Source organism: Ursus maritimus, unplaced genomic scaffold, assembly GCF_017311325.1.
Source record: "Ursus maritimus isolate PB19 unplaced genomic scaffold, ASM1731132v1 scaffold_16, whole genome shotgun sequence".
Lineage (NCBI taxonomy): Eukaryota > Metazoa > Chordata > Mammalia > Carnivora > Ursidae > Ursus > Ursus maritimus.
The window spans coordinates 12,469,093-12,541,181 of record NW_024424008.1 but is presented as its reverse complement, the minus strand read 5'-3'; the positions used below and the strand labels follow the sequence as shown (position 1 = coordinate 12,541,181).

The 72,089-nt window shown below is 43.2% G+C and overlaps 2 protein-coding genes across 3 annotated transcripts in view; both read left to right on the top strand.

Moving 5' to 3' along the window:
- The window catches only part of KCTD21 (potassium channel tetramerization domain containing 21), a 15,898-nt gene extending 10,421 nt beyond the window's left edge, over positions 1 to 5,477 (top strand). The window contains exons 1-2 of one of the 2 annotated variants that reach the window (XM_008707385.2): positions 298 to 610; positions 2,440 to 5,477. In XM_008707385.2, coding sequence (XP_008705607.1) covers positions 590 to 610; positions 2,440 to 3,252 — 834 coding nt within the window. In that variant the 5' untranslated portion in view covers positions 298 to 589 and the 3' untranslated portion in view covers positions 3,253 to 5,477. Of the gene's footprint in view, positions 1 to 297; positions 611 to 2,439 lie in introns of those variants that run through there. The other variant, XM_008707386.2, reaches the window with a different exon arrangement.
- Positions 5,478 to 42,311: 36,834 nt separating this feature from the next.
- Positions 42,312 to 68,512, top strand: ALG8 (ALG8 alpha-1,3-glucosyltransferase). Its single transcript, XM_040631322.1, has 13 exons — positions 42,312 to 44,089; positions 47,520 to 47,598; positions 52,329 to 52,522; positions 54,730 to 54,839; positions 55,896 to 55,963; positions 58,864 to 58,990; positions 59,455 to 59,558; positions 61,982 to 62,096; positions 63,144 to 63,283; positions 64,507 to 64,646; positions 65,948 to 66,045; positions 66,391 to 66,463; positions 68,263 to 68,512. The coding sequence occupies exons 1-13, from the start codon at positions 43,893 to 43,895 to the stop codon at positions 68,492 to 68,494; spliced, it is 1,677 nt and encodes a 558-aa protein (XP_040487256.1). The 5' UTR covers positions 42,312 to 43,892; the 3' UTR covers positions 68,495 to 68,512.
- Positions 68,513 to 72,089: the final 3,577 nt, after the last annotated feature.

The window sequence follows — 72,089 nt, the reverse complement described above, 5'->3', positions numbered from 1 at the left end:
TGATGACAGGATGGCAGGTGCTCTGCTGCTTTTGCAAGCAGAGAAAGAGGAGTTTGGGTGTCCACCCAAGAGCCTCCAGATATGCCCTCTGGCTCCTGACTGTCTCCCCCACCCCCAGTGCTCTGAGCTCTTCAGCACTGACGTACAGAGGAGATACGGGGTCTGTGGCCCACAGAACCATCAGCAAAGACAGCCCAGCCTCTCTGACGCCTGAGTCTGCTCTTCCCATAGAGCTGAGCCACTTCGCAGAGGCTGGGCCTTAAGGAGAAAGAGAGACTGAAAACTAAAATATGCAAATTACCTTCTAGAAAGAAAGGAAGATTCTGGAATGAGGAAGGGGTGGCCCTGGGTCCTGGGTCCGTCTCCTGCCTGGGCCTTCTGGAGAGCGAACTGACCAGACTCAGCCCTGAGCCAAACATCTCCCCCGCAGCTGCACGTCTCCACACAGCAGCCACCCCTCCCTCAGCCCCTCGCCACACCTCTTCTGTTGGACTTCCCCACCGTCTCTCAGCCCATCTGCTCCAGGCTTCTGCTGCCGATTTTGCAACTTCATCATGGCTTGTTCCTCTTCAGGCACTCCAGATGGTTGATGCCTTTCTGCAATATCAAGGTGCCCCGTGAGATGGGGAAGGAATCATGAGGCGACCCCCCAGACAGTTGGGTGGGGCAGGTCTGTCTGCCAGCATGGCCTCGTCTTCTGGCAAGAGTCTCCATCCTCTGCAGTAAGGGGGTCTTAGTGCGGCCAGCCTCAGAAGGCAGGCATGGTGAGGGTGAGAAGTCCTCTGACCTCTTCGCCACCCTTGCTGGGTGACTTTGGGGGTGGTCCTGCCTCAGACCTCTGTTTTCCCATCTGGACAGTAAGGATGCCAGGATTCATTTCTGACCTACTTCCACAGCTGTTGGTCCGTCCCCCTTGTCACTGCACCCTCACTACTTCTTGTCTTGGTGTCCTCGCCAGCTGGGCTCTTCTCGAGGGCAGCCAGGGGCCATGTCTTCTCTGTGCCCCTCGGGCCCAGCATCAGGGAAGGATTGCTTAATCTGTTCCACAGGTGGGATCTTGGGAAAGTATCATGTAGGAAGCTGAGAGGGGACATCCCCTGCTTTCGAGAACCTTAAAGAGAAGTTAGACTCCAAGACTTCAGGTCGAAGGAGACTCACCAGCCTTAGACGCTGGAGGCTTTGTTAAAGATCTGGCAAAGGGTGCTCAGTGCCGAGCCCCACATTTGCACTGAAACGTAAAGGTTTCAGAGGAGGCAGGCTGCCCTCATGATGGGAAAGGGCGGGCCACCAGGAGCCGAGTGCATCTTACAGCGAGGTTACAGGAGGATGAGAGTCCAAGAAAGGGTGTCAGAGCCCAGAGGGCCGAGTGGCCCGTTGTAAGCCTGGGAGATAGATGGAAATGGCACTAATCATAGCTAGTCATCATAAATGCCTTGAGATAGAAAAATAATAAGAAGGCATCATTGGTACAGCAGGAAGAGTGCTGGGCTTGAAGACAGCAATCTCAGAGCATTTGCTAGGTACTTAGAATGTACCAGTATTTGGCTAGCAAGCATTTACATATTTTTCTCTCTCATATAAAGGGACCTGGGTTTGAATCCTGGCATGGCCCTTCACGTCTCTCGGCGTGGGGAATGAATCCTGACAGTGTTCCTCGTCTGCATGATAGGGACAGATGGTGGTATCATCTATGTCAAAAGTTGTATGACCATTACATAAACAAATATGTGTAAGAGCAGGTGACAGAGCATCCAATCCCAGCACATTTTTTTTTCATTCCTTAGAACAGTGGTTCTCTGTCTTAACATTTAGAATCACCAAGGGTGCTTTTAAAAAAAATACCAATGCTGGAATATTAAAGACCAATTACAACCATCTCTGGAGGGTAGGACCCACGCTTTGTTTTTTCTTTTCCTTTTTTTTTTTTAAACTCCCTAGTGAACCTGATATGCTTTAGACAGTGTGGCAATTATCAACCATCCATTTGTTCAATATTAATTCATTCCAACCTCTAGGACTGTAGGCTTGATCTACAATGAGGAGTTGAGAGCTATGCATACACAGATGTTAGGGACTGAATGCTTGTGTCCCCCCAAGCTCCTGTGTTGAAATCCTCATCCCCACTGTGATGGTATGAGGAGGTAGGACATTTGGGAGGTGATTAGGCTATGAGGGTTGAGCCCTCATGAACAGGATTAATGCCTTTATTAAAGAGACTCCAGAGAGCTCGCTTGCCCCTTCTGTTACATTAGGACACAGTGAGAAGATGGCCCTTACCAGACACCAAATCTGCCTACACCTTAATCTTGGGCTTTCCAGTGTCCAGAACTGAGAGATAAATGCTTAAGCCATCCGGTCTATGGTATTCTTTTATACCAGCCCCAACAGACTAAGACCCCAGATAGGGTTGGGTAATTTCTCACTTTTCTCCCTGCCCAGGACTACTTTCCAGCACCCCAGCGTCCTGCCATGTCTGACCCCATCACCCTGAACGTTGGGGGGAAGCTCTATACGACCTCACTGGCAACCTTGACCAGCTTCCCCGACTCCATGCTGGGCGCCATGTTCAGTGGGAAGATGCCCACCAAGAGGGACAGCCAGGGCAACTGCTTCATTGACCGCGACGGCAAAGTGTTCCGCTACATCCTCAACTTCCTGCGGACCTCCCACTTGGACTTGCCTGAGGACTTCCAGGAGATGGGCCTGCTCCGAAGGGAGGCTGACTTCTACCAGGTGCAGCCCCTGATTGAGGCACTGCAGGAGAAGGAGGTGGAGCTTTCCAAGGCCGAGAAGAATGCCATGCTCAACATCACCCTGAACCAGCGTGTGCAAACAGTCCACTTCACCGTGCGGGAGGCACCTCAGATCTACAGCCTCTCCTCCTCCAGCATGGAGGTCTTCAACGCCAACATCTTCAGTACTTCTTGCCTCTTCCTCAAGCTCCTGGGCTCCAAGCTCTTCTACTGCTCCAATGGCAATCTCTCCTCCATCACCAGCCACTTGCAGGACCCCAACCACCTGACTCTGGACTGGGTGGCGAATGTGGAGGGCCTGCCAGAGGAGGAGTACACGAAGCAGAACCTCAAGAGGCTCTGGGTGGTGCCGGCCAACAAGCAGATCAACAGCTTCCAGGTCTTCGTGGAAGAGGTGCTGAAAATCGCTCTGAGTGACGGCTTCTGCATCGATTCTTCTCACCCACACGCTGTGGATTTTATGAACAATAAGATTATTCGATTAATACGGTACAGGTAAAAGGACCCCAGCAGCACTGGAGGGGGGGCTCCCAAGAAGCTCCATGTCAGCCACGATCTTGGAGAGTGTCTCGCCAGTGGTGGGAGGCAGGGCGCTACACTAATCTATTAACCGCGTAGCAGGACTTGATTCCCCCCACAATGCAGTCTCCCTATAGGAATCCATGTGTCCTCTCAACAGAGCCACCTTTTTCCTTGCCACTTTGAGCTAGAGATGGGCAGTTTGTCACGACAGGTGAAGTGTCTGCCGGTGTGTCTGAAAGGCCACAGGAGGGCTTCCTGGCTACAGAGGAATGGCGGGTTCTTCACAGGCACTGGCTCTCTCTGTACCACCAGGCAGTAGCCCTCTGTGAAGGGAGCCCCCAGTGGAGGGGAAGGGTGCAAACAGGAGGCTCCGCTCAGTTCTCCAGGAGTAGAGTCACCAGAGAGTCCCACCCTGCCTGCTCCTCTGTCCCGAGGAAGCAGCCGGGACTTGGACTTGTTCGCCCAGAGGCAGCCATGTTTGGCCGGCTTGGAAGTGCAGTAGGACTTCAGAGCAGCGTTTTTGGCTCCCACTGTGGCGGGGAGAGATCTAAGCTGTGGCACGGCCAAGAGGAGCGAGTGTCCAAGCAAGGTTCAGAAGATGGGGATATCCCTCTTGACTGGGCCAAATGTAGACAGTTGGGGATTTCTCACTTCAGAAATGAGCTGCTGTCCCTATGAAGATTTTAGAGTATCTGGAGCCGGTGCGGTGAAAGGCATTTCACAATGGGGACCGTTTTGTGACTTTTGTAATCCTTTTCCCCAAGAATTTGAAGTATCATTGAAACAGGTCATTTTAAACAAATAATATTATGGACTCTCAGGGTTTGGAAAATAATCCAGTGGTCGCTTTGTCCTCCCCGGCCCCCAGCACACCCCAGCCCATTCGGGGCAGAGTGCCTCTCCCACGCATCTTCAAGTAATCCCATATCCCTGCTTGCATACTTCCAGCAACGGGAAGCTCGTCATGCCCAGGGCAGTCCCTGCCAGGGTTGGCCAGTGCTGGCTGTTAAAAAGCCCTTCCTTACATCAAACCAAAATCTGTCCTTCCACTCCCATTTTCTAGTCTTGGTTCTAAACCTTCCTTCTCACCCAAATATTTACTTTCTCTTTCAAAATAGTCACCCTTATTAAGAAGCCAGACACTTACCCTAACAATATTATTACTTGGCATTAGGATTCCCCCTGGGATTTGTCTTCAGAACCGGGGTCACCGCCCTGCCATCCCTTGTAAATCAGCCCCATTTTTTGATGGCTTTGCTTTGTTTGTGACCCTCATTCCACCTACCTTCTCACCAGCCATGGCTCTGCATAGCTTTTGATCACCTCCTGTTGAAGGATGAAAATTTGCCACCCCAAGAAAGTGTTGCCAGAGGAAGGAGACCAGGGGCTCACAGGGCAGTGTGCAGCAAGGAGTCTGGGACTGGGCTGAACCATAGCACTGCTCTTGGAGGAAGTGTCCAGTCCCTACAACACTGCTCTGAAAGAAGTGACCTTCCCCTGTGGTACTGTTTCTGGTCATAACCAGCCTGTGGACCTCCTTGGGGGAAGGTCCAGGGCAAGACACACCAAGCCACCACTTCCCAGGAGGTGAGGAACAGTGCAGGCCTCAAAACTGCACATTATGATCCATCCCTGGAGTATGGCCTTGGAAGTCCCACAGTCTTCCCCATTGGGCAGAGGCCTTCAGACAAAACCAGGGAAGCCTAGTGACACAGTCCCCCACAGGAGATGGGCTGAGGAAGGTACTTCCCGTAGTTACACCCTGGGAGTAGGGAGCCAGTATGCTGGGCTGTGGGCAAGGCTGCCTCTGTTAGGGAATAAAAGCCTTTTCCCCCAGGAGTCCCCAGTGGGACCCAGGCCAAGGCCAAGAAGGTCACTCAGGAGAACCCAGGTCAGAACAGACAGCAGAAACTGTGACAACAAAACAGTTGAAGGAAGAAATCTTGTAAATCACCGCTGCCCTTTCTTCCTCCATAAAAAGTCTCTCTCTCCATCTTTTCGGTGCTTCTTAATTCACGCAGCTTGACGTTAGAGAAAGTAAAGAATCTGTGAAGCCACTAATGTGCTGTGTGACTTTGTGCAAGTCACTCACCTCACTGAGCCACCTCCATTTCTGCGTCTGTGAAATGGGCATAACAGTAATACGTAACCCTACCTACCTCACAGGGCTGTTGTGAGGATCAAACAAAATAACGTATGTGAGACTACAGTGTACATGATAAATGGTGTTGCTATTTCGTGTCTGCTTCTAAGGGGGAAAAACCCCTGGCCTTGGAATCAAGCTGACCTGAATGAGTTCTGGCTTCCATCGCCTGCTGTGTGACCTGGGACCAGTCACCGGGCCACTCTGATTTGTTTCCTCCTGGGGTAACAACCCCACCTCCCAGTGTTATGAGACTTCCATGAGCTGGTGGCTGTGGCAATTCCTAGCGAGGCCTGGCACCTAGGAACTCCGTAAATGCTTGCTCCTTCGGGACGTAATCGTGATGCGCCGCCGTGCCAGGAGCACCCCGAGAGCACAACTCAGCAGGCCTGCCTAGAGCATTTGGTGTGTGGGCCCTGAGGATGCGAACGGCCACAAATAAGTTCAGTCTGGAAAAGGCTTAGAGAACCACAGATGTGCTGTGGGAACTTGGGGAAAGCGAGCTCAGTTCTCACAAAGGGCCTGATGGAAGGCCAAGTTGGGCCTTTAAGTGTAGGTTGGGTTGGGACAGAGCTAAGCGGGTACCATGGGCCCAGGAAACAGCAGAGAGCCAGGAGGCAGGCAGGAAGGGGGAGCCCTCACATGGGGCTCCAGCACGGGGGGAGCGACAGGTGGTGCATCCAGCACCCTCGCCGTGCACGCCTCTCTGGCGAGTGCAGCGTCTGCCCAGCCAAGCCGAGACGGAACACAGAGTGGTACAGGTAGACCGTCCCGGGGGGCCAGGGAGCTGGGGCGAGCGTGCCCTGGGAGGCAGGGGCATGCACCTTGTGAGCCCTTCCCTGCCCTAAACAAGATCTCATGGTCATCAGCCATCTCAAGCAGACTGTTCAGCCTTGTGCACAGCAAGAGCTCTGCCCCAACTGAAGGGCAACTGCAGGCACACGGGAACTTGTCAGCTCTCTTTTCCTGCCCCAGGCATGGTGCCAAGCATGCAGAGGGACGGTCAGAAAGGGTGCTGGAGGGAACCCTAAGGCCCCTTGGTGTTACCAGTTCCTGAGGCCAGCCACCACATAGGGCCTCTGCATACTTGAAGGCCACCTCAGGCACTGTTTCCTGTGAACTTCCTGTGACCTCACACACTCAGAACCACCCAAAGCCCTTTGCCCTTCTATGAAGGGCAAGCCTTGTGTCTCTCTGTTCTGCCTTCAGGCCAGAGCTCCCTGTGCAGAGGTGGCCATGGTGCCCGCTTTCCCCCACATACACCCCAGTGCCCAGCACAGCCTCAGAGACCAGGGTGCAATCACTCTGCTTTGTAAACAGATGTATGATCTCAAACCTAGCACTTTTGTAACTGCCCCTTGGTTCACCCCAAACGTCCAGCTTTCTTTCACAAAGCATTGCTAAAACCGGCTACTATGATTAGGGGCTGGGCCAAGGTCAGCCTGAGACCAGTTTCTCAGCTCACATATCTCAATAACTAGCCCACCCCTTTCCTGACAGCCTGAGTCTGCCTGGGTGTGTGTGTTGGACAGGGGGCAGGGGGGGTGACACAGGGATGATGGGGGCAGTTGGCAGAGAAAGGACACCCTGTGATTATCTTGCAGAACTAAACCACCTCAGTGACCAGCCCATCAAAAGGAAGGACTGGGCTTTTTTTCCAGGTCCTGTGGGGTCCCGGCTCTACCTAGACAGCCCCGTGACCTCAGTCTCCTTCAGAACCTTCAGGACAGTGTGGCACCAAGCAGAGAACCGTGGAGACACTCTGATGCCATGTTCACCCCCGTCTGGGGCACAGGGACCGAGGGAGCCCTGAGGAGAAAAGGCGGCCTATGGAAGCCAGAGGTTCACTGAGCAACCCATAGCACCCAGAACCCCATCCGACACGAAAGACAACAAGCCTTGTGGTGCCGCTTTCTGGCTCTGATTTCTGGGCAGGAAGTGCATGCCCAGCCAGATGTGTCTGACCCTCACTTAGCCTGGTCCTATTTCCTGCCAACTTCCCTGGCCCTCCACCCCAATATACAAAGCATTTCAAAGCTTTTGTCAACATTTCCCATCTAGCTGGCAGCCCTAGAGTGTTCTAGTCCATTCTCACGCCAGGTCCCTCCCCAAAGCCTAGGTTCCCTTTTACTGAGGTTTTGGGTAAAGGCCCAGTTGAGTCACATTGGAAATCCTCTAAGATGCTGCCAGCTAAAGACAAAGGTTAATGTGTTGTGACATGGGTATTCCCTCCCCAGCCCCAATTAGTTCACTTTATAAATCCCATATTGGGTTTGCTTAATAAACACCCTTTTGTTTGGTGCCTCATAGGTTCCCAAGCTCCTTCACATCCATAGTGTCCTTTCACAGGATTCTGGAATGAATACGCCGTGCCCTTGCACACCTCTGCCCGAGCTGCCCTTTCCTGCCCTGACTTCGCAGCAAGCACCTGCTCATCCTTCGGCGCTCTGCGGAAGCCTTGCCTCCTTGGCTCACCGCGCAGAGTCAGCCCCCACCCCCCTTCGTACCGCCCTATATCGGGTGAGGACTTTCGCCATCACACTGCAGCTGGTCACAGTCAGCATTGGGCTGCTGAGTATGTATCCGCCAGCCCCCAGAGAAAAGCCCTGATTGGTAGCGCTGGCCAATTTCCATGGTGCAAATACTCTCGCTGTAGTCGATTTCAAGTTACCAAAGTGATGTCACTGATCATGAGGAAAAAGAAGCACACAGTGGGCTCTGGAGAGCTACAGGGAGCCTGCCCCAGCAAGAACCCCGTGCTTGGGAGGGCAGGGGCTCTGTCTCGCTCTTCGTATCGCCAGTGCCCAGCACACAGAAGGTGCTCGATAGATGTTTGAAAGACCTCTGCCACCTGCAAATTAAGACATTCTTACCCTGTGATGTCCTCTCTTGCTCAAACTCCCTCTTGCTCCAAAGTCTTGCTCAAACTTTTCCTATAGCATGAGAAAAAATCCAAAGTTCCTAGCCCTTTACAGACAGGCTTCAACCTATGTAAAGAGCATAGATTCTGCAGTCAGACTGCCTGGACTCAAATCCTGACTTTGCCGCTTAATGGCTATGTAACCTTGGGCAAGTTCCTCAACCTCTCTGTTTCCTTGTCTGTAAAGTGGAGGTCATAATGCTCACCTCATAGTGTTGTTACAAGGGATCAATGAGAAATACATCTATAGCTTTTTGAGCAGTGCCTGGAGTAAAGTGTATACTTAACTATAATACTTATTACCCTTATCATCATCATTATCATCATCTTCATCGTCACTTTCTGTCCTCATCTTTTCTTTCTGTCTTACCTGCCCAATCTCTCAGTGTCCCCTGCATAATACACATGGATTTCCATCTCCTGATCTTTGCCTAACCCACTCCCACTGCTTGGACTGTCCCACCCTCTCCTCTCCAGTGACCCAAACCCTGCCCAGCCACAGTGGACACCATTCTCACCCTCCACCACCCTCCCACTGAGCTCTCCCTCCTCTAGTCTTCAGGTGCCCTTCTGGTTGGCATCTCCATGGACGTGAGAATTGGATCATCACGTGTTCTGTTTATTCATATACTCGGTTAAGCACCCGCCACATTCCAAACCCAGGGCGGGGCTCAGGGAAATCAAAGATGAACCCAAACATTCCCCCCCCCATGGGGAGTACAGTGGGAGAAAGACAAGTAAACATATCCCAGTACCGTGGGCAGTGCTAAGGCAGACCGGACCACAATGGGATGGCAACACAACTACCCAGTGTACACACCACTTGCCGGGGCACAGAGCACTCTGCTTCCTTTTTCTCACTTCACCCTCACAGCACACTCTCAGAGAAGCAGCATAGGAGGAGCTATTTTCAAAGACAAGGAAACCGAAGTACAGAGAGGAAATGACTGTCCTGTGACCACACTGAGTGTAAGTATGTGCCCGGCGCATAGTAGGCCCTTGGCTATTGAATTAAATGTCGTTTAATTCAAGTTAAGTGGCCAAGTTGAGGAGAGAACCCAGTCCGAATCCTCATTCAGGATTATTTCTACTCAACTGTGAGGCCAAGAACAGAATCGGGTTTCCGAGTGCCAGGACTCTGATCCAGGCTTTTCCAGCAATGTTCTAGGTGACCGTGGGCAAATCCCTTCACTGTCCTGGCCTGGAAGCTTTCTTGGCAAAATGCAGCAAGGTGAAGTTCAGCTCTACCAGCTAGCCATCTCTTCTAGGCGAAGCTGGATAGAAAAATGATCCTCTTAGCTCTGGAACTATGTGAGCAGAGACCACAAGTCCCCTGATGGGGCTCTCAAAGGGGCTTCAGGCATGGAACTGGCCCCGCATGTCTTCTCCTAGCCTTTCATCCTGTGAATGTGCTACTCAGTGATGGAGCAATCCTGGGATTTTTGTACTTTACAGTGCAAAATAACAGACTCTACTAAGTGCTGCTGGGACTAAACCCACCAGGGAAAGTGAAGTCACTTGGATGGCATGTCACACCTACTGGCACTCCCCTGCGTGGAGTCTGAAAGCTTTTGAGGGTGAGCCTCATTCCCCTGAAATGTGGTACCCCCACCTCCTTCGAAGAAGAAGTGGGTTAGACAGGCTGAGGGCCCATCATCACTCCCGAGCAGAGACACGGGCTCCCTTACAGAGAAGCCCATCCGATCGTGACATCCGTTGTCTATTTTTTGGCATAGAACCTGAGAGTGGAGTGCTAGAAGCAGACGTGACCGACCATGAAAGGCAAAGAGGAAAGAACTGGCCTGTAGTCAGGCAGACCAGTCCAGATCCTGGCTGTGCCACGTGACCCTGGCAAGCACCATCATCTCTCTGTCTCAATGACTTCATCTACCAAGCGGGGATAAAAATACCTGTATTACCTACCTGATGGGGTGCTTATAAGGACTAAGCGAGAAAATGCATGGACTGTGCCTGGTTCCCTCTTCTTTCCTTCCTCTCCATACTGCTTGCTCTCCACACTGGACAGCGCTCTCCTAAAGCAGGGACCACCTCGCACACCCCATGTACACACCCTCAGCCTTCAGCACACTGCCTCCAAGGGGAGCTCCTCAGTTCATGTTTGCTGAATGAGTGAGTGAACTCCACTGCTTTCCCCATGACGAGACAGGTCCAGCGTTGTGGAGGCCCTTGTCCCAGTTACATTGCCAGGGAGGACCCCAGAACACCTGATTCCCAGCCCTCTCTCTATACGCTGCCTTGTGCACGCATGTTTAGCAAAACCCTCTTTGCACCCCAGACTCTTTCTTCTTTCAACCTCTTGGTTGGTGAGTAACAGCGTCGGAACCAGACCCCAGGATCTGTTGGGCTCCAAAGCCATGAGCTCATTTCACAAGGTCCACCAAAATCTCGAGTGGGGTGTAAGCAGCCTTTTAGATCTGTTTCTCAGCCATGGGTTTGGTTAGTGTGGCAAGTGGTGAGCCTCGTTGGGATGATGCCTCACCACCCTACTTCCCTGCATAAATCTGACATTGAACAACGGCCAAAATCTGAGGCTGAAGGCCAAATGACCTTGCCTGCTCTCCTTCGGCAGATCCTTGCTGCCAAAAGCAAAGAAAAAGGACATACTCTCTTTCATCATTTCGAAGACATATTTTTTCAAATTCCAGAATCCCTGAAACCAGGAAGGGACTTGACAATAGATAATATCTTACAATTATAATTGGCAGCATTTATTCTTATGTGGTGGAACATAAAATAAATTCGTGTCTTGAAACTGTCTTAGATAAAGTGAGATCCAACCTGAGCTGCCCAGGCCAGTGTCACTGCAGGTCTGTGCAATGTTTCTTTCCCTGGGCTATTTGGAGCTTGGAGTCTCACTTTCCTCTGAGCTCTGCCCCTGGCACCCTCCAATAGGGAAAGTGGCCAGGGCCACAAAGCTGGTCAGTGGCAGGGCTGGGTCAGCTTCCTGTGCGCTGGACCTGCTCCTGCCCACCTCCCTCCCCAGTGCCCAGCACAGGGCCCCCTCTCTCGATGACCAAGAAATACGACTGACAACAATAAGGGCTAACGTTATTGAGCTAGCAACAGTCCAAGTATTTTACTGTTATGAGTATTTCTAATCCTCACCAGAGCCCTGTGAGGTAAGAACAATTTTTGATCTCCGTTTTACAGGTGAGTGTTATGGGATGAACTGTATCTCCCCCAAAATGCACGTGTTGAAGTTTTAACCCCCAGTCCCTAAGAATGTAGCTGTATTTGGAGAGTCTTCAAAGAGGTAATTAAGTTAAATGAGGTAGGGTGAACTCTAAGCCAACACGACTTGTATCTTTATAAGGAGAGGAAATCTGGACACAGACAGACACAGGAGGGAAGACCCAGTGAAGACACAAAGGAGAAGTCTGTCACTTGCAAGCCAAGAAGGAAGGCCTCAGAAGAAGACCACCCTCGCCAACACCTTAACTTTGGACTTCTAGCCTCCAGAGCTGTGAGAAAATACACCTGTGTTGTTAAGCTACCCAGCCTGTGGTACTTTGGGAGGGCACCCTGGCTGACTAGTCCAGTGAGGAAGTGGAGGCACGGAGACGTCAAACAACCAGGAAGAGCCTGAAGGGGGGTTTGTAGGCGATTGGCTCCACAACCCATGCTCTGAACCCAGCCTGGCCAGCCTGGATGTGCTCCTGGCGACCCCTCTGTCTCCGATTCCTCCAACTGAGTATGGTGAGTACCACCAGCATGGGCCTGGGGCAGAGATGAGAAGATGGACCACAATGGTGGGGTCGAAAATAGAAAATACACACACACAGCCCTTGTTTCCAGGGTTCTTGTCTCCTAGAGTACTGTTCTTCCGTCTCTTCACATTGCCTTGAAATTACACAGTCAGATGCTCAACTCTGGAATGCATCCTGTCATTAAAAATCCAGTGCCAAGTAACAACTACCACAGGCCAGGCACCATCAGGAGTGTTACCTGCATGATCTTACTTAATCTTAACAACAGTCTGAGAGCTCATTAGCATAACACCCATTTACAAGTGAAGACACTGAGGCCCACAGAGATTAAATGGCCCAAAGGAATACAGGCAGAAAGTGGCAGAGCTAAGATTTGAGACCAAGTCTACCCGACACAGAGGCTCGGAGCCACCGAGTCACACACTTCCACGGGGTTCTACTCACAGGGAAGATGAGAATACAATGTGACTACTGCTCCCTGGGGTTGTGCAGCCCCCAGCCCTATAAGCCTCCCCTGTTCCCAACCTCGTTTCTAAGGGTGTAGATACCATTTCCTAAGGCCTGGGGGCACAGATCTGAGCCTGTTTTCCTGGCTGACAGTACCCACTGGGGAAAGAGAGTCAGGGAAACAAATGATTTCTACCCAGTGAGATTCCTGCTCTGTTAGAAAGAGAGAGAGGAGCGGAGTAAGGGAGAGCTAAGAGAGCCAGGGACCACACTGGGAGAGGAAGTAGAGGCTGAAATGCCTCCCCAAGGAGGACATCCTTGTGATGGGTATTGAAGGATGAGTAGAAGTTTCATAGGCAGACAAGGCAAGGAAGGGCATTTTAGCCATGATGGACATCATGGGCAAATAATAATAATAATAAAATAATAAAATAATAATAATAATATCGATCAAGCACGCATTAGGTATCAGGCACGATGCTGGACACCGTACTTGCATTATCTCATTCAGTCCTCTCAACAACCTATGCAGTGGGTACTACAACCAGTTTTACAGATAACAAAACTGGGGTTCAGGGAGGGTGATTAACCTGCTCAAAGCCATACAGCTGGGAAGTGGTAGGACCAGGATTCCTACCCTGATGTGCTGTCTCAAAAGCCTGTGTTCTCATCACTGCCATGCTGCTCTATTTGTACAGAAGCCTGGAGCTGAAAATTAATAAAAGAACTTTAATGTTTCCCTATTATTTCTCTGATTTTTCCAACTGTGATTAATGGTAATCAGCTCTTTCTCTGGCCTTTTCTGACCAGATGGTGGGGGCACTTTCACATCCAGGGACACAGTGGACTCAAATTTGGCAGGGAGATGGGGCAGGATGGGGGAGTGAGATAGCGTAGAGCTTGTTTGTTCAGAAGCTTCTAGGGCCTTGTGAAATGTTCAGTATTTTTTGCTTTGCCTTAAAGAAAACCCAGACAAACTAGAAAACATTTCCTCTCTAAAGGCCCCACCATTTTAAGAAAAGGGAGGAAGATCCATTTAGTGAATTCCATCCAAGTTGATTTGGTGCCCTGCTGGCCAGAGGCCCCAGCTCAAGTTTTGAGTGTTTTGTTCTGCTGTTTTTGAGGACTGGGTCAGCAAAATACAACCCAGGATTGTTTGTCTGTTTTTCCCTGTTGTCTCATGACTCCCAGACAAGACTTGCCAAAACTCACTCTCCCACCAGCACTCTCAAAGAGGTCGTTTTGGGGATGAAATGTAAGACAGAATTAAGAAAGGCTCAAAGATGCAGGAAGGCGCTTCCAAACTTTTCACGCACAGACAGGGTAGTTGTGTATTAGAGAGAGCAGAGCTGGGAGTCAGGAGTCCTGGGGGCTAGCCTTGGCTCTTTCTCTCACTTGTTTTGTGATGTGGACAAGTCCCTTGGCCTCTCTGGACTTGTTTCCTTGTGTGTGAAATAGTGGGGTCAGTTACTCATTCAACAAACACAAAGGACCTTCCACATACAGGCACTATGCCGAGGGTTGGAGATACCAAGGCATGAGATGGGGTGCCTAATTCAGGAGAGCTCCCAGTGCAGGGCTGGGAGTAACTAGTAAAGGGAACAAAGAGGAAAGAGGGGCAGCCTCCCTCCCTGGCTGGTGGGGTCAGGGACACAATATCTGGGCTGGACATTAAAGGGCAGGTAGAGCTTGCCAGAGCCAGAAATTGGGGAAAGGTATTCTGGCAGAGCCCAGGCTCAGTGACTGGAAAGAGCAAGCCCACCTCTGAAACAGAGGCACTAGATGCGGAGGACGGCAGGGGCTGGGAATGGTTGAGGGTCTGGGCAGACTACCTGACTTCAAGTCCTGGCTCTACCACTTGCTGGCTATGTGACCTGCAGCAAAGTAGTCCACCTCTCTGAGCCTAATTTCCTCATCAGACAACTGGGGATAATAATTACACTCACCCTATAGAATTCTGTAAGGATCAGAGGAGTCAATGCACATAAACACTTAGAACAACACCTAGCACCTGTTACACACTCAATGCAGGATCATTCTCAATATTGCTATTATTTTATGCAGACCATTGAGGCTAGAGACTAGGCAGAGCTAGGCTCAGGGAATAAACTAGAATGTGCCCTGGAACCAGACTATGAAGCATTTTGTGTGGAGTAGGTTCGTTCAATTCAATCACTGTGTGTTTCACACGTATGTGGCACTGGGGACATGGTGCTAAGCCAGAGACATTCCCTGACTCCAAGTCACTGCCACAGAGAAAGGCTGCTAGGTGGTGTCAAGAGAGGGAAGCAGCAGAGGTTAAATGCAGTAGAAGCAATCCATGAAGTCATGTGCCTTTCACCATCGTGCAACCTTTACATAACAGAAAAGGGCCTGCCCTGATGGAGTCTGCCTTCAAACTTGGCTAGGAACCCCCTCTTATAGTTCCACATGGCACAGCTGTGACCACACACAGGCAGTTAAGACTCACCCTAGGAATCAGGGGACGGCAACGTGGAAATAAACATTAAGGACAACAAGAGCTAGATCCCCTTCGGGGCAGGTCTACTGCTCTTCAGCTTGGAACACCCGATGGGGAGGCTTCATTCTGTGCGTGCATCAGAGGCCACCAAAGGTCCTGTTCAGCCTATGCAGACAGCTGCGAGTCCTGACCCCCAGAAAGACCCCCAGAGAGACTGCTGGTCTCTCACCTGCCTATCTCAGGCATACCTTTCACAGAGTTTTTTTCTCTGATACTCAGTTGTTCTCTCACGATTGTCACAAAGAATCATCATACCCTCAAAAAAGAGACTTGTCCTCCCACAAGGATATCCTTACCCAATGACTTCAGGATATCCAGTCCCTTAGGACAATAGATGATAAACTGACTACAGTAGAGGCTGCGAGTTGCCCCTTGGTATCCATTTCTCCCTACTTCTTTCTGTAATAAGAAATGAATTTTAGCCAGGCACTTGTCCACCCAAAAGAAAGACCATATTTCCCTTGGGGCACCTGGGTGGCACAGTGGTTAAGCGTCTGCCTTCAGCTCAGGGCGTGATCCTGGCGTTATGGGATCGAGCCCCACATCAGGCTCCTCCGCTGTGAGCCTGCTTCTTCATCTCCCACTCCCCCTGCTTGTGTTCCCTCTCTCACTAGCTGTCTCTATCTCTGTCAAATAAATAAATAAAAAATCTTAAAAAAAAAAAAAAAAGACCATATTTCCCAGCATCCCTTGCAGGTAGGTATGACCATATGACTAAAATCAGACCAATAGGATGTGAGAAGTGGTGTGGGCTACTTCTGAGGCATGTCCCTAAGTTAAGGGAGTGTGCCCCTCTTTGTCCCTCCCTTCCATATGCTGGCTGGAATAGCAGACATGTGGCAGGAGTAGCCGTCACAGACCATGAGGTGAAGGCCATATGCTGTGGATGGTGGAGCCATGATAGAGAAGGAACCTGGGCCACTGACATCACGGAGTGCTCTATCAGCCCGGGACTGATGACCTTCATGATTTTATGAAAGAATGTCAGCCTTATCAGCCCATTTTTTTTTATATGTAACCAAACCTAATCAAAACCAATACTCCCACTATATTCATACAAGAGAAACTCACATATAAGTTTCGGTAGATGGATTGTTTCAGTACACCAAGCCAGGCTGAAGTTGATCTCACTGCCCCAAGCCTGGTCCAGTGAGCCTACTAGGAACTCTGATGTCCAACACTCCCCTTACCCCTGGGTTGGTTCAGTTCTTCTGCCAGAAACCAAAGCTTTGTCTGAACCCCAGTTTCCTTGCCTGGGTTCAGAAGACTGTCTAGCTCTGTCAGTCCTCCTGTCTACACTCTGGCCCCTGGACCCATCTCTCCAAACATAGGTTGAGACTCTGCCTCCTCAGGACTACTTCCCTGCAACAAATATGCTTCTTGCCACCTGCTACGATACGGGCATAGCAAGTGAAGTATTTTCAGTACAAATTGGGGAAGCTCTTCGACATGGCTTGCTGAAGTGTTGCCTAAGGAATCTAAGCTCTCCTGGCAAACCTGGCATTAGGTAGTTATAGCCTCTGTCGCCTGCATTTTCCCACGTATTAGAGAAGCAGATAACTGGGAACCTCAGATTGATTCTCATCTGTCCCCTAGCTTACATCCAGGATTTATGGAATCATGGTGTTCATCTGATAAAGGAAGACCCCACTCTTCCCATGATGTGTGATGCAGCCTGGTTCCATCTGGGAATTTTCAGTGTTCATGAACTTCACAGGAAGGGGCATAAGATGCCAAAGGTTCATGGGATAAGATGTAATAACAATCATCTCCAAAGTGGCTGGGGCAGGGGAAACATTAGCAAGCTTCGGTCTCCATTTTCCTTACAACATGTCTATAATGAGATGTGGGTTGTCATGGCAATGAAGGGCTGGCAGTTGGGCACTGGAAGAAGACTGTATCATGTTGCAATGGAAGATGAAATATTGGAGACATAGACAGTTTGATGGAAATATACCTCACTGAGCTCAGCAGAAAATCCAGAGCTCACTCCTATGATGCCATTAAGTAGCATGAGCCCACTCTAATACATGGTGCTTCCTCATATTATCCTCAAGACCTCAGAGGTCAAGCCCTCTCAAAAGGGGCTCTTAATGAGGGAAAACATTTCCATTGCAGACTCCTACAACTGTGCCCAGCCCCATGCTCTAATTTGGACCCCAGATGCCAGTGCCACTGGCTGTCCCATTCAAGTGAGGACTAGTATGTTCCACAGCAGAATTTTCCCATCTGTACTCTGCCCTCCTCTCCACACTGGCTTACTAATGAGGCCTCAGCATGTCTCCCGGTCAGGTCCAAGAAGCTGTAAGAGAGCCTTACATATGAAATTTATCCCTTCTCTTTATTCATTCCAGTGTGCCAAATCTTCCCAATTCTTTAAGATCTAGATCAAATGGTCCCTCCTCCAGGAAGCTTTCTTTAGCTCACCACTTAAGCTCCTATTGCTATCATTAACAATAATAATAAAAATAATTCATTACTACAAAGAGCCAGGCACCATGCCATTATTTACAAATATAATCATTCAATCAAATCCTCATAATGACCTCATACAATAAGTGTTATCACGTCTATTCTACAGATGTGAAACTGAGGCTGACAGAGAGGAAGTGCTGTGCACAAGGTCAGAGAGCCGGTCAGTGACTGACTCAAGATTTGAGCCCAGGCGTATCTTCTAATAACCACGGCATGTGGTGCACTCTCTCGCACGCTTCTTGGAACTGCCCTGGCTCTTTACCTACGTGTGTACCCTCTCTTAGGATATGATAATTTCCTGATCCACTCTCACTTGGGCAGCCTCTGATTCTGGGATCAATAGAGGGAGCAGTGAAGGGGACACGGGGTCTTTTTTGTGGCTCTCTAGGAAGCACCTCCAGTGCGTCTGTGGCTGGTTTCATTTCTAAAAGAGTGTCCCCGTCCCTCCCCCTGCCCCCAACCTCAGCCCTTTACGCAGGGTGCAGCTTTAGAATTCCTGGACTCAGCTTCTGAATATCGATTGTTTGCAGGAGCAAGTCAGCAATTTGTGGTTTCCCGACAATGGCTCTGTGTTCTATAATAGAACCGGGCTTGTTTGCGTTTCTCTCATCAGGCAGAGCACAGGCCTGGGGTCTGGCCTGCCCTTTCGCCTGGTGACCTGGAGTTATTCTGTCATCTGCCCCAACCCTTCAGAGTGGTGAACACAGCACAGGGCAGAAGGCTGAGCTCTGCTCTCAGAAAGCTAAAACCTAAACAAAACTGCAGCTATTGCCCCTGGGACTGTTATGATCCCTGTTCTTTTAAATAGGTATTTTGGTACTTTAAAAGAAAAAAGGGTGGGTTTAAATCCAGGATGGCCACGTTGATAAGGGGGTAGGGAAGCAAGCACTCTCATATACTGTTGGTGGGATATAAAGTAATGTGATTTTTTTGAAGGACTAGTTAGTACCATTTGTTGACATTCCAAATGTGCAAACCCTTTAATGCAGCACTTTCAGTTCCAAAAATTTACCTTACAGATGTTCTTGTACATTATGCAAAGATATATATGTACAAAGATGTTTATTCTTGTATTACATATAACAGCAGAAAATGATAGGAATCTAAACGACCATCAGTTGGGGACTTATTAAATAAATAATTGTTCAACCACACGATGGAACATCTTGAAGCCATTTTTTAAAAGAAGTACATTTGGGGGCTCGTGGGTGACTCAGTCAGTTAAGTGTCCGACTCTTGATCTCAGCTCAGGTCTTGATCTCAAGGTCGTGAGTTCAAGCCCCACACTGGGCTCCATGCTGGGCATGAAGGCTACTTAAAAATAAATAAATAAATAAATAAATAAATAAATAAATAAATAAAACAGAATAAGTACATTTGTATGTGAAAAATGGAACATTCTCCAAGATACACTGTTAAATTAAAACAGCAAGATTCTTGGCAGGGGCAGGGAGGTAGAGGGAAAACTGGATGTGAGAAAAGGTGTGTGTGTGTGTGTGTGTGTGCACGTGCGTGCACGCGCATGTGCTTACACATACAGAGCAAAATCCAGGAAAGTCATTAGGAAACTATCAACACTGATACTTCTGGGTAGAATGTATGACCTTCTGGAGTAGAAGGAAAACTAACTTTTCAGTGACTACCAATTTGAATTGGTTTAACTTTTTTCCCATATACTTATATTACTTTGACTTAAAAAGCATCCAGGTTGGAAAAATATATTCTTATCCCAACCAAATCCTGCTCTTCTCAACCGTTGCCAAGCCCTTCGCACTCCCTCCCATAAAATGAGCTGCTCCAAGCGCTCAACTCCCTGTGGCCACAGAAGATCCCCTTCCAGTACCCACCCTTAACCCATGAACTCCAGCTTCTCTGCTCTGCCCACAAGGCCCTGCGCCCAGCCCCCGCCCTCCCACTGCTGGGTGGCCTGGAGGCGTACCTCCAGAAGACTGGGGGCTCCAGGAAGCGGCCTACTTGGCTGCCATGCTTCTAGACATAGCTGCCCACTCCAGCCACCAGACTGGGCCTAGCCAGGGCTGTGGGTTCATTGTGGCCCTCCAGATTCAGGAGGAAGGAGACAGCGGGAATGCCCTCCAGCTGTCGCTGCTCCAGCAGTATTTCCCCAACCAGCGTGGGCTGCAGGTGGATGCACCAGGACCAGGACAGCGCTGCCTCTGAGCCTGCCTGGCTGCAGGTGGGCTGGGCCCTAGAGCAGAGTGGTGGGCGGCTTTCCGACCAGAGGGAGAGATGACAATCACCCCAGCTCAGTCAGGTTCTGGAGGCCAGCCTTGAGCTTTGGTGTGTGACAACCTCTCTATGCCTGTGTTTCCCATGGCTGGAATCCTTACTTCAGGGACATGTGCAGATTCAAAGACCTAAAGAATATAAAGTGCTTTTTCTCTTTTGAAAAATAGCATTATCATGTACCTATCACCCCAATCAACATATTGTTTTGCTGTTTTGAACTTCATAAAAAGTTTCATGATAAATGTAATCTTCTGAGACTTCCTTCTTCTCCCACTCAATATTGTTATTAAGCTTAGTCTGGGTGGCTCAGTTGGTTAAGCATCTGACTTCAGCTTAGGTCATGATCCCAGGGTCCTGGGATTGAGCCCCACATTGGGCTCCCTGCTCAGCGGACAGCCTGCCTCCCCCTTTCCCTCTGTTGCTCCCCCTGCTCATGTGCTCGCTCGCTCTCTCTCTGTCAAATAAATAAATAAAATCTTTAAAAATAAAAAATAAATTAAGGGGCGCCTGGGTGGCTCAGTCGTTGGGCGTCTGCCTTCGGCTCAGGGTGTGATCCTGGAGCTCTGGGATCGAGCCCCATGTCGGGCTTTTCCGCTGGGAGCCTGCTTCTTTCTCTCCCACTCCTCCTGCTTGTGTTCCCTCTCTCACTGGATGTCTCTCTCTCTGTCAAATGAATAAATAAAATCTTTAAAAATAAAAAATAAATTTAAAAAAAAAGATTAGGCCACATTTTTTTAGTTCATTCCTTTTTCCCTACTGCATATAATTCCATGAGTGACTATACCCCAATTTATTCATCAAACTGACTTATTTACTGCTATGAACACTCTTTTTTTAAAAGATTTTATTTATTTATTTGAGAGAGAGAGAGCATGAGTTGGGGGGAGGGGCAGACGGAGAGGCAGAAGCAGACTCCCTGCTGAGCAGGGAACCCAACTCGGGGACACAGAGGCAGACACTTAATCTACTGAGCCATCCAGGCACCCCCTGCTATGAACATCCTTGCACACATGTCCTGATTCATGTATGTGAGGGTTTTTAGGGAATATACCTAGAAGCGGGATGGGTAGAGCAGAAGGTCTGCATATGTTCATCTTTTCTTGGTTATGTCAAACTTTCAAAAAGTTATTAAACTAGAATTCTCAATGAGCCACCTGATGACATTGGTCACACCAGAGTACTTTCTTGGAACAGGGCCTGATTCAGAATAAAGCCTTACAAATTAAAAAACAAAAACAAAACCGAGCTGCTCCTGAGTCAAGCACTATGTTCTGCTTTATGCAAAGTTCTGCTTTATGTATATTTTCATGTATAAGGTAAGTAAGGATCAATATCTCAATCTATAACTGAGAAAACACAGAAATTAAGTACAACTCCTGTAATGGTCAGTTCTATATGCCGATTTGGCTATTCTACAGTACCCACTTATTTAATAAAACCTGAAATCAAAGCTAAGTGTTGCTGTCAAGCTATTTTGTAGATGTGGTTAATACCTACAATCAGTTGACTTTTAGATAATGGAGACTATCTTCAAAATCTGGATAGGCCTCATCCAATTAGTAAAAAGGCCTTAAGAGCAAAACTGAGGTTTCCTGGAGGAGGGAGAAACCCACCTCTGGCCTGCTGCTTCGGTTCCTACTTGAGAATTTCCAGCCTTCTGGCCTGCCCTATGGATTCCAGACTTGCCAGCACCCATAATAATAAAAGGCAATTCTTTGCAATAAATCAATCTCTCCTTCCCTTCCCTTCTCCTGTTCTCCCTGACTTCCCCCACCATATATGCACATATCTTCTCCTACAGGTACTGTTTCCTTGGTAGAACCCTGACTGATACCCTTCCTGAGATCACAGGGCTAATAAATGACACGACACAGATTGAATCTATGTCCCCCGGTCTTCAGAGTATTTGTCTCCCCACCAGATGCCAGAGTAAGCTTGACAAAATACAGATGGGGGGCGCCTGGGTGGCGTAGTCGTTAAGCGTCTGCCTTCGGCTCAGGGCGTGATCCCAGCGTTCCGGGATCGAGCCCCACATCAGGCTCCTCCGCTAAGAGCCTGCTTCTTCCTCTCCCACTCCCCCTGCTTGTGTTCCCTCTCTCACTGGCTGTCTCTATCTCTGTTGAATAAATAAATAAATAAATAAAATCTTTAAAAAAAAAAAAAAACACAGATGGGTTCATGTGACCAGCCCATGGGAAGGAATCCTTTCATTGACTCCATCAATGGATTTTATCCAACTACGGGATAAAATAAAAATGCCTAGCATGACTGTGTCAAAGCTCTGTTAGTGGCAAGTGACAGAAGATGCAACTTGAACTGGCTTGAGAAAGCTTAAGGCAGAGGAGGGGGAGCGTGCACTTACTGCTTCTTTATATGCTGGAGAAGTTAAGAAGACATGCTGGTTTTGCCAGAACTGGTTTCTCTCCATCGCTCAGCTTTGCTTTCCTTTCCTTTTTTTTTTTTTTTTTTTTCAATATATAATCTCTTTCTTGGTCATGCTATCCATGCATAGTGGCAAGACGGTTGCTGTTGCTCCAGCCTGTACACTCCCAGGTCCAGTCCTAGGGGAAAAGGGAGCTCATTTCTCCCATATCAAAAGTAGAAGGTGTAGGAAAAATTGAGCTTTGGGGGCTCTGATTGGTCTGCTGTGGACACGTGTCATTGTCAGCAGTCACGTGCTACTCATCAGTTGGTCCGGGTCTGCGCTGTGTGTATGGATGGGGCCTGCCCTACCCAACCAACATGGACTGAAAATAAGGTAGAGTAGATCCCCAAATGAAAATCAGGAGTTGTTACTGGAAGTAGATGCATGAATGCTGCACAATTCACAATGCTTACTGCAGCGCCATCCAAGGCTGGACAGAACCTCGTCCTTCCTCAACTCCTTCTCCTACCCCATACCACCTACATTCAGGCTTTCCTCGGTCATTCCTTGAACATACCTGAAACCCCCCTTCCTGGATGCCTTTCTCCTGCTATTCTTTCTGCCTAGAATGTCCTTCCTTCCCACCCTCCTCCTAGAAAAGATTACCTTTCTTTCAAGACCATCTCAAACAACAACTTCTCCAGGAAACCTAGTGGATACCCCAAAATGAATTACCCTCTCCCTCTCCTTTGTTTTTACAGATAGTTTTTTCTTTTGTTTTGTTATTGTGGTTTTGTTTGAGAGAGAGACAGCGTGCACATACATGGAGGGGGGCATAGAGGGAGAGTGAGGGGGGGATAGAAAGAATTTCAAGCAGGCTCCATGCCCAGCATGGAGCCCAACACAGTGTTCAATTTCATGGCCGTGAGATCATGACCTGGGCTGAAACCAAGAGTCAGACGCTTAACTGACTGAGCCACCAAGCACCCCCAGATAGCTTTGTTTTTACATGCAAACAGTAGCATATTCTTCCTGGTATTATGATGATTTAAGCACTTGACTAGTTTCTCCTAGTCTGTAAGTTCCTTGAGGGCAAAAACAATACATTGATCCAGTCGTAACCCACACAGTGTCTATAATAGTGTAGTGAATGTTTTGTTTGAGCAAAAGTCTGTAAGGCATCTGTTCTCTGGCAGGTTCTATGCTGGGTTTTGGAGAAAACACTATGTAAAAATACAGGTGGACCACATTTGCTTCTATCTCAAATGGAATAGCAATTCCTTTCAGGAGCCACTTAGGTAGTAGGCATGACAGTAACGAATCCAAAATTTGAACACAGACAGTCTAACACCAGAGTGTACAATTGTAACCATCTTCCTGCGGTTACCATCTTCCAATGGTTAGAGCACAGCATATGGAATCCCACAAACCTGGGTTCAACTCCTGACTCCACGAGTTCCTAGGGTATGACCTTAGGTAAGCTGTTACATTTTTCCAAAACCGCAGTGTCCTCCATCTATAAAGTGGGCATAACATTTATATCTACTTCATGAGACTGTGGTGAGAATTAAATGAGCTAATCCACATAAAGCATTTAGCTCAGTGCCTGGTACAGATTCAGAGCTGGGTAAACGTTTCTATTATTACATTCCCCCAGAAACTTGGAGCCCCTCAGGTATGGTTTGGATGGAAAAAACTAAACAGAGATAACATAAAATAAGAATTAGATTTGGGGCTGGGAAAGAGAGAAGAAGTAGGAAGTTAAGAAAGTGAGCAACAGAGTGGGAACTCTGAAGGAAAAGTCAGCCCGTGAGAAATTCTGAGTGACAACGTTGGCCAGTTAATGAGAATCATGGTAACGATCACAGTTACAAAGTGCTTACCACGTACCAGGCAATTCTAAGTATTTTCCACTCAGTTCTCAAAATAATACTATGAGACACGTGCCATCATTTTATAGACAAAGAAACTGAGGCCCAGAAAAGTTAAATCACTTGCCTGAAGTTCAACAGCTAGTGACTGGTAAAGCCAAGATTCAAAACCCCACAGCCCGATTCCCAGGTCGGGCTTCTAGTCCAAGCACATGTCACAATGGTGAAATACATTCATAGACCTACTCTGTAATTAATCCCCCAATATTTGAGAGTACAGATTGATAGAGATATATTTAGCAGATATCAGAATCTTTGCCTTAATTTCCTGATCTTTATAGTAGAAAGGGCCAACTGGAAGCCTGTGATATTACCCAGCCAGCCCACTGCTACAGCCAGCCAGGAGGGTACGCGAGAAGCAACACTGCATCCAGAAGGGAACTGCAGAGATTAGTACTTATCATAAAAGACTTAAAGGATGGAAGAGTGTTCATCCCATTATATCCCTATTCAAGTCACCTCTCTGGCCTCTGCAAAAAGCAAATAGGCCCTGACAGATGATGGTGGACTATCATAAACCTAACCGACTTGTAACCTTAACTGTAGCTGCCAAGCTGAATGTGGTGCTCTAACTGTAATGCACTTGAAAGGTGACTATTGATCTGACAAACATATTCTTGTCCATTGCTAAAGAGGATCAGAAACAGCTTACCTGGGGCGCCTGGCTGGCTCGGTTGGAAGAGCATGTGACTCTGGATCTCAGGGTCATTGAGTTTGAGCCTCACATTGGGTGTAGAGCTTACTTACATACATACATACATACATACATACATATATAAACAAACAAACTTAAAAAAAATTAACATTTATCTGAAAAGGATATAAGTCCACACTCACTGTCTTACCCCAAGTCTATGTCAACTCTCTTGCTCTGTCACAGAGTGGTCTATAAACCCCTTGATCATCTTCTCATTCCAGAAAACATTGACAGTGGGCCACTAGAATGATGACGTCATGCTAGCAGTCCTGATAGGCAGGAAAGTACCTTAGATGCCCCCAAAAGACATGAGTGTTCCAGAGGTTGGGAGAGAAACCCCATTAAGATTCAGGGGCTTGCCAGGTTAGAGAAGTTTTTTGTGGTTCAATAGCCTAGGGTATGTAGTACATCCCATTTAAGGTAAAGGACAAGTTTTTGCACTAGCATTCCTATCACTGAAAAAGAGCCACAGTGCACTGTTGGTGGGAATGCAAACTGGTGCAGCCACCGTGAAAAACAGTATAGAGGTTCCTCAAAAAGTTAAAAATAGAATTACCCCACCACCCAGTAATTGCCCTATTGGGCATTTACCCCCAAAATATAAAAACACTAATTCAAAGGGATACATGCAACCCTATGTTTATTGCAGCATTTACAACAGCCAAATTATGGAGGCAGCCCAAGTGTCCACCAATAGATGAATGGATAAGGAAGATGTGGTATAAGTATATAATGGAATATTATTCAACCATAAAAAAGAATGAAATCTTGCCATTTGCAATGACATGGATGGAGCTAGAGAGCATAATGCCAAGCAAAATAAATCAGAGAGAGACAAACACCATATGATCTCACCCATATGTGGAATTTAAGAAACAAAACAAACAAGCAAAGGAGAAAAAGAGAGAGAGAAAGACAAACCAAGAAACAGACTCTTAACAATACAGAAGAAACTGATGGTTACCAGAAAGGAGGTGGGCGGAGGGATGGGGGTTATAGGGGATGCAGATTAAAGAGTATACTTATCATGAATGGAGCTAGAGAGTGTTATGTGAAGTGAAAGAAGTCACAGAAAGACAAATACCATATTTCACTCATTTATGAAATTTAAGAATCAAAATGATGAACATAGTGGGGAAAAAATAGAGAGACAAGCAGAAAACAGACTCTTAACTATAGAGAACTGATGGTTATCAGAGGGAGGTGGGTGGGTGGATGGGTCAAATAGGTGATGGGGATTAAGGAGACAAGCGGAAAACAGACTCTTAACTATAGAGAACTGATGGTTATCAGAGGGAGGTGGGTGGGTGGATGGGTCCAATAGGTGATGGGGATTAAGGAGCACATTGTTTGTTTGTTTGTTTGTTTTTGACAGAGAGAGAGAGAGCACAAGCAGGGAGAGCAACAGGCAGAGGGAGAGGGAGAAGCAGGCTTCCCACTGAGCAGGGAGCCCGATGTAGGGCTGGATTCCAGGACCCTGTGATCATGACCTGAGCTGAAGGCAGATGCTTAACCAATGGAGCCACCCAGGCACCCCAAGGAGTGCACTTGTGATGAGCACTGGGTGTTGTATGTAAGTGATGAATCACTAAATCCTTCACTGGAAACTAATATTACACTGTATATTACCTAAATAGAATTTAATAAAAACTTGGAAGAAAAAAGAAGATGAAAAAATTTAAAAAAAAAAGAACTTCAGTCAATAAAATGTGTTGGAGATTATTCTGCTAATTAATTAATTAATTAATTAATTAATTAAAATTTGGTGGGAAAAAAAGCTAAGTTGATCCACATTATCACTCTAGTTCTGTAGATGATGCCCCAAGGGAAACTGGATAAAGAGCATGTGGGATCTATATTAACTCTAAAATCTGCAAGTGCATCTGGTTATTTCAAAATAAAATATTTCATAAAAAAAAAATAGCCAGTAGCAAAGACCAGTGCTGAGTTCTCAGCATAACACCAATACTTAAAGAAACCAGTCAGCCTCTTGGTGGCAAGTTGATTAATCAAACCTCTTCAGTCCTGGGAAGATAATTGAAATTATGTCCACCCTGGATATAATTTCGTCTTCACTGCCTATACTAGAGCTACCATCTGAAAGCTTCCAAGGTCCCTACGCCCACAAAACATTGACTCAGAACAAGGGACCCACTTTTAGCATAGGAGGTGCTGCTTATAGGGATCCACTGATCATATTGTATATTTCGTTACCTAGAAGGATTATTACCAGAATGGTGGGATTTTCTATTAGAGCTCAGTTAAGAGCCAGCTCAGGAACAAACCCAGTGGTAATGACGAACAGGCAATTACAATAAGTATGACCTGTCAAAGGGAAGGCAACGATAAGGACTTCTAGGATGAAGGTCATAGTCTCCCAACTACCACCACCAGGCAAGAAACCAAGACCAGACAGAGTGTGGACTGAGAGTAAGGAAAATCTAGACTGGATGGCAGAGGAAAACAATGAGGAATATCAGTTACAGCTTTGGGACCAAGTGCAGCCACAGGAATTGAGACTTGTTTCACTAATTCTCTTGGATTATTAAGTGACTGCACAGGGTGCAGCCAGCAGACACCCTGAAGAGGACTCTATGACCAACTGGACCTAGAGGAGGGCATAAGCAGGGCTGAATGGTGCAAGAGGGGAGGGGGGACGGTGTCTCATCTTTTAATCCAGCCATTGAGTACAATGTCTAGCTTCATGCAGACGCAACCTCACAGTGCCCGGCTTCAGGCCTGCCACATTTCCAGCCTCTCATTTCCAGCCTCCCAGACTCTTCGGGCTGCCACAAGGGATAAATGTGGGAGTTCACTTAACACTCATTTACAGGACACCTCACAGTGCCCGGCTTCAGGCCTGCCACATTTCCTGCCTCTCATTTCCAGCCTCCCAGACTCTTCGAGCTGCCACAAGGGATAAATGTGGGAGTTCACTTAACACTCATTTACAGGACACCTAAATGTTCCCTAGGGCCACTCTTGACCAATGGGAGATAGACACTGACCGATAAATATTTCTTTCTTCCCTGAGCAAGATGGTCCTTAAATGCATTTCACAGAGCTTCTCAGAAGGTCTCCCATATTTGATAACCCGTTGTCCTTAATGGTAGTCACGTCAACATCTCATTCTTCTATTTGCTCTGCTTCATTCTTTTTCCTTTGCTCCTGCTTCCCAGCATAACCATATCAAATTAAACTCCTCACATATAAACCTTTGTCTCAAACTCTGCTTTCAGGAGAACGTAGGCTAAGACAAATGGTTAAGGCTTTAATCAGAATTGGGAGGCTATTCTGGACTTCTGTCCTCAGTGGCTGGGGGTTGGAGTCAGATGTCCTCCATTGTGTGCCAACACAAAACAATGCTATTGTTCATGAAACGTCATATACATTTTCTTCCAATGAAATTGGGTCACCTGGTGATAATCAGCAGTCCTTCTGCTCTTAGAATAGTTTGCTTTCATCTTTGTCCAGTTGATATCCAGGGTCTATATAATGTTAATATTTGTATCATCTTCTGATGTGGATAAGGGGAAGGATCCAAACATCAAGATGCTCAATGAAGTCTGGATTCTTCTGGACTTATGGTCAGAGTGCCACAAGCATGGAACACTCATGAAGACAACATTGGAAGAGACCCCATGGCAAACACTTCCAAGTTAAGGACAAAGGGGCTAATACAGGAAGAGATTTTTTTTTCCTCTTCCTTATATAATTCTTCTTCTTTGGAATATCAAATTGGGAGCTGGGAGAAAAAAGTAGTATAGTGCTTAGGAATGCAGACTGGTGTGAATTCCAGCTCCGTCAAGAGTTGCATGCTCTACTGACTGAGCCAGCCAGGCGCCCCACCTGAGCAAGTTTCTCAACCTGTCCAATGTTGTCTGTTCATAATGTTTACATAAATGAGATGTCTTTTGTATTGCACTTAGCTCAATGTTTGGCATAGGTAAATGTATGCTAATGATCAAATAATTGTTATTAATCACATCCTAGTTCACGTACAGCTGGTCACTAATCAAATATTCTAAGATTCTGTGGGTTATACCTGTTCTTGCCTTTATTTTTAAGTTACCCCAGAACCCCTAAAAGCAAAGATGCCCGAAATAGGGGTCCTGGCAGCAGCAAAAAAATCCATTATAGAAAATAACCCAATACCGGGGATGTACTGTATGGTGACTAACATAATATAATAAAAAATCATTTAAAAAAAAAAAAAAAAGAAAATAACCCATTGGATACCCTTCAGCTCTCAAAAATACAGGTTGCTGGCAGAGTGGCTTAGTGATATCAATGAACTAAGAATAAATGGAAACCGATAACTTAGTTCTCACAAACCCTTGCCTCTGAGGACTCATGATAAGAAGCTTAAGTTGTAAGGCCCCAAACGGAGAAGCAGCTATGAGTGAAGCTTTACCAAGAATATGATATGGGGTCCTCAATTCCTTCAGAAATACTAAAGATGGGGCACTAGGGTGGCTCAGTCGCTTAAGCAGCTGATTCTTGATTTTGGCTCAGGTCAGATCTCAGGGTTGTGAGATCAAGCCTCGTGTTGGGCTGTGCTCTGGGCATAGAGCCTGCTTAAGGAGAGGTGAGAGGAGGGGAGGGGAAGGGAGGGGAGGGGGGAGGGGATGAAAAAAGGAAAGGAAGAAATAATGAAATGCTATAGAAAGTTTCAGGAAATTTCAGAGACAATAAAGCTGGCCAAGGAAGTGGGTGTGTGCACATGCACTCATACACACACCTGCTTGAGGGCTGGTACAGGAAAAGACTGATGGGATTTAATACATAAAGGAGTAGAGAAGGGTGAAGCATGTGCAGGTGGAGAAATCTAGCATCGCTGAATCAGAACCACAGGCTAGAACAATTCCAGGTTGGCCCTCTGCTTTGAAATCACTTCTTACGCAGTGGCAGTACATAGCCAATGAGCTTTATCTGAGGCGCAGTTATGGTTAACTGAAAACTTCCCAATACTCCCTTCCCCCCTACCTCCCCATGATGATTAGAAAGCACCTCTTGGCCAGGCAGGTGGATTTTAATAATAAGCTACCCAGCAGGCCAGCCAGGGACCCAGTGTGTAGCTTCAGATATCAAGTGGCGATTAGAACCAAATGTGGTTGGCGGAACAAAAAGGAATAACTAGAAGCCACCATCTCATCTTACAGCCAAGTCCAGAGCGGAAAAGACACCTGCCCATGGATACACAGCAAGTTAAAGGCAACACCGGGACTAAAATTAGGGCTTAGACCCTCGGTCAGTGTCTTTCTTTTGCATTGCAAAGATCCCTGGGAACCATCAAATCAAATTAACATCAACCTCTTCGTTCTTTTATTCTGTTTTTTCAGTCAATCATTCCCATCAATCATCAATTCATTTTTTCAATAAATGTTACTAAGGCCCCTGTGCAGGAAGCTGGGGTAATCAAAATGAACCAAATAAGGCCTAATTCAGACCCAGGGGTAAAACACTCATAAACACAGTTAGGTAAAGAGATGGGGAAATTATTTTCCTAACTGTTGGCTCCAGAAAATCCTCTTTGGAAAGGACTTGCCTTTGTTTGGGAAAACACTTCGATAAGCTCTTAGGTAGAAGGAGAGGCCAGGAGCAGAAAGTGCCCTGGATCTGCTCTGCATGAGAAAGGCTCTGGAAGAGCTTTGTTCCCTCAGAAAGGAAGGAAACATCAGAGAAATGGGGGGGGGGGGGGGGGGGGGGACAGGAGGAGGGGGGGGNAGGAAAGGGCGAAGGGGGAACATCCATGACAAAGTAGCCAAAGAGGACTGAAGAGGGCCAGGGTCACTCCCCAGGACTTTAAAAGATTTGCTGTGTGACCCCCAGCTCTTCAGTAAAGCCTTCTGCATTCCTAAGTACTGCGTGTGAGCAGATTTTGCTTGGAGACCAGTGAAGGAGCAGAATTTCCCGTCTGGATTACAAGTTGAAAACACAGACCACACATGAGGAAGTAGGAAGCCCAAGAGAAAAGACCTGATGTAACAATGTAAGTCTGAGAATCTGCAGAAAAATGAGGGAGAGCTTTGACTTCCACAAAGCTGTAAACTTGGGAGGAAATGGTTAGGCGAAGTCAATTTTACCTAGATTTTAAGACTCTTGGAGGCCCTGGCTGCCACTGGGGTTGCAATTACAACAGCTACCAGTAAATTCTCTAAAAGGAAGGTTGCACAAAGTAGTTTGGGAAAATTTCATGAACTATTTGAGATAGGTCATGAAGGCGTTGTGGCAACTTGTCAGACTGGAAGAAGAGGGCATTTCAGAAAAACAGAACGACCTATGCAGAGGCACAGGTGTATGAAGAACGCGGTGTGTCCAGAGAAGAGTAAGAAGTTCCATGTGACTAGGACAGGTTTGGTGGAAGATGCAGGATGAAGTGAAGCTGAAGAAGCCCCAGGAGCTGTGTCATGAAGGTTCACCTTTTACCTGCAGACAGAAAGACCCGCACTGCGGAAGATGACCCTGGAGGTGGTGCGGCACTAGGCGATTTGGTTATCTCCTCCTTTATGCACCTTTATGCCTTGCACATAACTCTAACTGCTGCGACTATCACACTCTACCAGCAATTGGTCGTGTGCTGTGTGCTTTGGAAGACCTTGAGCTCCAGGAAGGCCAGAAATATTTAGACAGTCCTGAATTCAAATCCTACCTCCTCAACATACTGAGTGTCCTTGGGCCAGTTATTTAACCGCCCTGAGCCTGTTTCCTCATCTGCAAAGTGGGGATAATCGTAGTACTTATCTCAAAGGATGGCAGTGAAGATAAAAAGAACGGAGATGCTCAGCATGGTACCTGCATACATCAGTTCTTAGGCAAAGCAACTCTTGTTCTGACTCACCCTTGAAATGTACAGCCTAACATAGGGCCTGCACATCTTGGGAGGAAACATGAGGGGGACAACTGTTGATAAGGAGGACAAACCAGATATGATAAAGGAAGGGCCCTCCCACAAGAGTCTGGGTTTTTTGTTTTTTCATCTAGATATAATCATACTCCTGATATCATAAGAATATGGCTGAGACATCTATGATGGTTTTATTTTTTAAGATTTTATTTATTTTTTTGAGAGAGAGAGCACGAGCAGTGAGGAGGGGCAGAGGGAAAGAGAGAAGCAGACTCCCCACTGAGCAGGGAGCCTGAAGTGGGGCTCAATCCCAGGACCCCGAGCTCATGACCTGGGCCTAAGGCAGACACCTAATAACAGACTGAGCCACCTAGGTACCCCATGATAGTTTTAAAATAGGTCAACAAATGCTTTGCTATTCCTCCCTTCAAAGGGTGGAGCCTACTCTGCTTGAGTATGGGCTGGATTTAGTAGATAGCTTCTAAAAAAATAGAAGAAAGCAAAAGTGACAATGTGCACCTTCAGAGCCTGGGTCATAAGAGGCATTGTGACTTGCCCCTTGCTGGTTCTTGGATCACTCATTCTAAAAGTAGCCAGTTGCCATGTCCTGAGGACACTCACACAGCCCAAGAAAAGGTCCACATGGCAAGGTACTAAGTAGGCCTGCTGACCTTGGAAGTGTATCCTTCAGCTCCATTCAGGCCTTCAGTTGACCACAGCCCCTAATGGAATCCTGACTGCAACCTCACTAGAGACCCTGAACCACAACCACCCAGCTGAGCCACTCTTGAACTCCCGACCACAGAAGCAATGAGATAATAAATACTTCTTGGGTTAAGTCACCAAGTTTTGAGGTAATTTGTTAAGCAGCAATAGAGAACTAATACAATATCTAAATGCAGAACTGTTCATTTTTATTTTTAAACATGGAATTTGATTCTTTCTGACTTTAATTACTCTTCAAGTGACATTATATACAATCATCTTGAGGTCTAAAAATATATAATTTATTGGATTAATCATAATCTTTGATTTGGGTTCCAAAAAAATGTAAGAATTAAAAACAAAAGGTCGGCTGGGAAGATGGTGTCGTAAGAAGACCCTAAGCTTGCCTCCTCCCACAGATACAACTAGATAACACCCATATCAGCGTAAATAACCCAGAAAGCAACCCAAAGACTGGAAGAACAAACTCCACAACTAAAGGCAGGGAAGAGGCCACAATGAAAAAGGTAGGAAGGGCAAAGACCAGTCTGGGAGTGAATGGACCATGGGCATCCATGGCGCAGAGGGAGCCAGTGATGCAGAAAAGGGCAGAAATTAGACTTTCACACCTCAGAGCCCATGAACGGGGAGAAAGAGTCTCAGTAATACTTGCCTATGAAAGTGAGAAGGGCTGAATTTTTTGAGTTCTTAAAACCAGCCAGACTTAAAGCCTGAAATTTTAAAAAATCAGCTCTGGGAGAGCCCAGAAGGCATTAGGAACCAGAGTCTCCTCCCTTAAATAAAGAGGCAGCATAACAAATAGCAGATATGACATAGAACCAGCAGTTTGAAAAACGCCAGGTGCAGATGGGAGGGAGGGTGATTTACTCATCTCAAAGCACAGCCTGGAGAGACAGGGATCACCAGGAAACTGCACTAGGAACAAAGGAGCTGGCAGGTGTCATTTCCCTCCCCTACACCCCAGCATAAACAACTGCCACCTGCGGGAACCAGCAGTGCTCACACTCCTTACCTAACTTGCCTGCACCAAACCCTACCCCACAGCCCTTTGCTGGATCTGCCTTTCCCGGGTATGCTAGCTTGAGCCTTCGTGCTGTGGGCCCCTCCTCCAGAAGACCAGTGCAAACCCTGCCAGCACCACATCTCCTGACCCACACAGTTTGCAGGACCTCAGTTCTGGCAGTGGCAGGAACACATCTCCTTTCACAAGCAGACCACTGCACACTTTGCTGCCCACAACAGCAAAAAGAGCCTCTGCAGACAAGTGGACTGAAGGAAAAAGAGGCCAAGACTCAACAGCAGATCACATGTAAAACACACAGGACACACTCCCTGAAGTGTCAGGGCAACAATGGACCTCTTCTTTTTAAGACTATTATCTTTAAGAGCGAGACAAGTAGCTGACATTTCTAACACAGAGAAACAGATACAGAAAGTCAGAAAAAATGAGGAGACAGAGAAGCATATCCCAAATGAAAGAACAGGACCACACTACAGCAAAAGACCAACACAAGACAGACATAAGTAATATGTCTGATAGAGAATTTAAAGTAATGATCATTGAGGCGACTGGACAGTTAAGTGGTTAAGCGTCTGCCTTCAGCTCAGGTCATGATCCTGGAGTCCAAGGATCGAGCCCTGTGTCTGGCTCCCCGCTCGGTGGAGAGCCTGCTTCTCCCTCTACTCCTCACTGCTCATCCTGCTCATTGCTCTCTCTCTCTTGTTCTCTCTCTCAAATAAATAAATAAAATCTTTTAAAAAAAATTAAGTAATGATCATAAAGATACTCACTAGACTTGAGAAAAGAAGGGAGGATACCAGTGAGACCCTTAACAGAGAGATAAAAAAAGAATCAGAGATCAAGAACACAATAAATGAAATTAAAAATACACTTGATGAAATAAATAGCAGGTTGGACAAAGCAGAGGAACAAATTAATGAACTGGAAGACAGAGTAATAGAAAGTAAAAGAAAGCAAAGGAAAGAAAATTATGCAAATTGAGAATAGTCTTAGGGAATTCAGTGATGCCATCAAGTGTAAAAACATCCATTTTATAGGGATCTTAGAAGAAGAGAGATATAAGGGGGCAGAAAATGTCTTTGAAGAAATAATATCTGAAAACTTCCCATCTGGGGAAGAAAAAATATCCAGATCCCAGAGGCACAGAAATCCCCCCCAAAAAAGTTCAACCCAAGGAGGTCGACATCAAGATATATAGTAATTAAAATGGCAAAAAGTAGCAATAAAGAAAAAATTTAAAGCAGCAAGAGAAAGGAAGATAGTTACATACAAAAGAAACCCCATAAGGCTATCGGCAGCTTTTTCAGCAGAAACTTTGCAGGCCAAGGGAATGGCATGATATGGTCAAAGTGCTGAAAGGGACAAATCTGCAGCCAAGAAAACTCTACCCAGCAAGGCTATAGTAGGAGAAAAAAAAGAGTTTCTCAGACAAACAAAAACTAAAGGAGTTCATGACCACTAAATGAGCCCTACAGGAAATATTAAAGAGGCTTCTTTGAGTGGCAAGGAAAGAACATAAGTGAGAGTATGAAAAGAAAAATATACAAAAGTGGTAAAAATATATATATTTCTATAAAAATCAGTCAAGTGATTCATACAATAAAAAGATGTAAAATATGACACCATATACCTAAAACATGGGAGAGGGAGAGGAGTAGAGAATGGGTTTAAACTTAAGCAACCGGGGCGCCTGGGTGGCTCAGTCGTTAAGCGTCTGCCTTCGGCTCAGGGCGTGATCCCAGAGTCCTGGGATCAAGCCCCGCATCGGGGTCTCTGCTCCGCTGGGAGCCTGCTTCTTCCTCTCCCACTCCCCCTGCTTGTGTTCCCTCTCTCGCTGTCTCTCTCTCTGTCAAATAAATGAATAAAATCTTAAAAATAAATAAATGAAATAAACTTAAGCAACCATCAACTTAATATAGACTGCTATATGCAGAAGATATTATACCTCATGGTAACCACAAATCAAAACCCACTAGTAGATATGCAAATAATAAAGAGAAAGAAATCCAACTATATCACTAAAGAAAGCCAACAAACCATGAAGGAGAGCAAGAGAAGAAAGGATCAGAAAAAAATCTATAGAAACAACCACAAAACAGGTAAAAAAAAAAAAAAGCAATATATACATATCCACTGATAATTATTTTGAATGTAAATGGACTAAACGCTTTAATCAAAGGACACAGGGTGACAGAGTGGGTAAAAAAACAAGACCCACTTATATACTGCCTATAAGAAACTCATTTCAGACCAAAAGACACCTGCAGATTGAAAGTAAGGGATGGAGAAACACTTACCATGCAAATGGAGGCCCAAAGAAAGCTGGGGTAGCAATACTTATATCAGACAAAATAAATTTTATCTTTTTTAAAGATTTATTTATTTATTTGAGAGTAAGAGAGAGAAAGAGAGAGAGAGTGGGGGAAAGGGCAGAGGGAGAGAATATCTAAACACACTTCCGCTGAGCGCAGAGTCTGACACAGGGCTCAATCCCAAGAGCCATGAGATCAGGACCTGAGCCAAAACCAAGAGTCAGACGCTTAACTGACGAGGCACCCCCAAAATAAACTTTAAAACAAAAACTGTAACAAGAGACAAAGAAGGACACATATAATAATAAAGGGGACAATCCAACAAGAAGATATAACAATTGTTAATATTTATGCATCCAACATGGGAACATCCAAATACATAAAACAGTTAATAATAAACATAAAATAAATAATTGATAGGAATACAACAACAGTAGGAGAATACCCTACTTACATTGATGGACAGATCATCCAAACAGAAAATCAACAAGGAAACAGTGGCTTTGAATGACACATTGGACCAGATGGATTTAACAGACATATTCAGAACATTCCACCCTAAAACATAAAACATATCCTTTTCAAGTGCACATGGAACATTTTCCAGAACACATCACATATTAGGCCATAAAACAAGTCTCAACAAATTCAAAAAAATCAAAGTTACACTATGCCTCCTTTCTGACCACAATGCTATGAAACTAGAAATCAACCACAAGAAAAAAATCCAGGGGAAAAAAAAAAAAAAAGAAATCTGGAAAGAGCAAAAATACATGGAAGTTAAATAACATGCTATTAAACAATGAATGGGTCAACCAAGAAATCAAAGAAGAAATCAAAATTACACGGAAACAAAAATGAAAACACAACAATCCAAAATTTGGGGGATGTAGCAAAAGTGTAGCTCTAAGAGGGAAGTTTATAGCAACACAGTCCTACCTCCAAAAGCAAGAAAAATCTCAAATAAACAACCTTACCTTACGCCTAACAGAGCTAAAAAGAGAACAACAAACAAAATCAAACCCAGCAAAAGGCAGGATATAATAAAGATCAGAACAGAAATAAATGATACAGAAAGGAAACAAAACAATAGAACAATAAATGAAACCAGGAGCTGGTTCTTTGAAAGGATCAACAAAATTGATAAACCTCTAGCAAGACTCATTTTTTTAAAAAAGAGAGAGATAGGACCCAAATAAACAAAATTACTAATGAAAGAAAAGAAATAACAACCAATATCCCAGAAATACAATATTATGACATATTGTGAATATTATGAAAACCTATAAGCCAACAATTTGGATAACTTAAAAGAAATGAATAAACTCCTAAAAACATATAATCAACCAAAACCAAAGCAGGAAGAAATCGAAATTTAGAACAGACCAATCACCAGGAGGGGGGCCTAGATGGCTCAGTTGTTAAGTGTCTGCCTTCGGCTCAGGTCATGATTCCAGGGGTCCTGGGATCGAGCACTTCATCAGACTCCCTGCTCAGCGGGAAACCTGTTTCTCCCTCTCCCACTCCCCCTGCTTGTGTTCCCTCTCTCGCTGTCTCTCTCTCTGTCAAATAAATAAAATCTTTAAAAAAAAACTGACCAATCACCAGGAATGAAATTGAATCAGTACTCAAAAAACTTCCAAACAACAAAAGTCCAAGACTAGATGGCTTCACAGGTGGATTCTACCAAGCGTTTAAGGAATAATTAATACCACCCCCAAAAAATAGTTAATAACCGTTCCTCTTAAACTATTCCAAAAGATACAAGACGAAGGAAAACCTAAATTCATCCTATGAGACCAGTATCACCCTGATACCAAAACCAGATAAAGACATCACACACACCACAGACACACACACACACACACACACACACACACACACAAACTGCAGGCTAATATCTCTAGTGAATATAGATGAAAAATCCTCAAGAAAATATTAGCAAACCAAATCCAACAATATATTTTAAAAAATCGAACACCACAAACAAATGGGATTTATCCCTAGAATGCAAGGGTGGTTTGGTACTTGCAAAACAATCCATGTGATATGTCATATCAATAAAAGAAAGGATAAAAACCATATGATCATTTCAACAGATACAGAAAAACCATTTGACAAAGTACATCCCTTTGTGACAAAAACCCTCTGCAAAGTAGGTCTGGAGGAAACATATCTCAACATAATAAAAGCCTTGTATGAAAAACCTCCAGCCAACATCATACTCACTGGTGGAAAACTGAGAGCTCTTCCCCTCTAAGGTAGGAACAATACAAGGATGTCCACTTCCACCACTTTTATTCAACACAGTAGTGAAAGTTGTAGCCACAGCAATTAGACAACATTAAGAAATAAAAGGCACCTAGGGGCACCTGGGTGACTCAGTCAGTTAAGCATCTGCCTTCAGCTCAGGTCAAGATCCTGGGGTCTTGGGATCAAGCCCCACGCTGGGCTGCCTGCTCAGTGGAGAATCTGCTTCTCCTTCTCCCTCTGACTCTCCCCCTTCCACTCATGCTCTATCGCTCTCACTCGCTCACCATCTCAAATAAATAAATTAAGAACCTTAAAAAAAAAAAGAAATAAAAGGCACCCAATTGGTGGGGAAGAAGTAAAACTCTCACTATTTGCAGATGACATACTATATATAGAAAACCCTAAAGACTCTGCCAAAAAACTACTAGAACTGATAATGAATTCATTAAAGTCACAGGATACAAAATCAATGTACAGAAATCTGTTGCGTTCCCATACACTATTGTTATAAGAAAACAATCCCATTTACAATTGCACCAAAAACAATAAAACATCTAGGAACAAACTTAACCAAAGAGGTGAAAGACCTGGACTCTGAAAACTATAAAACACTGATGAAAAATTTTAAGATGACACAAAGAAATGGAAAGATATTCCACAGTCATGGGTTGGAAGAACAAACATTGTTAAAACTACCCAAAGCAATCTACAGATTTAATGCGATCCCTATCAAAATACCAACAGCATTTTGCCCCAAACTAGAACAAACAATCCTAAAATTTGTATGGAACCACAAAGGACCTCAAATAGCCTACGTCATCTCTTTTTTATTTTTCCTTTGAGAGAGAGAAAGAGAACAAGCACAAGCGCAGAGCAGAGCATTGGGGGGGGGGGACAGACAGACAGCAAAAGAGATATTCTTAAGAAGGCTTCACACCCAGCATGGAGCCCAACGTGGGGCTCAATCTCACAACCCTGAGATCATGACCTGAGCCGAAATCAAGAGTCATATGCTCAACCAAATGAGCCATAGGCGCCCCTAGCCAAAACAATCTTGAGAAAGAAAAACAAAGCTAGAGGCATCACAATTCCAGATTTCAAGTTATATTACAAAGCAGCAGTCATTAAAACAGTATGGAACTGGCAAAAAAATAGACACACAGATCAATGGAATAGAACAGGAACCCAGAAATAAACCCACAATTATATGGTTATTTAATCTTCAACAAAGGAGGAATGAATACACCATGGGAAAAAGAGTCTCTTCAACAAGTGATACTGGGAAAACTGGACAGCCACATGTAAAAGAAGGAAACTGGACCAGTTTCTTACACCACATACAAAAATATACTCAAAATGCATTAAAGACCAAAATGTGAGACCTGAAACCATAAAAATCCTTGAAGAGAGCATAGGCAGTAATCTCTTTGACATCTGCTATCTTAATATTTTCCAAATATATCTCCTGAGGCAAGGGAAATAAAAGCAAAAATAAACTATTGGGATTACATCAAAATAAAAATTCTACACAGTGAAGGAAACAGTCAACAAAACTAAACTAAACTAAAAGCAACCTACTGAATGGTAGAAGATATTTGCCAATGACATATCCAATAAAAGGTTAGTAACCAAAATATATAAAGAACTGACATAACTCAATACCCAAAAAATAACTTAATTTAAAAATGGGCAACAGACATAGATATTTCTTCAAAGAAGACACACAGATGGCTTACAGACACATGAAAAGATGCTCAACATTACTCATCATCAGGGAAATGCAAATCAAAACTACAATGAGATATCACTTCACGCCTGTCAGAATGGCTAAAATCAACAACACAAGAAACAATAAGTATTGACAAGGATGTGGAGAAAAAGCAACACTTATCACTGTTGGTGTTACTGCAAACTGGTGCAGCCACTGTGAAAAACAGTATAGAGGTTCCTCAAAAAGTTAAAAAATAGAGCTACCTTATGATCCAGAAATCATACTACTGGGTATTTACCCCCAAAATACAAAGGGACACATGAACCCCCATGTTTATTGCAGCATTATTTACAATAGCCAAACTGTGGAAGCAGCCCAAGGGTCCACTGATAGATGAATGGATAGAGAAGAGGTGGATATCTATAATGGAATATCATTCAGCCATAAAAAGGAATGAAACTTTGCCATTTGCAACAACATGGATAAAGCTAGAGAGCATAAGTATGAGCAAAATAAATTAGAAAAAGACAAATATCATATGATCTCACTCATATGTAGAACTTAAGAAATAAACGAGCAAAGAAAAAAGAGAGAGAGACAAACCAAGAAACAACTATAAGAGAACAAGTATATAACTATTTCCTATAGAGAACAAACTGATGGTTACCAGGGGAAGGTGGGTTTGGGGATAGGGGAAATAGGGGATGAGGATTAAAGAGTACACATATCATGATAAAACTAAATACAATATTTCTAAAAATAAAATAATGTCTCTAGGCACTCAGAACCCACAGAGTTGCCATAGTCTGTGCGATAACCAAAATCTGAGCACCTGCCTCTTAGAGAGAAGCTTGTTATAGTGGTCAGGAGAGCTTCCAGACACCAGCAATGCACCAAAACTGACAGCAGAATGAATTAACTCCTTAGAAAGGAGATGCCAGGTCATGCAGTTTATCAAAAACTTCTTCACCAAGTTGTGTATTGTTCTATCTGCTCAGTTCTTCCAGCCTGAAGACACTATGAAACTGAGATTGGCCCTTTTCAGCAATTTCTCCCCATGTCCCAGATCTACTCATTCTGGATGGTGTACCATAGGGAAAAAGCAGGAACACAGGAGTAGGAGAGACTTGAGCCAGAATCCTGTTTCAGACACTCACACATTCAATAAATACTAACTGCATAGGTTCCAGCTGCTTCTGCTATAATAGTGAATAAAAGTAGACAAGCTCCCTGCCTCCACAGAGTGAATATCTACTAGGGGTATTACATAATCACATAAATAAATGTAAAATTCCACTCAGCTGACTGGTGCACAGGACAGAACAAGATGAGACCAGGGAGGTTTCCCTGGAGAAGAGGTACTTAATCTGAAGGTTAAAGGACAGACAGTTAAGTTAACTAGCCTAAAAGGATGTTAAAAATAAGACAGTAGGCCCAAAATGGAGTCACTTATGCTAAGCACCACACCACCAAACCAGGACTCATTCATGTCAGCTCTCCCAGAAATAGAATTTTAAACAAGTAAATCAGGAATTGCCTAATCAGCACTAGTTAGATAATCTGCCTGATAGACCCCTGCTATCCCCTAAAGGAAAGTAACCCAACCCAAAGCAATAAACAACCTGCTTGTTCTGCCTAGTACAACTTCTTGTTCCTGCTCCCCACTGCTTCTGGAAGTCTTTCATTTTGTACAGCTTTTCAGAGTTCTTTTCAATCTGCTAGACTGGATGCTGCTTGATTCATGAGTCATTGCATAAGATCTTTAAAATTTACTGAGTTGAATTTTGTTTTTTAATAGGGAGAAGGAAAAATATTCCAGGGGCGCCTGGGTGGCTCAGTCAGTTAAACGTCTGCTTGTGGCTCAGGTCATGATCCCAGGGTCCTGGGATCAAGCCCCACATCCCTGCTTAGTGAGGAGTCTGCTTCTCCCTCTGTCTCTGCCTCTGCCCCTACTATTGCTCTCTCTCACTTGCTCGCTCTCTCTCTCATTCAAATAAATAAATAAAATCTTTAAAAAAAAAAGAAAAAGAAAAAGAATATTCCAGATAAGGGAACAGATGTGTAAAGGCACGATGACAGGAAGGAACCTGCATGTACTAGAGCCTGAAAGCAGATCAGTGAGGTAGAGTGAAGAAGGGTGGGGAGGAGGGGATGCATGTGAGAGACATGGAGGTCAAAAAGACAGGACTCGGCAATAACAGTTAGGAATACTTTTACAGAATGACTGACAACCTGGCCAACAGCGGCTTGAACACAGAAGCATGGTGTGTGCACATGTACATGTGTGAGCATTTCCTCAAATAATAAGTTTCTTTAGACAAAAAGATAGTAAGAATTCCAGAGGTAGGAGGGATTTGTTTAGCAGTTCAGTGATGCCAGGGCCAACATGAACATCTTTTTCCTCACAGCCAAAACCAGCTCCATGCCCCATGATCAAGTCCAAGGCAGAAAGAATTGAGAAAAGGGGTAAAATTCAAGACAACTGTCTCTTTTATCAGGAAAGGAAAACCTTTCTCAAACCACCCCCCCCCACCCCCAGCAGATTTCCGCTGAAGTCTTACCAGACATAACGGTGTCATCAGGCCACTTCTAGCTGCCAGGGAAGCTGGAAGATCAACTGTTTAACTTTTCTATTCTCTTGAGAGAAAATGGAAAAGGGGAAAGGGGATTGGGAATGGATGTTGAGATAATCAATTCACAGTGAGTTTGCAGGTACAGGGTTGGGGAGGTGAACAACTGGACAGTTGATACCATTCTGGGTGGATAACATTGCAACAGCATGACTTCAGTTTGGGATATATTGAGCTTGAGGTATATGGTAAACTGAATCCCTGGAACCTGTGAATATTACTGCATACGGAAAAAGGCAGAAATGATTAAATTAAATATTGAGATGGGGAGATGATCTTGGATTATCCAGGTGGGCCCTAGATGTAATCACATGTGTCCTGGAGATTGGACTCCAGAAAAGCAACAGATGTGACAATAAGGAAGAGGTTACAGTTAGGTGAGGAAGGTGCCAGGGAATACAGACAACTTCTGGAAGCTGAAAAAGAAAAGACATTCTCCCCCTCAGAGCCTCCAGAAGGAACCAAACCTAATGACACCTTGACTTTAGCCTATTGAGACAGATTTTAGACTTCTGATCTCCAGAACTGTAAGAGTATAAATTTGTACTGTTTTAAGCTTATGCTTAGCTTGTGTTAATGTGTTACAGGAGGAATAGGAAACTAATGCAAATTGCCTTTAAAACATCTAAGAGAGGTCAGTTAGGCAGATGGATATAAGGGTCTGGAGGTGAAAGATGAGGGCTGGGCTTGAGATATACATTTGAGTGTCATATTCAGGTGGGTAGCATTTGAAGATGTAGGAGGACATAAACTCCTATAAGGAGAGTGACACTGTACCTACAATGCTGTGCATCTTTCAACAAGGTACTTAAAGTCTCTGAAACATTATTTATTGAAACTTTATTCTGTCCTGGCATCATATCAAGCTCTTCACGTGCACTCTCATTTAATCCTCACAACCACTTTATGCGGCAGACACCATTTTTATCTCCTATTTACAGAAAAGGAAACCGACGTTTAGAGAGATTAGTCATGCCCGAGATCAGACAGTACGTGATGCAGACTAACTCCATTCCTCTGCCTTGGCCCTTATAGCCCACGCACCAGCAGCACCAGCACGATCTAGGAGTCTACTGAATCAGATTCTGAATCTGAATCTTCACAAGATCCCCAAGTTACTTCTACATTGTGTAACAAGAGCTAGACTCTAGCCTGCCTTCAGAATGGGTTCCACTCAGGTAGGTGCTGCAGCATGAGCCTAGTTCGGAGTTCTGGAAGCACAAAACGTTTCTCACCTCTGTATCTTTGCTCACATCATTCTCTACTTGGAGCTAACACTTCCGTTCAGGTGCCCGGATTAGGCACCTCCAGAACTCTCAGGTGCTTTTTTCTCCCGTAACTCTTAGGTTACAATGCTGCCTCCTCCACTACGCCTCTAGGACAAAACACAGCTCTTTCTCGCCTAGGTACCGAAACGCCAGGTTCTGTCAAGCAAAATGCAGGAAACGCCAGAGCAGACGCCCAGCAACTATTTAAAAGGAAGTATGAAGTAGCTAACGAAACTTAACTTGTCGCCTAAGAGACCCGCGCAGACGCAGCCATACCCTGATGAGCCCGAGAAAGAGGCCGGGCGGTGAAAAGACAGCGAGCGGGAGGTTTAAATACCAGAGCTCCCGAGTCCCGCGGGAGGACTGACTGAGCGCATGCGCGCAGCGGCCCGGGAGCCCTCTCTCAGACGGCTTTCTCCGCATGCGCGGGAGCCCGGATGCGGATCCAGTTGGTTGAGAGCGCGCGGCGCTGCAGTGATGGCTGCGCTCGGATTTGCGACGGGTAGTGGAAATTGGTTTTCGGCTTTGGCGCTCGGGGTGACTCTCCTCAAATGCCTTCTCATCCCCACCTAGTAAGGGACCCGCACCGCGGCTGGTCAAAGCGGGAATGAGAAGCGTGGATGCCCGTGGGTGGGAGGAGGAAAGGGAACTTGGAAGTCGTGTGGGCGCCGCTGTGCTTCCCCCTCCGCCGATTGATTGTTACTTGACGTGAGAACTAGATCATAGCCCTGAATAGCTGACTTCAGGCTTGGCGCTGTCTGACTTTAGTGTTTCTAAGCCTTGGGTCCTCATCCTTAGTGTGCAGGTTAAGAACACCCACCTCCATCATTCATTCAGCGGTATTTATCAGTTACCAGCTGGCAAGGCACTAAGTCTTGGAGGTGCAGTAGTGAGGAAGACATTTCCTGTTCTTGCCCTCGATAGAATTCGTGAGGGCAGATAGACAAAAACGATAGTTTCAGATTGTGGTAGTATCTATGAAGGAAATAGAGTGACTACGGGTCAAGACTTTACTCTTTTAGGAGTTGATGTTTAAGTTAAAATTCGAAGGATGAAAGAGAATAAGCAATGTAAAAAGCAGTTCAGGCATAGGAAAGAAAAAGTGTGAAGGCCCTGTGGTAGGAAAGAACTCAGAGCATTCTGGGAACAGAAAGTGGCCATTGTGGCTGAAGAGCATTATGGGAGGAGGAGAGTGGCACAGAATGAGGTGGGTAGCGGCCAGATCACACAAGGTTAGACTATTTGAAAAATGGAGGGACAAGTCTGAAAGCATGGAAACCGATTAGGAAGCAACCACCAAGTAATGTGTATACTGTGGATACTCAATATTTATTAATATTAGCATCCACCATCTGTTCATCCTTTCTAACTCTTATGCAGTGATTTTTCCCTTCATTCCTTTTCTCCCTTCCCTCTAGGTCTCCCTACCCCTTCCCAGTTTAGGTTTTGGTTTACTGGTATCCTTTGGTTCAAGTTCTTGGTGATATCCTGTTGGATATGGAAGGAAGAGCTGTATGTATAGAGTGTACATTCATACTGATGTGTATATGTAATTATAGAAGCAATGAAGAGCGTGTAGGTTTAGCAAAATGACTTACAGAGACTTAAAGGGGTTGGCCAAACTTTCTGCATAACTGAAAGTAAATAAGAACCATCTTTCCATTTTAAAAGCAAATTGGGAAAATCTTTCTACAACGTAAGATTCCTTTCAAATCAGAGTGAAAGGGAATTTTTTTTAACTGTAAGTCTGTGCATTTAAAGTGATACGCTTTAGTGATTTGCTTTAGTTACTTAAGCCTAGAGGTTGTTATTTTGAATACTGCTCTTAGTCCAGGACTAAGAATGTATGTAGTTGTAGTTAATGCTCTGCTTCTCAAACTGTAAAACCCGGGGATGTGAGAGGTAAGCTACATAATAAATGTAAATATAGTCAACAAAGTGTTTGTTAACTGCTTTTACATACCAGGTACTGTGGCTAGGCAATACAGGGGAGGACAAAATGGATATGATCACTAACCCTGTAAAGGGTGTAGTTTTATAGGATAATAGTTCCAGAAACAAATCAATGCAAATATGTAATTACATAACTACGTTTGCGCTAAAAACGTTACAAAGGAAAAGAATGAAATTCTATAAGGGGACTAACTAGAGGGACTTACTTTAGATTGGGTGTCAGGGATAAGTCTCTGAGGAATCGACCTGTAGTTGAAGGCCTGAAGACATGCCCAGTACATATCTTTTGGTAACATAGGTAAATGCATTTCTGTTCAGTACTGTGTATACTTAGAAATGGAATTCCTAAGTCATGAGATCAATTTTGAGTTGTGATTTTGAGGATTCTGTAGGAAATTGAGGTGACACTGTCAGGAGGAATTTGGGGATGTCTAGCTCTAGAACTCAGGAAAGAGATCAAGCTTGTTTTGTGGTGTGGGAGTCATCATTGTACAGTTAATAATGGACACAATAAGTATGAATAAGATTGTACAGAACAGTAAATTGCATAAAAAGAGGACCAAGAACTGAACTAGGGGAACATCAGCGTTTACTTGATGAATATTGGAATGGAAAGCCATGAAAGAGACATAGAAGGGGTTGGCTAGGAAACTCAGGAGAGTTGTCACAGGAAAGGTTGTATAAAACGTTGGGAAGTGTTAATCAGGTTTTGCTGCAGAACTCATCAGACTTTGATGAGAGTTAACTCAGCAAGAATGTGTTGAGCCCATCCATGTATTAGGTGCTATTCAAGACATGGAAGGGAAGTACAGCAGTGGACAAATGGAAAAAAATTATTCTAAAGAGGGGAGAAGGGTACAGAATATGCCATCCCAAAATAAGTCTCTGGCAAAAGGATTATTTGGGGCTGATTATTTTGAGAAACAGCAGACACGGGAGAAGCTCTGAAAGCAAAGTAGAACTTAACCCTTTTATAAGGAAAATTTACATTAGAAAGGGGGACTGTTTTGGGAAGAGATCTGTTACCAGAGATCACTTTTTCACCTGACAGACTCATGCACCAAACTTCCTCTTCTGGCTTCCCGTGAATTGCCTTCCCGCCATTGGAAGGCCCAGTCCCCTATCCCTTTCCTCAGCTCAGGGTGGTATATAAGCCTTAGTCGGTTGGCTGCCTTCTAAGTCTCCTATCTTTCTTTTATCTTTTGGGACTTCCATACATACATGTGTTATTAAAATTGGCTTTTTTCCTCCTGTTAATCTGTCTTATGTCAGTTTCATTCTTAGGCCAGCTACAGAATTTAAAAGGGTAGAAGAGAATATGTTTCTTCCCCTGCAGGGGAAATGCTTGATTGCATTTGTATATAGTGAGGAATTGGAGACATGGAAAAGGTAGGGCAGGTGCCTTTTCCTACCTTCTCTGTCTGATGAATTCCTTCTTATCCTTGAATCTGTCTGGTGTGTGAAACACTTTCCAGATGAATTTTGTTAGAATTCTTTGTGAACAAGAGTAAGTCACCTCTGAGCAATAGCCAGAGAACTTTCCTTATGAAAAAGTATGGGCTTTCGGTCAGTCCTTTAGATAACTCCAAAAACCTTTTCACTTACATATAGATCCCCGGCTTTTCCAGAAGGAAGTCTGCCCTTCAGATAAATGAGGTATTTCAGGATTATGTAATGCCTGTTTGTGTGTTTACAGGATCATGAGCTATGACAATATAGGAGTGTTGGTCCTTTTAAAAGCATAATTTTAGAAATGTGAAATCAAGGGGTGCCTGGGTGACTCAGTCAGTTGAGCATCCGACTCTTGGTCTCAGCTGGGGTCTTGATCTCAGGGTCCTGAGTTTTAGCCCTGAGTTGGGCTTTACACTGGGTGTGGAGTCTATTGTGAAAGAAAGGAAAGACAGACAAAAGAAAAGAAAAGAAAAGAAGAAAGAAAGAAAGGGAAAGGAAAGGAAGAAGGAAGGAAGGAAGAAAACGAAAAGAAAGAAAGAAATGTGAAATTAATAAATGTGACAAAATCTCATTTCACTCATGTGATTATTTTGATAGCCATTCCACAGATTTTGAAGTACACCGAAACTGGCTTGCTATCACTCACAGTTTGCCAATATCACAGTGGTATTATGAGGTAAGTTTTAATTTTCACTTTTTTTGCTGGCTTATGTTTTATGATGATGTGTGATATCATATAAGTATTACTGATATTAAAAGTTTTCCCAAAAAAAGTTTTCTGTGTGATTATGGGTCTAATTAATCTTCAAAATAATTGTGCTTTTTCCTCCAATCTGTCCTCTGGCACCATTAGGGAATCCCTTTACTTCAAAATGAGTTTCCCAAACTATAAATTGGGAATTATAATATTTGCCACACCCTTTTTGAAAGAATTTGGGATTGAGAAAGAGGAAAAATTGTATTCTAGACCTGGCTCTGCCACAGCATAGAAAATATATTTCATTTCTCTGAGCCTTAGTTTCTCATCTGGCACATAAGGATTAGGAATGAATTATTTCTAAGATCCTGTCTGTCCCCAGTATTTGGTGATTTATGAGAAAAGGAATAATCAAATGTGATTTGTAGGATTCTGGTAATATACAAAGCATTCTCTTCTATTATTTATAAAAACTATGTATTTTTATTGCTGGTATGAATTACTAAGTTGCATATGATATTTCATGAGAAACAGACCTCACTTTAGAAGTGTCTGGATCAAAAACAGCACTCCGCTACAGGGAGATTTCTTTAAGACAGTCTGAAGTTTTCTGTGAATTCATTCTTGCTTTTTGTGTTTTTTTGTTTGTTTGTTTTTGTATTTTGGTTTTTTTGGCCAGATCAGAATAGTCCTTAATAGCTTAAGAACAATTGACCTAAGGGACCAAGTTGCTTCTCACATAATAATACTATAAGTATTTGATAGGAATATTAAGGATCTGTAAGCAATTACTTTAAATACTTTACTTTTAAAATACTTTAAACTATTTCAGTTTGCATGTATGCAGACCAATTAGAAGACATGATATGTGGCGTGGTGGTCAAGAGCTTTGGCTGTGGTTCCAGACTGCCTCTGTGTGACTTGCAGCTCTGGGTGTATACTGTGTGACCATGGACACACCGCTTGACCTCTCAAAGCCTCAACATCCCTAACTATTAATGATAAGAAGTATTAGAGTGAAATGAATATAATGCTTATAATCCTTAGCACAGTCTTGGAACAGAAGTGCTCAGTAAACATTATTAAGGGTTATTAATAATTAGCATTATTCATATATGACCCTTGGACTATAAATGAAAAGGCAGCCCCCATCTCCCCTTTCTCTCTGACCATTCCCTCTTTGTTTCCTTTGCTAACTCTTCCTCACCTACACACCCTCTCAACAGCTGGTACTCTCTAGGGTTCTCTTTGTGGTCCTTGTTCTTTTAATTCTGTAATTCTTTCTGGATGTTCTCTCTCCTTTACTCCTGTAACTTTCACCACTTTCTGTTATCTTAGGACTCCTAAAACTATTTAGGCCAAAGCTATCTTCTTTATCAGTTTATTTTAGATAAAAGAGACTTATGTAAAAGATATTCTAGGGGCACCTGGCTGGCTCAGTCTCTAGAGTATGCGATTCTTGATCTCAGGTTGTGAGTTCAAGCCCCACTTTGGGCGTAGAGCTTACTCTAAAAAAAAAGATACTCTAGTAATGGTATACTTCTTTATTCTTCCTGCTCTCCTCAAAAATAACAACAAAAGCCAATAAGGAGCAAAACTCTCTTGTGGGCAAGGCTTGGCTATATGTGAGAAGAGGCTCACAGGAGATAAGGCTGGAGAGGTACATGTGGTCAGGTCTGGAAGGGTCCCTCTGCCATAATAAGGAGAGTGAACATGTGAGCAGTGGACTGCTTAACTGTGACTTCTAACCTGCCCTTCTGCTGTGGCTTCAGCTTACATTGGTTGGTCCACTGATTCAGAAAGACACCAGAAAGACCCATAGTAAATATTTATGGAATGAACACAGTTGTTTTGAATCTTCATATGAAGAGGTTGGATGTTTTTATTTGAAGATACAGCTCTTGGAGAGAGCAAGATAGAGTCCCTCACATCCAGGAGTGTGGTAAGGAGCCAAGGGCGTTGCAGCTGAGACCAGATATCGTGAAGCCAGCACAGGCTGACGACAGCCAGAACTGATAACCAGCAGAACCAGAAGAAGCCTGCAAAGACCCAAGACTGATTAGACTCATTTGAAAAGGGTAGACTTTTGCAGCAAACCGTCAGACTCATCAGACACTGACCTTTTTTTCGCCACATTCAACGTCTGGAGAGTCTCACAGTTTGCTGCAAAAGCCCTCCCTTTTTAAATGAGTCTAATCAGTCTTGGGTCATTGCAGGCTTCTTCTGGTTCTGCTGGTTATCAGTTCTGGCTGTCGTCAGCCTGTGCTGGCTTCACGATATCTGGTCTCAGCTGCAACGCCCTTGGCTCCTTACCATACTGCTGCTGTTCATGAGTCAGTGTTTGACATGAGTCATTGCTTGACATGAGTGACTCCATCTTGCTCTCTACAGCTCTGTTGTAGTAGCTTACTGAACTAATGGATTTGCAGTCAGGAGACCCAGATTTGAGTTATGGCTCTACCAGGTTTTAGTTAAGTGATGGAACTCTTCACTTGGGAGAAGATGATAGCTAATAGCTTCACTGGCTTCCCAAAAGCTGTTTAAGTAATAAAATGCCCCCAGATAGAAATCCTTGAGGTTAAGAGAACCTTCGGAGCTAGATTTGGAAAGTCTTTGTGTGGGGAATGTATAGAGAGCTTCTGAGTGGTGTGGGATTGAGAATAGAAAAGAAAGGACAGGGACACTTTGTTTTGGAAAATTGACAATCTCCCAGGCAGCACCTGTCCCAATTTTTTTCAACGCTTCCTGGTCCCCATTTTATTTAAAGCAATAAACGTGTCAATAAGATAAAGTAGGAACGAACCTTTTACACTTCCTATAGAGTAAATGACTCTTTAAGTGTAGAGTGAACTCTGACATAGAAACTGTAGCTGGGAACAGCTGATGTTAATAAAGTCCAAGTTGATGTTGACTTTCTTGGAATTACATGACTTTCTAAACTTGTTTCTTAAGTATTTACACCCTAGCAAGAAAACATTTTTGAGCATTTACTACTCAGTGTGAGTTTATATATGTTATAAAAGTACTACTTTATTAATACGCTGTTAAAAATAGGCATTAAAAAGGATGAGATTAAATGATAGAATTTCTAATTTTGCTGTAGCTAAATATCTCATCTCGTTTACACCCCACATTGGAAACTTGGGATTAGGGAAGGAACTTTTCAAGAGCAAGAACTTAATGGGTACGTGCATAGCTTGAGTGCTGTAGCCTGAGAGCCTCTGGGTTTGCCTCTTCTGAGGCTTCTACATTTTTATACCTGCAGGGGGAGTAGTTAGGCTACTTCTTACCTGGACCTGAAGTTGTCGCTGATCTTTACCACAAAGAGCTTTATTTATTTAAGGAAATAAACTACTAAAATAAGTAAAGCTCAGAGGTGAGTCTCTCTCACCTCATTTTATACCACAGAACAATCCTAAATAGTAGTCCCTGTGGGCACCCAGTTAGTACCCACTGGACCCTCAGTGCAATTCCAGGAGAGGAGTTTCTCACTGAAAAGAGCAACAAATGCAGAGTAGGGAGATGATTACGATCTGAGCTCTTAGAAGTGCAAGGTCCAAGGAGGTCACGTATTGCATGGTGCACTGGGTGTTATACGCAACTAATGAATCATCGAACTTTACATCAGAAACCAGGGATGTACTGTATGGTGACTAACATAATATAATAAAAAAACATTAAAAAAACAAAAGAAGTGCAAGGTCCAGGTTTAGTTTTAGGGACATCCTATGGTGATAGTAATAATTTTTTAAATGATAGTAAATAATATTTATTGATATTGAGCTTGTATCTGGTTCAGTGCTATATAAATAGTATTTTATATGTGTATGTAAAATTTAATGCAATAACCCATGAGGTACACACTAGCATCCCTGTTGTTTGGATGAGGAAACTGAGACTTAAAGAAATCTAAAAAACATAATATCCTGAAGTTATATACTTCATTTTCATATACTCTGTATTTCATGTGATCGGCATTTTCGTTTACTCATTAGTGGCTGCTCGTTCACTTAACTAATGATTATTTAATACTTAATAAATCAGGCACTTACTAAATGTTCGGAACACAGAAATGGCAAAGAATGGCTTTTGCTCTCTTAACCTCAGTATCTCATATTGGAACAAAAGATAAATAGCATTTGTGTTGCATTTTGCCATTTATATCTGTATTTCATATGGATTATGTCAATTAGCCCTTATAATACCTACTTTACAAATAGGGAAAATGAGCCTGAGAAAGAACCTGAACCCAAGCTAGTGAACCATTTGTTATGCCATAGCTCCCTTTTTTATATTTAGATAAGTAGCGTCATATCATAGCCAAGTTTTATTCTTGCAAATTTCATTAATTTCCTTTGAAATATAGTTGATTCTACTTAAGGAAATGGGAGACCATATTAAATAACTTAGGAACCAGGTTTTGGTATTCTGCTCAGTCTTACATAGGAATTACTCTATTAATACAGGTCATTTTTTTACTTTTTTTTCTTTAGTGATCTCTACACCACATGTGGGGCTCAAACTCACAACCCCAAAATCAAGAGTCGCATGCTCTTCCGAATGAGCCAGCCAGGCGCCCGTAGGTCATATTTTAAATGCAATTTCATTTCATATACTTTCTTAAAGACTAGAGAACGAGGATTTTCAATCTTTATACCTTGTTTATTCATTTATTTTAGGATGTGTTCTCTCTTTGATTTTTCCCACAGGCAACTTCAGAGTGGACCTTGGATTACCCCCCTTTTTTTGCATGGTTTGAGTATGCCCTGTCACATGTTGCCAAATATTTTGATCAAGAGATGCTGAATGTCCATAATCTGAATTACTCCAGCTCAAGGACCTTGCTTTTCCAGAGATTTTCTGTCATTTTTACAGATGTACTCTTTGTGTATGCTGTCCACGAGTAAGTCTGAGAATGTCATTTTGTATGGAAGGTGTTGAGGACATAATATAGTATTAAGTATTAACTGGTTCCTCATTTAGGGAAAGCAAAGTTCATATAATAGCAAATGCTAGAACAGTCCCAAACCCTGTTTTTATGTTTTAAAGTAATACAATGAATAATTACAGTGAGTAATTACAGTAAACAGTCTAGCTGAGTCTTCTGGAAGAAAGTGTGAGATAAGGTAGGGTTACAAGACAGAGGTAGAACAAGAGATTGTGAATATTGTGAAAAGTAGTCCCAAGTAGAATTCCATCACCATTTCTCCTGCCTAGTATGGTTCCATATGCTTTTTCCTTTCCTTTCTGTATGCCCCCAGAGGCTTCTGTGACCTACCCTATTAGGATACACACACTCGTGTACACATATGGGTTGTGCTGACCACCAGTGGAGTTTCCATTCTAATAAACTCAGGAAACCTTGCTGAGTGCCTTTAGTTGTTGTTTCTGAATTCTTTCCTTCATGAAGACTCTTCACTAATTTTAAGTTACATTTATATTTCATATTTTTATGCTTCACATCTTTTATTATAAATCAATTTTATTTGAATACACATATATATAGTGTCTTGCACAGTGACTTCCAGGTAATTAGTTCTCAGTTAATGTTGGTTTCTGTTCTGTCCTAATACTTAAGCCTGCAGGTATGATTGTGAGAGAGCACTAACTGTGTCCCTTTAGTCACCCTTGTCACAAATGGATCATTTCTCTTTGTGAGGCCCTGAACCCTTGCCCCATTCGGGAGAGTCCCTTGGGAATTTTTTAATCACTGATCATTATGGACTATTACCTGTTTGACACCTTAACTTTCAGTCTGTTTATCACCTAGCCGGAGTTGGAAGGGAAGGCGATTTGTGATGTCCTCCTTTAAACTCAAAAGCTTCAAGCTCCCAGGGAAAGTGTATATGTAGGCAGAAGGAGGAGGAGTAGAATTCATTTCCATCTGCAATGTAGAGGGAGCCGTTAAGTAAGATAAAAATTGTTGAGATCTATGTGCCAGTTCCTGGAACCAAGCACCAAGTATAGATAGTAATTTACTTAATTTTCTCAATTAACCTATAAGGTTACTGTCTCTGTTGATGAGGAAACAGGCTCCATGGAGGAAAAGCAGATCCCTCTTTAACTGCATCTTTATTGTCTATTTTTTTGGCTTACATTTCTGTTTTTAGGATTTGCCAATATTCAAATGAAAACACATTTTTAAAAATCTTTTTATAGGATTATACATCTGTGTCAAAAGTTTGGAAAACGGGCGCTTGGGTGGCGCAGTCGTTAAGCATCTGCCTTCAGCTCAGGGCGTAATCCCGGCATTATGGGATCGAGCCCCACATCAGGCTCCTCCACTATGAGCCTGCTTCTTCCTCTCCCACCTCCCCCTGCTTCTGTTCCGTCTCTCGCTGGCTGTCTCTATCTCTTCAAATAAATAAAAAAATAAAATCTTCAAAAAAAAAAAAAAGTTTGGAAAACAGAAATGTACACATATACATAAAGTAAATGTGACCCATACTTCTCCACTTATAACTGTCACTATTAACATTTTGGTGCATGTTATTTTATCCTCTCTTCTGTGTCTGAATATAATTTTTATAAAATAAAAATATGATCATAATTTTTTGTCATCTGCTATTGTCACTTAATAATAGATTTTGACTGTTAAATGATATACATTTTTAATAAATGTTTTTAAAATTATTTGGACAACCAGGAGCTATAAGTTTATGGCTCTATTTTTAATTTGAGTGCTATATATAATTATTAAAGTGCTATATCATCTTGGCCTGCATGTTTTTTTAGTACAGTTGACACACAATGTTACATTGTTACATTAGTCTCAGGTATGATCTGCATTTTTTACTTGAGGACTGAAATACTGTGTGCTCTATCAGTTTTCAGAATCCTTTTGGGTTTATGGTGGCTGTTTTTTAATTTTTCGTTTTATTAAATGAAGACTTTGTTTCAAATCAGCATAGCTCGGAAAGAGACATGGAACTAACCCTGAGGTCTTGGTTTCTGTTGTCACCTTTTCAAGCAGTCAAGAACAGCATGGACAGTTTATCAGTAATAGCTAGTAAAATGTATCTGAGTGTATTAGAGTGTACTCTAATAATATTGTGATGTTCTAATGAAGATGAAAGTTATTTCTGCTTCCTTCCTGCTGTTTCAATGTAGGTGTTGTAAATGCGTTGATGGGAAAAAAGCAGGTAAAGAACTTACAGAGAAGCCAAAATTTATCCTATCAGTGTTACTACTGTGGAACTTCGGGCTGCTAATTGTGGACCGTATCCTTGACATTTTCTGTACTAGTCCCTTACTTATTCTGATGTATACTAAGTATAAGATTAATTATTTCTACAGTGATGATTCTGAAGTGTGAGCTGCTTTTGAAAATGGATGTGGGGTGGGTCATTGGGTTCCCCAAACTGTGGTTTCTATGGGTTCTCCAACTATACCAGATTCTAATTGTAAGAGCACTTCGTCTCTGAAAAGTTGATGATGTTCAAGAACCAGTTAAACTACCAGTAAGTAAAGCAATATACTGGGGTTCGTTGACTGTCTTTAGATTAATACATATTTCTTAAATAGTTTTATAACATATTACTCTAAATACCTTTTCTAGGAAAGGGCCTACCTCATTGTTGCTTATGGGAGCAGACAGGCCTTCGTGCTTTTCTGCCATCTTAGCTTACCACATATTAACAGACAAAGTTCTTAAATCCAGAAGGTTTGAATGAAACCAAAATCTTAATGGCAGGACCCTTATATTTTACAGTTTTCATAAAGGTACCCACATGTGAGGAAAACACCCAGACTTCAGTTCAAATCTGACCTGGACTCAGCTCTTAGCTATGGCATCACAGTAGCTTTGGGCCATATGTGGATTAATGGCTCCGAGGTCTGACTTCCTCACAGGTTCACTGTGAGGCTTACTAAGTAAGATTGTGTATAGATACTCTAAACAAAGGGGTGCTACATGCTAGCAGCCTTCAGTAGCTTTTAGGCCTTTACTTTCTCATCCCTAATTCTAAAAAACAAAACCAAAAAACTTGTCCCGTAGCTGCTGGGTCTTTAAGGTAGAAAAAACATGGGAAAGTTTCCTGGTTTTCTTCTTAAACATAAATTTTTTATCCCCTCTATAATCCTTGGCACTATATGCATTTTAATTAGAGTCTGTCTAAGATTTAGCTCTGTTTGTAGAAAACGCATTTATAAGAAGTCCAAACTGGGAGTTTTCAGTTTGCCCATTAGGAAAGCATTTACATTTTGATACTCAATCTGCTGAAACAGTTCAATTTGAATTTGGTATCCTTGGTTGTCTTTCCTTAACCTAAGCCCAGATATTCATTTCCAGTACAATGGTTTTTTATTTGGACTAATGCTACTCTCCATTGCACGATTATTTCAGGTAAATACAAAATAGGTGGATGAGATTTTTCCCCCTTAGGACTGATTTTGAGCTTATAAAGGCAACAGTATAATGGGTGATCGGCAGACTTACCTGACCAACTGTTTTGAATTGCCAAGCGCTATATAGACTCTTTCATTGAGTGTTTCTCGCAAATCCTGCCTTCTCTTTTAATAATAACTTTCCGTTTTACTCGTAGACTCTAAAAACTTGTTAGAGGGTGGCAGGCACTGGAGGTGCTATATTTGGTTGGAATCATTTATCTGGGAATGAAATCTTCAGTTTTTAGAATATAATAACTGATGGTGCGGTTTCACCATCAGAAGTAGGTAGCAGTGTCATGGAAAGTATGGGATTTGGAATCAGAATACTTGAGTTGAAATCCTGACTGGCCCTAATAAACTGTATGACTCGGGCTCACACAAATGCATTGGCTGCTTTGGGTTAGGTACATTATATATAATACCTTACTGAGTAAGCTTCACAACTACTCTGTGAAGTTATTGTATTTATTACCCTCCTCTTTATAGAGGAAGAAATCAGAAGTTCAGATTTCTGGGCCACCCCTGTGTACACTGGCTCAGAATCCTTAGCATCGGGGTTTTGGACTCTATAGGGAATTTTGATTCACAGTCAGGTTTGGGAACCATTAACCAAAAGCAAGTCATTTAACACCCTCAGCCTCAGCTTTTGCATCCATAAAATGAAATGTACCCCCTTGTTACATTGTTATTTGTAAAGTGGGGCTCCCCGCTGGGGAGCCTGGGTGGGTCAGTTGGTTGAGCGTCTGGCTCTTGATCTCAGCTCAGGTCTCGATCTCAGGGTTGTGAGTTCAGGCCACACACTGGCTCCATACTGCATGCAGAGCCTACTTAAAATTGGGCTTCCTACCTCACGGGGACTTTGGAAAGATCAAATTTGATAATCTGTTTTAAAGTTCTTTGTCAACTATAAATGTCTGGATAAGTTTTTTTTTTTAACCATAAAAAGCTACATAGTGCTTAGAAACATAATTGGCATTCCATATTATTGAACAAATAGAGTTTAGCTATCGAACCATCCAGATCTTTTCTGAATCTTAAATAAATTATAAAATGGGTGACAAGAGATCTGAAAGCCCCCCATTCTCTTTTCCTTATCATTCCTCACTCATCTATTCTAGACCACACCCAGTGAGAGAGTGAGAGAAGGAACCTGGCCTTTCATGGTCCCTTGGGCAGTCTCCTTGCTGAACCACAGGAACATTATCTCATTTGATCCCCAGATTCCTGTGAGGTAGGTAGAATTCAGATTTATTTAGTTATAGTCAACTTGGGATTTGTTTGTTTGTTTGTTTGTTTTAAATCCGACTGCTTTCAGTTTGTTAGGGCCAAGTACTGTACTTGATGCCTTCAGCCTGATAGCACTATATGTCACCTGACCTATAACAGCAAATTTAAATGGTTCTTTGGTAACATAACATCATATGTATTCTTTCCAGCTCCTCCCTGGAAATCAGCTCCAGCTGTTGTAGAACTATAAGGGGGGAGGGTGATTGAATTCCCTGGGCTTTAGATCTTTAATTGGAATTTGTAATGTGTTATTATGATGTGTCCTGTACCTCAGCATCAAGCTTAGTATTGAATAAATACCTGTTGCTGTAATGAACTAGGCTCGGTATGAAAACTAACTGGAATCACTTGCCTGTTTTCACCTTATATTGCACGTAGAATGTTTGCCCGAATTTTAAAAACTTTTTATTATAGCAGATTTAAATCACATACAAAAGTGGAGAAAATAGTACAGTGATCTAGACACACACACACACACAGAGGATTATTTTGAAACATATACCAGATGTAGTATTTCATTCATTAAGTAGTTCAGAATATATATTTTAAAATATATATTTTTCTTGTTGGTATATCTTATACCTTTAATGGCTTTTAAATTATTATTTTTTTTATTGAGACATAGTTGACAACATTACATTAGTTCCCAGCGTACAGCATAGTGATTCGACAACTCTGTACCTTATGCTGTTCTTACCACAAGTGCAGCTCCCATCTGTCACCATACGTTATTACAACGCCACTGACTCTATTTTTTATGCTGTACTTTTTATTACCGTGACTTATTTTTTTTTAAACATTTTTTTATTTAAATGTAATCAGTTAACATACTGTATTATTGGATTGGTTTCAGAGGTACAGGTCTGTGATTCATTAGTCTTATATAACACCCAGTGCTCATTACATCACATGCTCCTTAATGTCCATCACCCAGTTACCCCGTCCCTCCACCCTCGTCCCCTCCAGCAACCCTCAGTTTGTTTCCTATGACTAAGAGTGTCTTAAGGTTTATCTCCCTCTCTGGTTTCGTCTTGTTTCATTTTTCCCCTCTTCCCCTATGATCCTCTGTTAAAATACGTATTTTTCTAATTGTGGTAAAATAGACATAAAATTAACTGTCTTAACCATTTTTGAGTGTATTAACCATTGTCAGGTATATTCACATTGTTATACAACTGATCTCCAGGTTCTTTAAATTTTTTAATAAACTTAATTTTTAAATATAGTTTGAGATTTATGGAAAAGTTGCAAAGATAGTGCAGAGAGTTCCTATGCCCCTCACCCATTTTCCCCTAATGTTACCATTTTATATAAAACTGTGATACTTTCATCAAGACTAAAAAACCATATTATACACCTGAAATTAATATAGCACTGTATGTTAACTAACTGGAATTAAAATTAAAACAAAACCAAAAAAAGACTAAAAAACCAACATTGGTACATTCAGATTTCACCAGTTTTTCCACTAATGTTCTTTTTCTGTTTCAGGATCCAACCAGGATACTACATTACCACATTTCGTTTACCCTGAATTTTAAAGTGATATTTCCCTTTTAAATCTCCTAGAAAAGGCATGTGGAAGGAGCACTTCTCTTTGCTGTTCTTCTGCACTTCAAGCACATCTACCTCTACGTAGCACCAGCGTATGGGATATACCTGCTACGGTCTTACTGTTTCACTGCAAATAAACCAGGCACGTTTCAGTGATAATAGCAAAACCTTTATTTTATTTTTCCCTGCCTTGGTAGTTAGCTTGATGAGAGGATTTTATAAGGCACAACAGATAACTCTCAACTATTTTTTTTATTTTAAGATTATTTATTTATTTATTTATTTATTTGACAGAGAGAGAGCACAAGTAGGGGGAGTAGCAGAGGGAGAGGGAGAGAAGCGGGCTCCCCACTGAGCAGGGAGCCCAATGTGGGGCCCGGTCCCAGGACCCGAGCCAAAGGCAGATGCCCAACAACTGAGCCACCTGGGTGCCCCTGAGATACCTCTCAACTATTGATCCTAGAAACCCTTTACCCATTCTCACTTTTCCATGCTCTTGTCACATTGTAAGAATGGTGTACTATCAGGGGATACTTCTAGTTTTAGCACATTGTATAAGTTATGGTTGTCCATGCTCCTAGTAATGGTAATGTTGCTTTTCTGTAGATGGGTCCATCCGATGGAACAGTTTCAGCTTTGTCCGTCTTACTTCCCTGGGACTGATAGTTTTCCTAGTTTCCGCTCTTTCATTGGGTCCTTTCCTAGCCTTGGTAAGTCTTATTTTTTTAATAAAGTAATATGTGTTTTTTGTTGTTGCTGCTGGTGTTGTTTAGGAAAAAATAATAAAACCAAGAATGTATAAAATAAGCAAAACTACTTTTTTCTTACTCTTCCCCAACATGACTCCCCAAAGATAGGATGGTATTCTTTCCAACATTTTTGTTTGTATTCAAATATGTATGTGTATATTTAGATCTTTTTATATCTCACACACACACAGACACACACTCTCAGAATCGATAATCATTTTTTTTTAAAGATTTTATTTATTTGACAGAGAGAGAGACAGCCAACGAGAGAGGGAACACAAGCAGGGGGAGTGGGAGAGGAAGAAGCAGGCTCCCAGTGGAGGAGCCTGATGTGGGGCTCGATCCCAGAACGCTGGGATCATGCCCTGAGCTGAAGGCAGACGCTTAACGACTGAGCCACCCAGGCGCCCCAGAGAATTGATAATCATTGTTCATGGATTTCCCTATTTGCTAATTTGCCTACTTGCTATAATTTATTTATAATCCCCAAATCCATACTCATAGTGTTTTCACAGTCATTCACTGACAACAGACATTGGGAGTGCCTAGAATATTACGCATGTTCAACAGATATGTTTTAAAATTGTTCCCTTCGGGGTGCCTGGGTGGCTCAGTTGGTTGGGTAACTGCCTTCAGCTCAGGTCATGATCCTGGGGTCCCAGGATTGAGTCCTGCATTGGGCTCCCTGCTCAGAGGGGGTCTGCTTCTCCCTCTGATCCTGACCCTCTCCTGTCTCATGTTCCCTCTCACTCTCTCTCTCAAATAAAATGAAATCTTAAAGAAAAAAAAAGGGGCAGAGGAACTTGGAACTTGAATTGGGTCAAATCAGTATTTATATTCAGATGAGCCCAAATCCTTGTACAATCCCACATACACATACACACACAGGGACCCATGCAAATATACACATCTGCACACCCAAAGATTGAAGTTTGATCACTGGACACACAGAGCAAAACGGGTCTGTCACTTTCACCTGACCGTGTGGCCCAGGGAGGAATAAATGAGCTGCTAGGTGATCCTGCAGGCAGTGCTGGGCTTACTGTGCGATAGCATCGGGTTTGTTTGTTTGTTTGTTTTTCTCCTTTGGAAGATGCAATGCCAAAGCCATCATTACAGCAAAGGCCAAGAAGTAGATCTGACATAAAGCAGATGTTTCTTTTCTCAAATCAGGATTTGAAGGGATCTGCTTATTAATAAGCCTATTACCCCAGTAACGGTCATTTTCCCGTGTGTGTCCTTCAGCCCCAGATAGCTGGAGTTGAATCTCTTTATGCAACCGTGCGTAAGGACAAGATTAGGCAATCATCCATATACTAACAGATCCAGAAATACGGGCCGATGGGTGCATGCCAGACAGACTATGCTACTTACGAAAGCTGTTTGTGGCCATGACCTTGTTGATCCTTTCCTTGGGAAAAAAATGAAATATTTAGAAATTTTTAAAAGGTAATTTTTGCCTTAAGTAAGATGTTATTCAGCAGTTAATCTGCTTTTAAACTTAATATATGCAGAATTTTTAAAAGGTAATTTTTGCCTTAAGTAAGATGTTATTCAGCAGTTAATCTGCTTTTAAACTTAATATATGCAGAAGAAAAGAATGTGTACGTTGTGACTCTGGGTGTTAAACCAGTAAGGAAAATGATCGCCATGCATGAGATAAGAAGAAATGGGAAACCTAAGCTAGGCTTTTAAGTTTGGGTTGTGATTAAAAAAAAAAAAAAAAAAAAATTTAATCTTGAGATGGTCCTACTGAAAATAATTCACTCTGGAGTAACTCACAGTCGTTTGTAAATGTAGCCTAGCTTGATGGGAAATGGTAAGATCAAGCAAAGGTTGGCAAACTTTGTCTCTAATGGGCCAGATAGTAAAGTTTAGGCTTTGCAGACCACATAAAGTGTGTTTGTTTGTTTGTTTGTTTGTTTGTTTGTTTGTTTGTTTTACAACTGTGGAAAATATAAAAACTCTTCAAAGTTTCAGGGCTGTACAAAAATGAGCCACAGGCTGGGGATTTGGCCCTCAGGCTAGACTCTGCCAACCCTGGGTCTAGAGTCTGATGACTTGGTTGGAGGCCCACCTGCATAAATTACTGGCTGTGTGGCGCTGATCAAGTCACTTGATTCTTCTAGTGATTATAATCGGGATAACATAGGTGACTGTACCCATGCGCCATGTCGTAAGAAGCACAACAATAAAGAAATGCTAGGTTGTTAGTAGCAGGGGGCTTTGGAGCCAGACAGACCTGGGTTTAATTCTACCACTTATCACTTGTGTGACTTTGGACAAGTTACACATCTCTCTGTGCCTCAGGGGCCCAAAAGTAATGGCTATGAAACTCTGGGCACATTATGGCCGCCATTACTGTTTTTGGTACATACTTGTAGGAAATCATAATGTGGTGTTATCCCTCACCCACTGTGAATCCAGCCTTGATGTACGTGGATCCTTACAAGGAATTTCTTAACATTTATATTTCAAAAACCTTAAACAACCAGCATGGTATGAGATTCAAGGGCCACTTTCCTTGTCTGAGTCAGGAAACTATACTGTACATTACCTTTTATATCTGTTTCCTCAGAGATGTCTTACCTGGAAAGTCAGTGGCAGGAAGATAGTGACTAGCTTTAAGAGAGAATCATCAGACTGGAGGAAAAGGAAAGAGGTTAATGAATACAAAGTATTTTGGTAGTCTACACCTTCCCACGTTTCACTGATTTTCGGTGGCATTAGGGCCATGCAGGTGTTCAGACTGTCCTATTAGCTTGTTTGGGATGGGGTTTGCATCATCATCCTCAGGCTTGGTTCATTTAATAAGTATTCCTTGAACCCCTATTTGCTGGGGATAGAAGTGGATTAATAATCATCATTTCTGCCTTTACGAAACCCAATATAGTGGAGAAAATGAGCTCATAAACAGATACAGTGCAGTGGGGTAAACACCATTAGAGACATGTACAAGGCCCACATGTGTGTCTCTAGCCCACAAGAAAATAAGCTCTACTTTTTTGTTTAAAAGCTTTCTCAGATGAGGGAGCGAATTGGGAGTTCTTTGCAAAATGAGTAGGCCATCCTAAGCAAAGGGGACAAGTGTGGAGAATGCTGTGTCAGTAGGTTGTGGCCACACCACATTTAGTCAAGCAGAAGAGATGAAGCTGGAGAGGTAGGAAGGAGCTAGATCATGGAAGACACTCTGCCATGCTTGGGAATATGCACTTTACCCGGTTCCAGGCTGGGGTATGACGCGGTCAGATCTGCCTTTTAAAGCCTGCTCATTTTAGAGGTGAGAGCAGATTGCTATTCATGCTGCCTCCAGCCAAGTTCCTTTTAAGCTGCACGAAGTCTCTTTTCCAATAGAGATAGCTGCTCTGCACTGGGTAATCTCAAGACCAGAGGCATTTTAGGTAGAATAGTACAGAATTGAGTTAATATATCTTGACCTTGAAGCAGCAATAAGATTTAGTAGCTTTTTTTTTCCTCAAGAAGTTGGTTGGTAAAATATGGTGTGCTATTGATAAAAATAAAACAAAATATCTACTTATTCTGTAGGTTTGGAATTGAAACTTCTTGATCCCAACAAAATTCCCAAGGCCTCAATGACAAGTGGTTTGGTGCAGCAGTTCCAACACACAGTCCTTCCTTCAGTGACTCCCTTGGCCACCCTGATCTGCACTCTGATGGCCATATTGGTGAGAATTCACCCACAGTACTCATTTCTTGAGTTTTCTCTGTTTTTCTTTTGTGCGGCTGGTTAATTTCAGCTTTCAAGGTTTTCCAGCTATAGGACAGATACCATGGCTGTGATCCTGCTGCAGATTGAGGTTTTTCATAGCAATTCTTAGAGTAACTTTGAACACCCTAAGGAAGAATTACTAGTAAAACCTCTGTGAGAAAGATCCCTCACTGTGGCTGTCAGATCATCTCTTCACCCTCAGATGAGGACAAAAGAAAAGCCCAGGAAGGAAGGGGCAATGACTGCACTGAGGAGAAAGAGGGAAATGTGGGTAGTGGGGACATCTGGTTTCTGCTGTACTTTACATCCATGGCTAACTAGTCAAAAATCCAAAGTCGTCTGGACGGCATGGATATTTTTGTCTCGATGATGACCGTGAGTTAAGAAAGTCAACAATAGTTGTTTGAGCATCAAACGTTGAATCTAACATGAGTCAGATGCTATTAGAGGCTTCATTCATAGCTGTTTTTATGTTAGCAATCACAATGCTCTCAATTTCATGATATAATTTTAGTGGCATTCAATATAAATAACTCAATCCTACCTATAATTACACTCAGCTTTAATTTTGGTTTCTAAATGATCAAGCCTAGCAAGACACCTGACCCTGCTTAATTAAGTGGCAGTACTGGTGGGTAATTAAGCTCTGCTGGCCTGCTTGTTCCCATGTTCTAACAAAGGTAAAAACTTTTTTTAAGACCTCAGCCTCATAAGCTGCATGTGGAAAGCCATACTTTTGTTATAAATTACACTTCAGCCCACAAAGCTAGGTATGTCTTTATTAATATGGCAAAATATAATGTATTATTAGCCCCAAAATGTTTATGAACTTTCTTAGTTTGACCTAATAAATTCAGAGACTACTAATTAACTAATTCTGAAGATATAGTAAGGGGTTTTATTGGATATCCTAGAATTTCATTTATTATTAATTCTGATGAACAGAATTACTTTAATGAGTTAAACATGTATTTCCAAAGGCCTTTTTTTCTGAGTTGTTTTTTTTTTTATAACTTCTGTTGGAGTGTTCACAAAGTGATGAATTATCCCAGTTTAATGGAGAATAGCCTAAGATCTATGGTTTTTCAGAGAGGATATAAATTGTATTCATCTGAACAATGTTTCTGTCAAGCCTATTTTGAATGATATTGAAGTTTTATCTTTGCCTGTTGTTTCTAGCCCTCTGTTTTCTGTCTTTGGTTTAAACCTCAAGGGCCTAGAGGCTTTCTCCGGTGTCTGATTCTTTGTGCCTTGAGCTCCTTCCTGTTTGGGTGGCACGTCCACGAAAAGGCCATACTCCTCGCGGTTCTCCCAATGAGGTAAGCAGGTAACTCAGTCAGCTGGCATTTCTGGCAGATTTCCCAATGACCCTATTGTTTCCTGTTTGATCTGTCCCTTCTTGACATATCCCATGGGATAGGCAAAGGCAAAGATGTAGAGGAACAGATTTATACTAGGGCGGGACAGGTTGCTTAACTTGTGATCCCTGGACCTGTGAGGTTGCACATACTGTTTCTGCATTTTTTTGTTAAGGGGTACTGTAGTGATTAAGAACCATGATACCAGGCTGTTAGATCTGGGTATTGAATGGCAGCATAGTATAGAAAAGCATGGGCTTTGGTGTCATCACTTCTGTGAAAGTAAGGTTCCACAGTTTCTGTTAAGTGTTGTTAGTCAAAGGATGGAGTCCATTATGGAATAAAATCTAATGTTTGTGTAGCACTTCACATGTGGCAGAACTATTCTTACAGTGTTTGGGGGGTGGTTATTTTGTTTTGTTTTGGTTTTTTGCATTTTTTTCTTTTGAGCCTCACAACAACCTTTAAGGTAATTAGGATACATGGATATCATCCCCTGTCTTAAGATCTACAGAAACCGGGGCTCAGAGAATTTAAGTGACTTATCCAAAGCCACATAGCTAGCAAGTAGCACAGTTAGGACTTAAACCTGATGTTATGATGCTGATTCCTATGATCTTTTCACTGTACCATGCTTAAAAAAAAAAATTAAATGCAGTAGTGTCCGTTTTGTATAAAATTAAACCTGATAGATGATAATAGAATTAGCCTTTTTTTCTTGAGATTTTTCTTAACTCCTGAGAGAAATCATTTAACCTCTGAAGGAACCCTAAGCAAATTTGTCACATCAGTATATGGCTTGTTTGGATTCATTCGGCAACGTGGAGTTTCCAAATTAAGAAATAGGGCAAAACTTCTAATGTCTTTGGTTAGAATTCATACCAAGCACCATCAGGCACAGGGCACCACACAAGAGAAGAGCTATAGGGTTGGAAACTGCTAAGTCCTGTTTCCCTGGCCACCACCACTAGATAGCTGCCAGTCCCACACCATCCCTTTCCCTGGAGAAGGCAATTACTCGGGGAAGCAAGACTCTTTTTGAATACTCCCCAATCAGTGTGGTACATTCTTCTGTCAGTTGCTTAAATTTTCCCACTAAATTAATATTCTCAATTGAATTGGACTTGTAGCAAAGATCAGTATGTTATCTTATGCTTAAGCCAGTTCGAGAAATAATAATAGATGCAGTTTATTCAAGCTATCTGTAAGTGCAAGTTTCGGTTGTTGTTTCAAGGAATTATTACAAGAATTTTTATTTTTAGCCTTCTGTCTGTGGGAAAAGCAGGAGATGCTTCCATTTTTCTGATTCTGACCACAACAGGACATTATTCCCTCTTCCCTCTGCTCTTCACTGCACCAGGTAAACAGCTTTTTTTTCTTTTTTCTTTTTTCTTTTTTTTTTGAAAGAGAGAGATTTGATTGTCATGCTCCTTTCACCAGGGCCTGGAGATCAATACTATCTGAGTTAAACAACCTTAAAATCTCTTGGAAGGAGAGCGCTCATCCATTTTCCTAAATAAAACCTCTAATTTGTCCCTAATCCTCAGTATCTTTAGATGTCACAAAAATGCACAGTTAAGCTCAAAAGGCTTTGCTAGCACTATATGGCTGTGTCAGTGTGCTTATTATATTGCCTTAAGTATCACAAATCATTTTCTTCTCAATTGAATTCTCACCTGTATTTTTTTCTTTATCCTTTTAACAGAACTTCCCATTAAAATCTTACTCATGTTACTGTTTACCATCTATAGTATTTCCTCACTGAAGACTCTATTCAGGTAATCCAAAAAATTATGTTTGCTCTTGTGAAATGTTTATTCCTAAATGGTCAGCTAAGCCTTTTAAGGATATTTTTTATTTTTTTTATTTTTTTTTAATTTTTTTTTTTAAGATTTTATTTATTTATGTGACAGAGAGACAGCCAGCGAGAGAGGGAACACAGCAGGGGGAGTGGGAGAGGAAGAAGCAGGCTCATAGCAGAGGAGCCCGATGTGGGACTCGACCCCGGTACGCCGGGATCACGCCCTGAGCCGAAGGCAGACGCTTTAACGACTGCGCCACCCAGGCGCCCCAAGGATATTTTTTAATAGAACAGCATTACAAAAAATTGGCAGATCTTTTTAGGGAGAAATTACCCATCACCTGTCACTCTGACATGACAACATAGTTCATGTCTTTATTTTGAGGGAGTATTTGAGGAGGGACTACCTAGCTTAAATTAAAACCTTATATGAAAACTAAAAATTGCAATGTAAAATACGCATGTTGAGTAAAACCACATAAATATAGATGCATAAAGCTAAAATATATGTAAAAATTCTTGTTATAGAATTATGGGTGGAATTTTTTTCTCTTTTAAACACTAAACATTTTAAACATTACCTGTATAATTTTTTTTTTAAGATTGTATTTATTATTAGAGAGAGAGAGAGCATGTACAGGCAGGGAGAGGGGCACAAGGGGAGGGAGAGAATCTCAAGCAGATTCCCTGCTGAGCACGGAGCCTGACACAGGGCTCGGCTCACGACTGAGGTCATGACCTGAGCCGAAACCAAGAGTCCGAGCCTTAACCGAGCCTCCCAGGCACCTCTGTATAATTTTTTTTTTAAGATTTTATTCATTTATTTGAGAGAAAGCACGAGCAGGGGGAGGGGCACAGGGAGAAGCAGGCTCCCCACAGAGCAGGAAGCCCAATGCAGGACTTGATTCCAGGACCCTGGGGTCTTGACCTGAGCTGAAGGCGGTTGCGTAACCAACTGAGCCGCCAGGTGCTCCCGCTGTATAATTTTTTAAAGCTTCCCTATGATTCATATCTGGTTGTGTCCATGAGCCTCATATACTTAATTGTAGTAAAACTCCGTTACAACCATCTGACCCAGCAATTGGACTGTTAGGTATATGCCCCAAAGAACTGAAAACAGGGCTCAGATACTTGTACACCAGTGTTCATTGCAGCGTTATCTACAGTAGCGGACAGAGATTGTATGAACTATCTAGAACAGGCAAATTCGCAGAGACCAAAAGTAAAATTAGAGGTTGCAGAGTAGGGGTGGGGGAGGAGGAATGGGCAGTGATTCTTGCTTAATGTTTCCAGAGATTCTGTTGGGGTGACAACAATGTTTTTGAAAGTGGATAGTGGTAACGGTAGCACCACATTGTCAGTCTACTTAATGGCACTGAAGTGTATACTTAAAAATGGTTAAATAGCGAAGTGTATGTGATTTTATCAAAGCAAAAACATTTTACAAACCATCAGTTTATATTGTTTACTGTATTCTGACTCCAGTGTCACAGCCTCCAGCTGCCTTTCCTCTCGCAGACGCACAGCTGGTTCTCTCGGCTCTTCCGCCGGGTGTCGGCGGAGTTGGACGATGACTGGCTGAATCTGGGTTGTTGAGATAATGCAGTGCTATATCGTTATCAACTTTTTCTAAGTGTGATATTTAATACACTCTTGACTCTGGCTTTGACTGTTCTTCACATCAGGACAGTGCAAGTGGGAAGCTTGAGCTGAGAAATGTTTGCTACACCAGAAGGACGCATTTAAAATCAGACTTTTCTCTCCTTTTTTCTTCAGAAAAGAAAAGCCTCTTTTTAATTGGATGGAAACTTTCTACCTCCTTGGCCTGGGGCCTCTGGAAGTCTTCTGTGAATTTGTATTCCCTTTCACCTCCTGGAAGCTGAAGTACCCCTTTATCCCTTTGTTACTGACCTCAGTGTATTGTGCAGTGGGCATCACATATGCGTGGTTCAAACTGTATGTTTCGGTATTGACTGACCCTCCTGTCGGCAAGACAAAGAAACAATGAATAAAGGAACTGCTTGGATGTATTCCAAACAATTATTTCATGGGAAATTAATCAGAACTTGAAGAAAGTCGCTGGTGGCATGAACCATTCATTTCAGTTGTTCTGTTTGAAGGACCATTCTTCTAAACTTGGCCTTGCCCAGCCTAGCAACCTGATTGTCACCATGGTGAGAAGCCATTTGTCCTCCAAAACCAATGAAACCCATTTGAAACAAACCTCGCCTTGCCCTGTTAAAATTGTCTGAGGTCATCAGACTGCTGTGCTTGCTCAAAGCAAGCAGGGGTCTACCAACAGCATGATTATTTGTAGCCTGCGATGACCCTGGTCAGGCTGTAAAGCGTAGTTAGAATCAGGTGCTAAGGGAAATGTAAATAAAATGCCATTTTGTATTTCTGAACAAAAATGTTTTGGATCATTACCAGCTCCTACACTTTCCTCTTGGCATGCACGCAAGCAGATGGTGTACTGTCTCCATTCTATACACCTTGTTCCAGGAGATTTTTTTTTCCTTTGGAATTATACAAAGACAATACCCACAAAGCCAAGGGGGGAATATTTAATGAACTGGTTTGGCCTGCCAGCAGAGGCTATAAACCACATCTATGCTTGCATTGAGTTAAGGACATCTTGTCCAGTTCGTTTATTCTAACCGCAAGCTCTGCAGTGCTGATAAGGCTGCCACTTCTTAAACTTTCCTCATGTGAACAAACTTAAGTGGTTTTTGCAGCCTGGCCTTCCATAAGAGTACTTCATACACACTCTTTATCCAGGACTCCAGTTTGCCTGATAGCTGCTGCACATTCAAATTCAGCCAACGTTTATGTAGCCAACACCAGGACCTTTCACACGTTTTATTTACCTCTTATCCCCCAAGAAGATCAGAGTCCAAGGCCAGTGGCATCCTGGGATGCTAACCCAGCTGTATGCCATTCCTTAAATTCACTCAACTCTCTGAGCCTTCCTTTGAGTCTCATTGCAGACACAAAGATGGGGATTTTTGCCAAAGGGAGAGAGAAGCATAGCCCCTCTAGCCTATTTTCCTCAACACAGGCCCCCTCGCACTTTTCCTAACAACTGAAAATTGCCAGAGTGCCATGCTATTTTGTACCTCTGCTTTCTTTCATTCGTTCTGTTTCCTCTTGCTCTCTCTTGGCTGACTTTTCTACCCTGTCATCTGATTGTACATACTTCTTCAAGATCAAATATAACTGCTACCATATGTATGAATATACAGGTAGTACAGTGTAGTGATTAAGAGTAGGAACCCTGGGGCGCCTGGGTGGTGCAGTCGTTAAGCGTCTGCCTTGGGCTCAGGGCGTGATCCTGGCGTTCTGGGATCAAGCCCCACATCGGGCTCCTCTGCTAGGGGCCTGCTTCTTCCTCTCCCACTCCCCCTGCTTGTGTTCCCTCTCTCGCTGGCTGTCTCTGTCAAATAAATAAATAAAATCTTTAAAAAAAGAATAGGAACCCTGGAGTCACACAGCCTGATTTAAAATCCTGCCTCTGTCATTTTCTATCTGTAGCCAAGTTGTTTATCCACCCTTTGCCTCTATGTCCTTGTCTCTAAAATGATCACACACACACACACACACACACACACACACACACACACACACAAATTAGAACCCTGCCTGACACATGAATGTTCAATAAATAACACTTGATATTTTTATGAATCCTTTCCTCTCCCTCTCCCATCTCTTCCTCCTCCCCCAGAATTGAGTACCCTTACCATGGGTGCTCCCATGCTGGGGAGTCTCCTTCTACCATTAACTTGTTTATCTGTTCCCCAGGAGACACTAGCAGTTTGAGAGCAGAAACCACACTTGCCCTAATAGCCCCAGTTTCAGGCACTTGAGTTGAATGAATGAAGCACACCACACAGGCCATGATTAAAATCCAAGTGTTTACTAATACCAACATTAACAAAAGGGACTCAGTGTAGTTCACATCTTGGCCAATTGGTGTGCAAACCAAAAAAATAAAACCAGAAGTTAAATGTGGACACATCTCCACAAGGCCAAATTTAATTGTACTTTGTAGATGGTTCTGTGAAGTCAGAACTGGAAGAGCTTATCTGGTGCAGAGATTTCCAGAATGTTGTGCAGAGCCTGGGATGTTCTTGAGAGTTGCCTCAGAGGCTCTGGGCCCTGTCCCATCTTCTACCAAAGCAAATATGCCTTGATCTATTTCATATATTGGGCTCCACATGAATTTTTTTTTGACCGAAGAGTTCAACGTCCAAATATATTCTCTTTAAAGCAATTTAACCTCTCACATTATCAGGTCAGGAGGGAAATGGCTTCAGAGACAGAAATAGCTAGTTGGTGCCAACACAGACTAGAGCCCAGACTTCCTGCCTACAGCCCATGACTCCCAAGGACAATACATCGTATTCATATACTTAGATTTTGTGAGATGTGGCCAGTTTTCAAGAACAAACTCCTAGGTTTCAGCAGTTGCTAAATAAACCAAAGTGCCATTTCATAATGTTCTGAAATCTAGAATCAAGCATTGTCAAAAACAAGCTAAGGGTATATCAAAATTTTAATAAGATATATAAATAACTCGGTTTTTTACCTGCTCTTTAATTTATATGCAGTGTGCCAACATTTAACAAGATACAAGAACAGAAAGGTGGGAGGGTCTTGGTCCCTCCCCAGGCAGAGGGGTAGAGCCAGACCTGAAAGGGAGCTACGGGGAAGATGCGCTGCCTTTCCAGCCTGAAGCTGGTACGGGTTTCCGTGTTCCCGACTTCCACCTGAAAGCTGCTCCTTGAGAAGGAAGCACTTCAGTGTCAGAGAGGTGCCCCCTACATGTAGCCCATGTGGCTGTTTGCAGTTAATGGGACAGAAAAGCGTTCTAATAAAATGTTTTACTCTTGAAGAGTTTGATGAAATTACATTTCCAGCATGATTGTGGTAAAAAGCAAATCTTTGACCCCTCTCTCCCCTTTTTTGTGCCCCAAAGAAGCAGGCTACTATGCTAATGGCAGCTGAGACCAGAACAAACTTACAAACCTCAAAAACTTGAATCAATACTGCCATTAGTATCTCACGACGAAGTCCCATATTCAGCACCCTTGTTTCAGAGAAAGGTCGATAAATGGATGAGTTGTTTATTTTGGTCTCAGGAGTCAGAAATAAAAACAATATGCTTGCATAGACAAAACACTACGAAAAGGACGGGACGCAAAACACACCTATTGCACAGAATCGCAGAACGTTAGAATCCTAGAAAGGCTCTCAGAAGTCCACTCAGGCCACGTTCATTTTTTACGGTTTTCCTGACAGAACAGGCTGTGTGGAGGGGTTTACCGCGTCATAAAACAGCCCCTCCTATGTTTCTTAGGGCAGTTAGTGCTGAATTAATACTTTTCTTCGCTTTTCCCGGTTAGCCTCTGGAGCAATACATAACGAGGTTCCAGTCCCTTTTATGATAGCCCTTCAAGAGCTACACAAAGGGAAAATCCCATAGTTGTGTCCCCTTCTGTTGAGTGCCAAGTATTCTGCGAGGCATTCCCTCTTTCACCCTTCCTAAAACTTTGGGAATCAAATTCATTCGTCGTTCCTTCAAAACAAGAATTCACTGAATT

Coding starts and splice junctions, on each gene's coding strand:
- ALG8 (XM_040631322.1), top strand. CDS start 43,893: ATGCGCGCAGCGGCCCGGGAGCCCTCTCTCAGACGGCTTTCTCCGCAT. Junction 54,840..55,895: donor CGGGCTGCTAATTGTGGACC/GTATCCTTGACA, acceptor ACCTAAGCCCAG/ATATTCATTTCCAGTACAAT. Junction 59,559..61,981: donor TGGGTCCTTTCCTAGCCTTG/GTAAGTCTTATT, acceptor ACATACTTGTAG/GAAATCATAATGTGGTGTTA.